The 72,089-nt window shown below is 46.9% G+C and overlaps 2 protein-coding genes across 2 annotated transcripts; both read right to left on the bottom strand.

The window, feature by feature from the left end:
• Nucleotides 1-33,866: 33,866 nt before the first annotated feature.
• LOC125506388 (uncharacterized) lies at nucleotides 33,867-34,960 on the bottom strand. The gene has a single exon (XM_048671210.2). It carries the CDS (start codon nucleotides 34,775-34,777, stop codon nucleotides 34,232-34,234), a length of 546 nt encoding a protein of 181 aa, XP_048527167.1. The 5' UTR covers nucleotides 34,778-34,960; the 3' UTR covers nucleotides 33,867-34,231.
• A 9,389-nt stretch (nucleotides 34,961-44,349) lies between these two features.
• On the bottom strand, nucleotides 44,350-45,214 carry LOC147973783 (uncharacterized). The gene is made up of 3 exons (XM_087524785.1): nucleotides 45,200-45,214; nucleotides 44,723-45,058; nucleotides 44,350-44,634 (listed from the first exon to the last, which is right to left on the bottom strand). The coding sequence occupies exons 1-3, from the start codon at nucleotides 45,212-45,214 to the stop codon at nucleotides 44,350-44,352; spliced, it is 636 nt and encodes a 211-aa protein (XP_087380911.1).
• Between the last annotated feature and the right edge of the window lie 26,875 nt (nucleotides 45,215-72,089).

The raw sequence follows: 72,089 nt of genomic DNA, 5'->3' as shown, positions 1-72,089 counted from the left end.
ATATTATTTTAGACTCATTTTTGGTATCACATACCTTGCTTTTCCTCTAACTTTCTCCTCAGCTCAGACGCTTCGGTGGCATGGGAAGCGGACGCCTGCATTGTAGCCTGTTCGATTCAAATAGATATGTATGTTAATCTCCTGTACAAGTTATTAGATCCTCTGTTCGGCCTTTCTTTGCGAACACTGAACAAAGTCTCAGGGGCTACTATCTATACATAGTCATTCTTCTTATATAGCTAAAAGGCATTATGTTGCATACCTCAAAGCCTCTCGAAAGGCTAATGTAGGCCTCGTTCAATCCGCTCTTAGCGGACCAAACCTTTTCAACCACCGCACCCATAAGGGTACGATGTTCTTCAATGATGCAGGCTCTCTGAAGCGCTTCCATCAGAGTGTCCGACACCTCCGGATTGACAGAGGTCGCCGGAGGAGATGACACACCTCCTTCTTTCGAAGGAGGCCGCTCGCCTGATTTCGGAGCCGTAGTGGCCTCCGGAACGATATTTGGTTGGGGCCTAATTGGGCATGGCCACCGTTGCCAGTCTCCATGGGGGTTCGCTCCCCCATGTTTTTAGCTGCAGAGGTATTGCCCTCTGATGCCACCTTGACGGCTTCCCGAACCTCTCCGTGTCCTGGAGAGGCCCTTCGGGACAACACTTCGGTGTTATCCGTAGCAGTGGGTGGAGAGGCCGGTGGAGGCGACTCGCTCGCCATCATGTCAGAACCCAGCGAATTCCCAGATGACGATGATCGCTGGGGGAGATCGCGAGCCAGACTACAATAGATTATTTTGTGCTTTAGAATCACAAGGCATAAACTGGATACATACATTATACTTAAAAACTTACGATTCGACCGAAGGCTTCGGCCTGGGGTTCCATTCGGGGACGACTTCAGCATCTGACTCTGAATTGTCTGAAAGGGAGAGTTTCCCCTTCTTGGACGCTTCCGCTTCTAGATATGTGGAAGCTCCTCTTTTCTTCTTTCCCCCTTGGGGGAGAATTGTGCTCCTCCTCTTCCTCCTCATCTTCATCATGGGAGGAGAGAGTTTTGGTGTCTTCGGATGATATGTCCGAAGCACCTTTTTGGTGAAGGCCACTACAAACCTCCTTGCCCTTCTTCTTGGCCTTCTTTTCCGGCGCCAGGTATGGCGCCGGAACCAGCATCTTCGTCAAAAGAGGAATAGCTGGGTCTTCGGGCAAGGGAGCCGGACACTTGATCCGCTCTGCCTTCTTCATCCAGCCCTAGAAGACAAGGGGAGGGGTTGAACTTACTCCTGGGATCTACAAATCAAGGATATGATTATAAATCCGAAAAACTTACTAGAGTGGTTGGATGAGCGCAGTCATGGCCGAGGTCTTCGGTCGTTGGTGGCCATGACTTTTGGGCCTTGAACAGCAGTTTCCATATATCTTCGTGCTTCGTGCCGAAGAACCACTACAGGGTCCGAGGATTTTCTGGATCAAAACCCCACATAGGGGAAGTCCAGTGTTGGCAGTGGAGAATCCGGCGAAATAGCATCACCTGGATCACGCTGGCGAGGACGGTGTTCTTGTCCACCATGATCTTGACGCGCTTTTGCAGCATCATCACCTCGTCAGGTGACGCCCAATCTAGGCCCTTCTTGAGCCATGATGTGAGCTGCATTGGCGGACCGGTTTTGAAGTCCGGAGTGGCGGACCATGAGGCGTCACGGGGTTCCATAACGTAGAACCACTCCTCCTGCCACCCCTTCATGGTCTCCATGAAGGTGCCTTTGGCCCAAGTGACGATGGGGAGCTTGCTCACTGTCGGTGTCAAAACCGGCGGATCTCGGGTAGGGGGTCCCGAACTGTGCGTCTAGGCTGGATGGTAACATGAGGCAGGGGACACGATGTTTTACTCAGGTTCACGCCCTCTTGATGGAGGTAAAACCCTACGTCCTGCTTGATTAATATTGATGATATGGGTAATACAAGAGTAGATCTACCACGAGATCAGAGAGGCTAAACCCTAGAAGCTAGCCTATGGTATGATTGTATTTATGGTTGTTGTCCTACGGACTAAAACCCTTTGGTTTATATAGACACCGGAGAGGGTTAGGGTTACACAAGGTCGGTTACAAAGGAGGAGATGCCCATATCCGTATTGCCTAGCTTGCCTTCCACGCCAAGTGGAGTCCCATCCAGACACGAGACGAAGTCTTCAATCTTGTATCTTCATAGTCCAACAGTCTGGCCAAAGAATATAATCCGACTGTCCGGAGACCCCTAATCCAGGACTCCCTCAGTAGCCCCTGAACCAGGCTTCAATGACGACGAGTCCGGCGCGTAGATTGTCTTCGGCATTGCAAGGCGGGTCCTCTCCAAATTCCGTGTACCTGTTGAAATAGTGTCCGGCCTGTTGTGAATGTTGCACTCCTTGGCTTCCATGCCCAATAATGGCCACTTTCCACGTGTCGAGCGAATGTGAAGAGCCAGGGTGTTTTTATATTTACCCCCCTAGCTGTGTGAATGAGCTGCCTATTAAAAAGACGAGGATTCAGATCCAAATCACACCATCCTCCCTTGGCGAGCCTTCATCAAAGCGCATTTGATAGAGATCCATTCCATCATGGCCGGTCGATGCAGCTCCTCCTCTCGCTCCCCTAGCCCCAAGCCTGGAGATTGGGAGAGATGTTCCGTCCCGCACAGCAAATTAGTGATGCTTCAGACCAAGGGATTTCTTCCCCCAACGTACATGGTCCCGGTTCGAGCCGGGCTCGCCACCTATAATGGCAGAGAGCAAGCGGAGAGCCTTCCCAATCGCTCCAAGGGAGAGCGGGTATGCCTTGTCCCTTATTTGGTAAGAGGGTTCGGATTTCCAATTCATCCGTTTCTCCAGGGGCTCCTGGAGTTCTACGGCCTCCAGTTGCACAACCTTACGCCTGCCTCAATGCTGCATATCGCGGGATTCGTAGCCCTTTGCGAGTTGTTTTTGGGCTGTGAGGCTCATTTCGCTCTGTGGAAGAAGCTGTCCTGCCTTGTGCCCCGTTCTCAGAAGGGGTCAATATATCAAGTGGGCGGAGCCGAAGTGTGGCGTATTGCCAGGACCGGATACCTGTCCGGAACCCCAAAGAAGACATCCGAAGACTGGCCTTCAGAATGGTTTTATATAGAAGACGTCCCCCTCCCGGATCCTATTAGAATTGGCCTTCCTGAGTTTGACAACGCCCCTTTGAAGAAGCACCAGAGCTGGCATCCATGGAGCTCCCTGGAGGAAGATGACAGGGACGTTCTTTACCTGATGAGCCGGATAAGTTTTTTAGCTCGATCCGGATTGACCATGATCGAGGTCATGGCCATATGTATTATTCGGGGGGGGAGGTGCAGCCGCTTCAATATAGAGGCCACCCCATGTGGGATTTCAACAGGGAGGATGACGCCACCCGCCATAGCCGTAAAGGGCCGGGATCGGTTGCTGATCTAATAAAGATCTTATCCACTTTGTACAAGGGAGAAGAGGAGGAATTCCTTCGTGTCAACCCTCAGGGCGGATTTTCTATGTACAATCCTCCGAGCTAGGTAAGCGGAGACTTTTTCTCGCCCATCCGTTTCGTATTCCCATAGTTAAGTATTCAGTCAAGCGATTTTAATGCAGGAGCTGCGCCAGGCTGTAAGGGAGATAAACAACCCCCCTCCACAACCCGAGGACCCTGGACGGTCCCTTGACCCGGCCTCCCAGGAGGATCCGGACATATCTGTGGAGCTGATTGATGGGGTATTTTACCAATTGAGTAATGACAACGCTTTGGTGGTCGTTAGAGCCGATTACCCTGGGCTACTTCCAGCCTCACAGGTAGGGATGGCAATTTTATCCACGGATCTGGATACCCATGGATACCCGACCCGATTGGGCAAGGGTATGGAGCACATTTTCGCCCATGGGTCCATGGATATGGATACCCACGAACAGCCGGGTTGGGCATGGTTATAGTTTGTGCTCCATGGATATCCAATGGATACCCGTATGACATGTGGGGCCATATGCCAGTGATGGTAGAAAGAGCGAATCAATGGGAAATGGCAGGAAATATGCAACTTGTTCCATGAGCTATATGCTAGAGAATCAACCTCTGGTATGTCACACTTAAGGACTCATCGTATTACTTGTTGCCTACTTATGCATGTAGCTTATGTTGTCATTTGTGAGTGAATGATGATGAGTTAATTTGTTCTTTGGGAAGGCTTCATGCTGACTTTTCTATGCCCATGGAGCTCCATGGGTATGTGGGTATCCAGTGGGTTTGGACATGGGCACAAGTTTTGCCCATGGATAATTTGGTGGATGGGCAGAGGGTAGGAAGATGGGTCATGGGTTGGATTTGGACCAGCTCCACCCGCCCCAAACCTGATCCATTGCCATCCCTACTCACAGGTGACTGAGACCGAAGTCCCAGTACTTCAAAAAGGGATCCGTCCTTGCGTGTTTTTGATTGCCGTATAACAGCCGTGTTTTGCAGGGGAGGTCCTTGAGGCGGAAGGCTGAGCCTGCGGCGAGTAGCCAACAAGGGGCCGCGAGGCCAAGCAGGCTGAAAAGACCCGCAGTCCGGATTGAGACACCGGCATAGCGGTACGGCGCGTCGTCTTTATTGCAAGACATTATTCTTAGAGGCATATTAACGCCCATGCCTTCTTTTCAGGAAAAAGAGCGCTCGCCGGACTATACCCGGAGAGGCTACTAATCTTGCGCCTCCACCAGCCAGGCTCCAAGGCCGGATTCGGGGGCGGGAACGAATACGAGGCCTGCGCCAGGCGCTCCTCCGACAGAGGATGCGGATAAACTGTCCGCCACCAATTCCGAGGTGGAAAGTGCCATGAACCACAGGCGTCGCTGGACTGTTCTTCGTGACGCTTGTTTCTCCCAAGAGGCATTGGATGCCTTCAACTCGGGAGATGCGTACCTCCGTGCCGCTCAAAATGGTCTAGCCAGAGCCACAGAGCAGTATGTAAAAGACATATGGGTGAGAAAATTTGGTGATTATATATATCAGTAGCCCCTGAGACTTGAAACAGTTAGAATAACTGATTTAAGGATCATTTGTTATGCAGGTTCTTACCGAAAATTATACTCAACTGTCCCAGGAGCTGGAAGAGTGCAGAGCCCAACTTCAGGCCGCACTGGCCGCGGCGGGGGAAACCAAAGAGACCCCCTCTAGTAATATATCCTTCGAATGATAAGTGTCATATAGGATGCGGCGTATATGCAGATCTGACGATAAAATTGTAGATGACGCTAGAGTAAATCTGGATAAGCAACAGCTCCTACGCCAGCTGAAGGCCGGTGAGAGCGTGCTTACGAGGGTGAGGCAGGAGAAGAATGATCTCCTAGATGCCAACACCAAGCTGGGCGTGGAACTAAAAGATGTTCGTGCCCAACTGTCGGACTCTGTTAAGGAGAATCGGCGGCTTCGACGCGGCATATTTAGTAAGTGCTTGAATGAACTTTGAAAAAGAGTTCGGCGAGGAAGCTGGCTGACAGAGTTACGTCTGTAGGTATGCTAACAGGTCGTCCTGCCAAGGAAATGCCCGGTTCAACGGGTGACCTTCTTCCCGAGCTCTCATAGTTGCACGAACGAGTTTGGCAAGTGATGCAAGGCGTCGCCCAGGCCTTGTGGCCATCCGTCTCCATACCCGAAGGCCTTGGAGAGCTTGCATAAAAGCTGAAGGGAGCACGGCGGCGCTTCCGATTATGGAAGATATCGGCCTGCCGTCATGGCGCCAGGGAAGCCGGGGCAATGGTGAAGACACGGTACACGAAGGCTGACCCGAACCACATGGCCGAAGTCGGACCTGTGGGGCCTGATAGGAAGGAGATCCCTGTGAGCTTAGTGTACGGCCAAGTAGATTTGGCCGCAAAGTATTCCCAACAGGACTGTAGACTAGACAGCCTATTGGATGGTATTGAAGAGGAATTCAACCAGTCAAATTGACTATATAATTTAAAGTGACATGTATAATGCCTTCTAGCCGGATTGTAGATCGTTTGTCGTGGCAGACCTTTTCGCTTCAACCTCGGGACCCGACGGTCCGGAGTGTATCTGAATACCCTCTCGGTTATGTAAGAACCAGGGCATGCGTGGAGACCAGGCGTAGGGGTCATTAGTGCTTTATCAGACAAGTGCCCAACTAGTTATGTTATATTACATGGGTAGTAAGAAACATCTTCCAGGGAGAATAGTTCCGTTAAGGGTTCCTTTCCCTGGGTAAGCATGCCCTAAAGTGCATGTCTGGACTGTGATAAGAAGTGTAGAAAAAGCATCTGGGGCAGATATGGATAATAAATAAAAGTCATCTTTTGTTCACCGACCGAATATTCCCTTAAGAACGCTAGCTTTCGGCTTCACCTAGTCTGAGGTACACATCCGGCTGACCCGGCGGTAACAATCGCAGAGGTGCTCCCCTTATGCCCTAGCCGAATTAATGGGAATGTAGGGCATAAATACAAGAGCCAGGCAACCCAGCTTGGCCAAAACTTAAGTCATATCGATGCATATAATGGTGAAAAAAGGTACATGCGGAAGCATAACACATGTGTTGGGCGTGAGGCCCAGGTTAATAATTTAAGCTTCTGTGAAAGAAGCCCCCAGGTATGGAGAGTGCGGCTAGCGCATCTGTAATGTACAAGTGAGGCACAAGGTGACCCTTGAAGGCCTAGAGAAATAATAAGAAAAAGAAAGAAAGGGAAACAAGAAAGATGATGCATATGCAGAAAATGGACAAAGGGAGGGGACTAACATAGAGTCTGGTGCTAGGCGTAGAATCTTCGAAGCCTGGCTGCATTCCATGGGTTCGGCTCGAGTCGACTAGTCGATGCATCCCACAGTCGGTACGCTCCACCGATCAGAACTTGGTCGATAATGAAGGGACCTTCCCATTTGGGCTCGAGCTTGTTCTTGTTCTTATCCGTCAGTCGTAGAACTAGTTCGCCAACGTTATATGTTTTGGCCCGTACTTCTCTGCTTTGGTATCTGCGAGCATGTTGCTGGTAAAATGCGGAACGGGCTTTGGCTACGTCGCGCTCTTCCTCCAAGGTGTACAGACTGTCCTGCCGATCGAGCTCGGCTTCTCTTTCTTCGTACATGCGCACTCGAGGTGAGTCATGAATTATGTCACAGGGCAAGACTGCCTCTGCGTCGTACACCATAAAAACGGTGTATATCCGGTACTACAATTGGGCGTGGTCCGCAGCCCCCAGAGTACGGAGTCGAGCTCCTCTACCCAGTGCGTGTCAGACTCCGTTAAGGAACGCACTAATATGGGTTTAATGCCGCTCATTATAAGACCGTTTGCTCATTCGACTTGACCATTGGTTTGTGGGGGATAGACTGAAGCATAATCGAGCTTGATGCCCATTTTGCTACACCAGAGTTTTACCTTGTCGTCCATGAAGTTCGTGCCGTTATCAGTGATGATGCTGTGGGGGACGCCGTAATGGTGTACAACCCCGGATATGAAATCTATCACCGGTCCGGATTCGGCTGTTTTAACCGGTTTAGCCTCTATCCATTTGGTGAATTTATCCACCATGACCAATAAGTATTTTTTCTTGTGGGTTCCCCCTTTAAGGGGTCCAACCATGTCAAGCCCCCAGACCGCGAAGGGCCATGTAATGGGGATTGTTTAGAGGGCGGTGGGTGGCATGTGGCTTTGATTTGCAAAGAGCTGGCAACCGGCGCAACGTTGGACCAAGTCATGTGCATCTCCCCAGGCCGTTGGCCAATAGAATCCTGTATGGAAGGCCTTGCTTACAAGAGCCCGGGCTGCGGCGTGATGACTGTCGAGTCCGGCGTGAATTTCTGCCAAATGGTTCCGCCCTTCCTCTTCGGAGATGCACCTTTGAAGGACTCCGGTAGTGCTTTTCTTGTACAATTCTCCATCATGGACCCTGTAGGCCTTGGATCGCCGCACTATGCAGCGTGCCTCATTTTGGTCTTCCGGAAGTTCCTGTCTAGTTAGGTAGGCCAGGAATGGTTCTGTCCACGGGGCAATAGTGGCCATTATTTCGTGGGCTGAATGTGTTATTTCGGTGGCGGACCCTCCGATTGTGTCAGAGAGTTCGGTATCGGGTATTTTGGCCGGGTCCGGACTGTTGTTACCGGTGTCCCCTTCCCATGCTACGGATGGCTTGAAGAGCCTTTCCAGAAATATGTTGGGAGGGACCGCATCGTGTTTTGCACCGATGCGGGCGAGGATATCCGCCACCTGATTGTTTTCCCGGGCCACATGGTGAAATTCGAGCCCCTCGAACCGAGCTGACATTTTTAGGACGGCATTGCAATAAGCTGCCATTTTCGGATCCTTGGCATCAAAGTCTCCATTTATTTGGGATATCGCCAGGTTTGAATCCCCGCGCACCTCTAGGCGTTGAATGCCCATGGATACTGCTATCCGGAGACCATGTAGAAGGGCCTCATATTCGGCTGTGTTGTTGGAGTCCGTATACATTATCTGTAGTACGTATTAAACTGTATCTCCTGTTGGGGACGTCAAAACGACGCCAGCCCCCAGACCATTCAACATTTTGGAGCCGTCGAAGTGCATGATCCAGTTTGAATATGTGTCGTACTCCTTAGCGAGTACGGCTTCCGTCCACTCGGCGACAAAGTCAGCCAAAACTTGCGACTTAATAGCTCGCCGTGGCTTGTAAGTTATGTCGAACGGGAGGAGCTCAATGGCCCATTTGGCAATCCGGCCCGTCGCGTCGCGGTTGTTTATAATATCGTTAAGTGGTACTTCCGAGGCTACCATTATCGAACACTCTTGAAAGTAGTGTCGTAGCTTCCGGGATGCCATAAATACCGCGTACGCTATCTTTTGATAATGCGGGTACCATGATTCGCATGGAGTAAGGACAGTGGACACATAGTAAACCGACTTTTGAAGGGGGAATTTGTGTCCGTCCACTTCTCGCTCGACAACGAGCACTACGCTTACTACTTGATGAGTTGTCGCAATGTATAATAGCATTGGTTCGCCAATGTTTGGCGCGGCCAGGACTGGGTTTGTTGCCAATATGGCTTTTATTTCATTGAGTCCGGTCGTGGCGGCATCCGTCCACTCGAAGTGTTCGGTGCGCCGGAGGAGGCGATAAAGGGGTAATGCCTTTTCTCCCAAGTGGGAGATAAAGCGGCTTAGAGCCGCCACGCATCCGGTCAATTTTTGTATTTGTTTGAGGTCTGTTGGGGTAGACAACTATGACAACGCTCGGATTTTGGCCGGATTAGCTTCAATACCTCTACTAGAGACAATGAATCCCAGGAGCTTTCCGGCCGGTACGCCGAAAACACATTTTTCCGGATTGAGCTTGATGTCATATGTTCGGAGGTTATTGAATGTGAGCCTCAAGTCGTCTACTAGAGATTCGACATGCTTGGTTTTGACGACCACGTCATCTACGTATGCCTCCACTGTTTTGCCGATCTGGTTTGCCAGACATGTCTGAATCATGCGCTGATATGTTGTGTCGGTGTTTTTGAGCCCGAAGGGCATTGTGTTGAAGCAGAATGGGCAGTATGGTGTGATGAATGCCGTTGCGGCTTGGTTTGGCTCTGCCATTTTAATTTGATGGTAGCCAGAGTATGCGTCGAGGAAACACAATGAATCGTGTCCTGTGGTAGCGTCGATGATTTGATCGATGCGGGGGAGGGGGAAGGGATCCTTTGGGCAGGCCTTGTTAAGGTCCTTAAAATCGATGCACAAGCGCCAGGATTTGTCCTTCTTTGGTAACATCACCAGGTTTGCTAGCCAGTCCGGATGTTTTATGTCTCTGATGAATCCGGCCTCCAATAGCTTGGCTAGTTCCTCTCCCATGGCTTGTCTCTTAGGTTTGGAGAAACGCCGAAGAGCCTGCTTGACTGGCTTGAATCCTTTTAGGATATTTAGGCTGTGCTCGGCAAGCCTGCGTGGGATTCCTGGCATGTCTGAAGGGTGCCAGGCAAAAATGTCCCAGTTCTCGCGTAGGAACTCTCACAGTGCAGCGTCGACATCAGGGTTTAATTGTGCCCTGATGGAAGCTGTTTTTGTAGGGTCCGTTGGATGGACTTGAAATTTGACTATTTCGTCTGCCGGTTTAAAGGAGGGGGACTTGGATCTTTAATCGAGTATCACGTCGTCCCTGTTCACCGTGGAGCGCAGCGCAGTTAGTTCCTCGGCCACTAGGGCTTCGGATAGTGCCTCGAGGGCCAGTGCGGCTGTCTTATTTTCGGCACGGAGTGCTATGTCCGGATCACTAGCAAGAGTGATGATTCCGTTGGGCCCAGGCATTTTGAGCTTCATGTACCCGTAATGGGGTATGGCTTGGAAGATTGTAAACGCCTGCCGCCCTAATAGAGCGTGGTATCCGTTGCTGAAGGGGCCACTTGGAATGTAATTTCTTCGGACCTGTAATTATCCGGCGTGTCGAATACCACATCTAGTGTGATTTTCCCAGCACAGCATGCTTCCCGACTGGGGATGATTCCTCTAAAGGTTGTGCTACTTTTCTCAATGCGGCTCCAGTCTATTTCCATCTTTTGAAGAGTTTCCTCATAGATAAGGTTTAATCCGTTGCCGCCGTCCATGAGTACCTTGGTGAGTCGAAAGCCGTCCATGATTGGACTGAGGACCAGTGCGGCTGGTGCTCGGGCTATTCGGAATTTAGGTTCGTCACTGGCATTGAAGGTAATAGCTTTGTCACTCCAAGGATTTATTTCTGCTACGTGGCAGATTTCGGCCATGCTGCGGAGTGTTCGCTTGCGTCTATTATTTGACGCGAAGGTCTCAAAGACCGTTAACACCGTATTGTTGTCCATGGGATGGTGCTCTGTGGTATTTGGGAGGAGTATATCCTCACCACTTTTGGCCACCTGCCGTAGTATCCAACATGCTCTAAGGCTGTGCGTTGGTATTGCATCCGCTGTACTGTGAATTTTGCAGGGTCCGTTGAGCCATCCCTCCAGTACGGTTCCTTGCCCCGTAGAGGGCTTTTGCTTTTGATAGTTAACCCAGGTGTATTGTGATAATGCACCATTTTATTTCGGACTGGGTTTGTATTCAGGGCCAGATTATCCCAAACTTTTATTTCGGTTTTACAGGCGCTTTCCATCGCACAGTACTTTCGTCTTATGGACACCAACTCGGCAAAGCGTGTAATTTCGCGGCGACTTATGGCGTTGAGGATTCCCTTGTCCGTGCAATTATTGCAGAAGAATGAAATTGCGTCCTCCTCGCGGCAGTCCTTTATCCTGTTCATGACCAGGAGGAATCTGGCCCAGTAATGGTGTACTGTTTCTTCAGTCTCTTGCCTAATTTGGGATAGATCTCTTATGTTTGGGTGGGTGGGTGGAATTGAACCCGAATCCTCCCCCAATCTGAGACTCCGGGGCCAAGGAGTTTCCGAACTCGGAAGTTTGGATTCTTGGATGTTTTCCAATAAATCTAGCCCGCTGCCTGACTCTAGGTTTAGGTCTTGAGTGACGTCCTCCCCTCTGTGGGTATCCCGCTTGGAGGGATCGGGAATCCGGACGTAGCTAGTCTTTAAGATAGATGAAGGCTTGCCGCATTGTTCCTCCACCACTGCAACGTGATGGGTGACCTGGGGAGAGTTGATCTCTCTCAGATCGGGTTTAGGCCCAATCTGATCGTAGTCTGTAGCGACTCCCAGGGCGGCGATGTGATCCAAGAGCTCGTTCAGGGAAGAGAGCTCCATTGGATCTAACTGCTCGACGAGTTCCGAGTTGACGTGAAGATTGCTTTTGATGACCCGAGAAGTCATCGTTGGCGCAGTGGCCGAACAGGCAGTCATAAGAAAACCACCTAGTCAGAGAGTTTGGCCGATAGCCAAAGCTCCCTCAGCAACAGTGTCGTCTTTAAATACGGGATGAGGCATCCTTCCTGGTGGCGACGGCACAGCGGAACTCTCAATGAAACAACCAATGTCGGTGTCAAAACCGGCGAATCTCGGGTAGGGGGTCCCGAACTATGCGTCTAGGCCGGATGGTAACAGGAGGCAGGGGACACGATGTTTTACCCAGGTTCGGGCCCTCTTGATGGAGGTAAAACCTTACGTCCTGCTTGATTAATATTGATGATATGGGTAGTACAAGAGTAGATCTACCACGAGATCAGAGAGGCTAAACCCTAGAAGCTAGCCTATGGTATGATTGTATGTTATGGTTGTTGTCCTATGGACTAAAACCCTTCGGTTTATATAGACACAAGAGAGGTTTAGGGTTACACAAGGTCGGTTACAAAGGAGGAGATACCCATATCTGTATTGCCTAGCTTGCCTTCCATGCCAAGTAGAGTCCCATCCGGACACGAGACGAAGTCTTCAATCTTGTATCTTCATAGTCCAACAGTCCGGCCAAAGAATATAATCCAGCTGTCCGGAGACCCCTAATCCAGGACTCCCTCACTCACCATGGCGCCGCCGCACTCTGCGTGTTGACCATCCACCACTTTTGGCTTCACATTGAACACCTTGAGCCATAGGCCGAAGTGGGGAGGAATGCCTCACACACGACGATGAACGCCGAAATGTTGAGAAAAGAATTCGGGACTAGATCATGGAAATCTAGCCCATAGTAAAACATAAGGCCGCGGACGAAAGGATGGAGGGGAAACCCTAATCCGCGAAGGAAATGAGGAATAAATACTACTCTCTCACAGGGCTCTAGAGTAGGGATGATCTGCTTCTTGGCCAGTAGCCGGTGGGCGATTTCCTTGGATAAATACCCCGCTTCCCGGAGCTCCTTGATGCTCTCCTCTGTGACGGAGGAGGCCATCTACTTGCCCTGTGTTCTAGATCCAGACATGGCTAGAGTGTTTTCTGGGGACGGAAAGGATCAAAGCTTGGGCGCTGGAGCTCGAGGGCGGATGGGTTGAGGAAGAAGAAGGTGTGGGGTAAATAGGTGGATCCTTGTCTCCTTATAAAGGCAGTGTGCCCCCCCCCCACAAGCCTTAACACTCGCCTACTCCCCAGGAGTTGTGCGAGTGGCACGGTTGGATTACCCAAATCCGTAGAGAATCCCGCAATAAGGGGACACGATCTCTGCTTTGACAAGATGTGTCAATAAATGTCGTGTCTCGAAACGCGAAACGGAAGGCTGGAAAATGGTTCGAAATAATAATAAGGTCGGAACACGATACCTTGCTGAAAAAGTTGTCAGAAGACAAAACCTATTTTTGGTTAAAGTGTTTTGCCCTCGTGGCTCAAGGTTGTAACTATTGTACAAAGCTGGATATAGTTCTTTTGATCAACTACTTTCGAGTATTCGGAGGAGGAACCCGCCTTGCAATGTTGAAGACAATCTGCGCGCCAGACACATTGTCATTGAAGCCTTGTTGAGGGGCTACTGAGGGAGTCCTGGATTAGGGGGTCCTCGGGCGTGCGGGCTATGTAACATGGGTCGGACTAATGGGCCATGAAGATACAAGATAGAAGACTTTCCCCTGTGTCCGGATGGGACTCTCCTTTGCATGGATGACAAGCTTGGCATTCGGATATGAAGATTCTTTTCTCTGTAAACCGACTCTGTACAACCCTAGCCCCCTTTTGTGCCCATATAAACCAGAGGGTTTAGTCTGTAGAGGCAATCACAATCATAATCATATAGGCTTGACATCTAGGGTTTAGCCATTATGATCTCATGGTAGATCAACTCTTGTAACCCCTATACTCATTAAAGTCAATCAAGCAGGACGTAGGGTTTTACCTCCATCAAGAGGGCCTGAACCTGGGTAAAACATCGTGTCCCCTGCCTCCTATTACCCTCGATCCTTAGGCACACGGTTCGGGACCCCGACCCGAGATCTGCCGGTTTTGACACCGACAGCGGGTATCGTTATTTTCTGACCGTCACAGATGATTTGAGCAGATATGTGTATATCTACTTGATGAAACATAAGTCTGGAACATTTGAAAAGTTCGAAGAATTTCAGAGTGAAGTGGAAAATCATCGTAACAAGAAAATTAGGTTTCTACGATCTGATCGTGGAGGTGAATATTTGAGTTATGAGTTTGGTCTTCATTTGAAACAATGCGGAATAGTTTAGCAACTCACGCCACCTGGAACACCACAGCATAATGGTGTGTCCGAACATCGTAACCGCACTGTTATTAGATATGGTGTGATCTATGATGTCTCTTACTGATTTACCGCTATCGTTTTGGGGTTATGCTTTAGATATGGCTGCATTCACGTTAAATAGGGCACCATCAAAATCTGTTGAGACGACACCATATGAACTGTGGTTTGGCAAGAAACCTAAGTTGTCGTTTCTTAGAGTTTGGGGCTGCGATGCTTATGTGAAAAAGCTTCAACCTTATAAGCTCAAACCCAAATCGGAGAAATGTGTCTTCATAGGATACCTAAACGAGACTGTTGGGTACACCTTCTATCATAGATCCGAAGGCAAGATATTCGTTGCTAAGAATGGACCCTTTCAAGAGAGGGAGTTTCTCTCGAAAGACGTGAGTGGGAGGAAACTAGAACTTGATGAGGTAACTATACCTTCTCCCTTATTGGAAAGTAGTTCATGATAGAAATCAGTTCTAGTGATTCCTATACCAATTAGTGAGCAGCTAATGATGATGATCATGAAACTTCTGATCAAGTTACTACCAAACCTCGTAGGTCAACTAGACTAAGATCCGCACCAGAGTGGTACGGTAATCCTGTTCTGGAAGTCATGTTACTTGACCATGACGAACCTACGAACTATGAGGAAGCAATGATGAGCCCACATTCCGCGAAACGGCTTGAGGCCATGAAATCTGAGATGGGATCCATGTATGAGAACAAAGTGTGGACTTTGGTTGACTTGCTCGATGATCGGCAAGCCATAGAGAATAAATGGATCTTCAAGAAGAAGACTGACGCTGATGGTAATGTTACTGTCTACAAAACTCGACTTGTTGCAAAAGGTTTTCGACAAGTTCAAGGAGTTGACTACGATGAGACCTTCTCACCCGTAGCGATGCTTAATTCCGTCTGAATCATGTTAGCAATTGCCGCATTTTATGATTATGAAATTTGGCAAATGGATGTCAAAACTTCATTCCTTAATGGATATCTTAAAGAAGAGTTGTATATGATGGAGCAGGAAGGTTTTGTCGATCCAAAAGTTGCTAACAAATTGTGTAAGCTCCAGTGATCCATTTACGGACTGGTGCAAGCATCTCAGAGTTGGAATATACGCTTTGATAGTGTGATCAAAGCATATGGTTTTATACAAAACTTTTGGAGAAGCCTGTATTTACAAGAAAGTGAGTGGGAGCTCCGTAGCATTTCTGATATTATATGTGGATGACATATTGTTGATCAAAAATGATACTAAATTTCTAAATAGCATAAAAGGATACTTGAATAAGAAATTTTCAATGAAAGACCTCGGTGAAGCTGCTTATATATTGGGCATCAAGATCTATAGAGATAGATCAAGATGCTTAATTGGACTTTCACAAAGCACATACCTTGATAAACTTTTGAAGAAGTTCAAAATGGATCAAGCAAAGAAAGGGTTCTTGTCTGTGTTACAAGGTGTGAAGTTGAGTCAGACTCAACGCCCGACCACTACGAAAGATAGAGAGAAAATGAAAGTCATTCCCTATGCCTCAGCCATAGGTTCTATCATGTATGCAATGTTGTGTACCAGACCTGATGTGTGCCTTGCTATTAGTTTAGTAGGGAGGTACCAAAGTAATCCAGGAGTGGATCACTGGACAGCGTCCAAGAACATCCTGAAATACCTGAAAAGGACAAAGGATATGTTTCTCGTTTATGGAGGTGACAAAAAGCTCATCGTAAACGGTTACGTCGATGCAAGCTTTGACACTGATCCGGATGACTCTAAGTCACAAACCAGATACGTATTTTTATTGAATGGTGGAGCTGTCAGTGGGTGCAGTTCTAAGTAGAGCGTCGTGGCAAGATCTACATGTGAAGCATAGCTGCTTCGGATGCAGCAAATGAAGGAGTTCATATCCGATCTAGGTGTAATACCTAGTGCATCAGGTCTAATGAAAAACTTCTGTGACAATACTGGTGCAATTGCCTTGGCAAAGGAATCCAGATTTCAAAATAGAACCAAGCACATCAAGAGACACTTCAATTCCATCCACGATCAATTCAAGGACGGATACATAGAGATTTGCAAGATACATACGGATCTGAATGTTGCAGACCCGTTGACTAAGCCCCTCTCATGAGAAAAACATGATCAGCACCAAGACTCCATGGGTGTTAGAATCATTACTATGTAATCTAGATTATTAACTCTAGTGCAAGTGGGAGACTGAAGGAAATATGCCCTAGAGGCAATAATAAAGTTGTTATTTATAATTCCTTATATCATGATAAATGTTTATTATTCATGCTAGAATTGTATTAACCAGAAACTTAGTACATGTGTGCATACATAGACAAACAGAGTCTCCCTAGTATGCCTCAACTTGACTAGCTCGTAAATCAAAGATGGTTAAGTTTGCTAGCCATAGACATGTGTTGTCATTTGATGAACGGGGTCACATAATTAGAGAATGATGTGATGGACTAGACCCATCCGTTAGCTTAGCACTATGATTGTTTAATTTATTGCTATTGCTTTCTTCATGACTTATACATGTTCCTATGACTATGAGATTATGCAACTCCCGAATACCGGAGGAACACCTTGTGTGCTATGAAACATCACAACATAACTGGGTGATTATAAAGATGCTCTACAGGTGTCTCCGATGGTGTTTGTTGAGTTGGCATAGATCGAGATTAGGATTTGTCACTCCGTGTATCGAAGAGGTATCTCCGGGCCCTCTCGGTAATACACATCATTATGAGCCTTGCAAGCAATGTCAATAATGAGTTAGTCATGGGATGATGCATTACGGAATGAGTAAAGAGACTTGCCAGTAACGAGATTGAACTAGGTATGATGATACCGATGATCGAATCTCAGGCAAGTAACATAACGATGACAAAGGGAACAACGTATGTTGTTGTGCGGTTTGACCGATAAAGATCTTCGCAGAATATGTAGGAACCAATATGAGCATCCAGGTTCCGCTATTGGTTATTGACCGGAGATGTGTCTCGGTCATGTCTACATAGTTCTCGAACCCGTAGGGTCCGCACGCTTAACGTTCGATGACAATATGTATTATGAGTTATGTGATTTGATGTACAGAAGGTTGTTCGGAGTCCAGGATGAGATCACGGACATGATGAGGAGTCTCTAAATGGTCAAGACATAAAGATTGATATATTGGAAGGTTATATTCGGACACCGGAATGGTTCCGAAGTGTATCGGGTATTTTCCGGAGTACCTAGAGGTTACCGGAACCCCCAGGGGATTAATGGGCCACAATGGGCCTTAGTGGAGAAGAGAGAGGGCCTTCCAGAGGTGGCGCCCACCCCCCCCCCCTTGCCCAGTCCAAATTGGACAAGGGGAAGCCCCCCTCCTTCCTTATCTTCTCTCCTGTTTCCCTTCTTCTCCTTCTTGGACTAGGAAAGGGGAAAACCTACTCCTACTAGGAGTAGGATTCCTCCCCCTTGGCGCGCCCCTTGTAGCCGGCCGGCCTCCTCCTCCCCTCCTTTATATACGGGGGAGGGGGGCACCCCATAGACACACAAGTTGATCTTTAGCCGTGCGTGGTGCCCCCCTCCATAGTTTTACACCTCGGTCATATTTGTCGTAGTGCTTAGGCGAAGCCCTGTGTCGGTAACTTCATCATCACTGTCAACACGCCGTCGTGCTGAAGAAACTCATCCTCGGCCTCAACTAGATCAAGAGTACGAGGGACGTCACCAAGCTAAACGTGTGCAGATCGTGGAGGTGCCATGCGTTTGGTATTGATCGGTTGGATCGCGAAGACGTTCGACTACATCAACCACGTTACTAAACGCTTCCGCTTTCGGTCTACGAGGGTACGTAGACACACTCGCCCCTCTCGTTGCTATGCATCCCCTAGATAGATCTTGTGTGATCGTAGGAAATTTTTTGAAATACTGCGTTCCCGAACACTGTCCCCCAGTATTCGATGGGCGAGGCTCTTCTTCGTCCTCGCTTTGGGATCCTTTCCCCATGTGTTTGGAATTTAACTTGCCGGACTACTTGAAGACCCAACAATTTCTGTTGGTCTGGTTTGCAGGTTTGCCAGGGGTGCCATGAATCTGGCAAGGTCTCTCCAATATCTTGTCCAGGCTGGATGGACCATCCCTATTGCCTTTGAACAACTTCTTACGTTGACCGGACCTGGAGCCGCTGAATCCACCATTTACTGTCGTGTCATCTGTTTCTCCGTTATTGTTTCGACGCTTATTCTTATTTCATCGTGGCTTACCATTACCATCCCTGACTTCGGAAGGTCCAAGGTCACTGGTACTGTTGCTTCTACGGGCCAACTAGCTGTCTTCGCCCGCGCAAAAGCGGGTCATAAGTGTAGTAAGGGCTGCCATTGTCCTCAGCTTCTCTTGGCCGAGGTGTCTTGTGAGCCATTCGTCTCGAACACAGTGTCTGAATGCCAGTAAGGCTTCGGCGTCCGGACAGTCGACGATTTGGTTCTTTTTAGTTAGGAACGGTTCCAAAGCTTGTGGGATGATTCCCCAGGTTGTTGGATTATGTGACTTAAATCATCAGTATCCGGTGGCTGGACATAAGTCCCCTGAAAGTTAGCCCGAAAAGCATCCTCTAAATCTTCCCAGCTTCCAATGGAGTTCTCTGGGAGGCTGTTCAACCAGTGCCGAGTTGGCCCCTTCAGGTTTAAAGCTAAGTATTCGATGGCATGGAGGTCATCTCCGCGAGCCATGTGAATGTGAAGAATAAAGTCTTCGATCCATACAGCAGGATCCGTCATTCCATCATATGCCTCGATGTTTACAAGTTTAAACCCTTCCGGAAATTGGTGATCCATCACCTCATCGGTAAAGCACACAGGGTGCACAGCGCCCCTATATCGCGCGATGTCATGGTGTAGTTCGAACGGCAGCTGTGTTCGGTGTTGACCCCGAACTTGGTTGTATCCAGCGTGCTTGGTTTGATAGCCGCCATCCTGTGTGGGAACACTTTCTCTTGATCCGTATATTGATCTGGCATGTCTGGTTTTTTTATTCAGGTCCTGACGCAGGTCATACTTATGGCCCTGAGCCTTTGTATCCTTTCCTTTACGGTGGGGAGGTGTGGGTTGGTATACGACATTGCTAGCCGCTTTGTCCCGTCCACGGGGTGGTCGGTCCGGTTGATCGGTCTGATCATGCCTCGACAAAATTAGCGCAAGGGCCTCGTCGTCGAATTGTGGCAGCAACTTGCGCTTGGGATAGCTCTTTGTTTGGCGCTCAAGGCCATATCTCTCTTCAGCGTCTAGCACTACATTCCATCCGTCGTTGAGCGTATCCTGCTCGGCTTTAAGCCGCCGCTGCTGCTTTTTCAGGCTCCTTGCTGTGGCAATAAGTTGTCGCTGAAAGCGTTCTTATTCGAGGGGTTTCTCTGGGACGATGAATTCGTCGTCCCTCAGGCTGACATCCTCTTCAGAGATAGGTAGATAGTTACTGTCTTTGGAATCATTGTGATCAGTGAGATGTTCGGGACTGCATTGGCCATCCTCCCGCTCGTCCTGCTCCAATGCTGGCTCTGTGAGGTCTTCGGCGTCCTCCGGAGCCTCATTGTCTCCAGTGTCGGAATTACTTTCCCTTCCTCGACGTGATCGAGAGTGGCGCTGCTGACGCGGGCACTTAGGAGGTTCGTCTACGGGCTTATCCTCCTCTGGATCTTTGTCGCCATCGTCGCCCTTCTCCTGGGGTGTGTCCACCATGTATACGTCGTAGGTTGAAGTGGCCGCCCATTGCCTGATGACGGGCGGGTTTTGACCTAGATCTGCTTCGACGTCGTGGTCCATACCATCGTAGTCTTCGGAAGCATAGTCTAGTACGTCGGTTAAGTCTTCGACCGTGGCTACCAAGTGGGTGGTGGGTGGGAAGAAAAATTCCCTGATCTTAGCCCCCAGTTTTAATTGGGCACAGTTCGGCGATGAATCCTCAGTAATGGCGAGAGATTGCAGTAAGTCCAACGCCTTGTTTAAGACTGAGAGCTGTATATGAGTTTGGGGGTCTGCAGAGCCAGGCTCACTGATGACCACTTGATCGAGCCTGGAGAGTGCGGATCCCGTGAGTTCGGAGCTCGTAATCAGAAACGAGTCTGGCTTCCCAGCGGCTGGGAGAGTCCCGTTCTATTCTGGGTTTGTGAGCGGCACGATTGCCGTTGAGCCACTGGTTAAAAATTCCATGTAGGGGGAGAGTCCGGCGGGGTTTATCCTCCCGTCTTCGGATGAATTGAGCTGCTCCGGATCTAGGGCTAGAGCAGACACGGATGGTGACCCCTGGACGGGATCGGGTGATAGATCTGGGATGTCTTTACTGTGTAGGCAGGGAGCGACGGGCGAGGGTGCGAATCCTTTGAAGATCAAATCTCCTCGGACGTCGGTGACGTAATTCAGACTTCCAAACCTAATTTGATGACCAGGGGGTGTAGCTGTCAACCTGCTCAAGGTGGCCATCCGAATTGGCACGTAGCATGAAACCGCCAAACACGAAAAGCTGACCAGGGAGGAAGATCTCCACGGCGGTGGTGTTGTCACTGATGACGAAGTGAGCCATCAATCCTTCTGTCGACAACACAGTGGAACTCTCAATGAAAGCACCAATATTGGTGTCAAAACCGGCGGATCTCGGGTAGGGGGTCCCGAAGTGTGTATCTGAGGATCGATGGTAACAGGGGAAAACAAGAACACGATGTTTACCCGGTTCGGGCCCTCTTAATGGAGGTAATACCCTACTTTCTGCTAGATTGATCTTGATGAATATGAGGATTACAAGAGTTGATCTACCTCGAGATCGATGTGGCTAAACTCTAGAAGCCTAGCCTACGGTAATTGTGATTCTGCCTCTACGAACTAAACCCTCTGGTTTATATATGCACCAGAGGGGCCTAGGGTTGTACATAATCATCTTGCAGAGAAAGGAAACATTACACCCGAACTTTAAACTTGCCATTCTACACATATAGGAGTCCTATCCGGATACGGGAGATAATCTTCTGTAGTGATCTTCATGGCCCACCAGTCCGGCCCATAACGAGTAATCCGGCCACCCGAGGACCCCTTAATCCACGACTCCCTCAATGGGCGGCACAGATTAAGTTTTTCTCAGAAAAGGAGGATACCCCCAGCCTCTGCATCTGGGCGATGCATGCAGCCATTTTACTGATTATTCACGAAGACCTTACAAAGTAGTACATCAGGTAGTCTGAAGCCACCATCTTAGCAACATCCGTTGCTACTCCTATCCACATGAAGAAGTGTTGCCGATAGTCCGAGTCTAATACTATACAGACATCGTATAACCCTTCAAATAAACTACAAACATCGCACAAATGCCTAACAACTAAAGCTAGAGGCCCCAACCAAGTCACATACTGGGTTTGGGACACAAACCGGTCTGACGGCATAGATTAAGTAAACAAATGACTTTGGTACTCTTTTGTACCTCCGTATTATTATTTTTAGTAAAATTTTGATTTATTGAACAATTGAGCATATTTTGCATATTCTCGTGTAGGGCATTTTTCAGTAATGCTATGAGGTATTTTCGACTTAATCGACCATGCTGGTTCATGGTGCCACATTATTATTATTTTTGAACATAAAGACTATATTCAGTTTAGGTGCATTCTACAGGAAAAAAAAGAGTGAAAGAATCACTCTAGAAATAGAAAGGATGTCCTTGCCAGGACATTGACCTGCTTGTGTACATAAGCAGCGAACAACTAAGGATCTATTCTGGATACGAAGAGATAATGAGCCTGATGATCAGCTTTTACATTGTTGCACCTGCTAATGTGAGCGATCTTATCACAATTGAAAGAGGAAGTGGTTTGAATCGTTGCAAGAAGAGGTTGTTCTCCCGGTGTCCTGGAGCAGCAAGCAACGTTGGTGACGCTGCCGCCGGAGCTAACATCGAGCAGTCGGTATAAAAGTGTGGGTTCTAAACCTGAAGAAGGTCTGCTAACTTTGTAGTTAGAAGAAGCCCGTAGGTTTCAGCTTGGAGGGGTGATAAAGCTGGAGGCCAAAGCGCGGAGACGAGTGCCACATTATTTTGGCGTGAAGTTTGCTTCAACCGTGCCTCCGCCACGGTACAAATGCCACAGCGGTGCCGATTATTGGTCGTCGTTGTTTTGTGGATGATTCCCGACACCTTTTGTATCGGTATGGAAACAGTTTAAACACACTGCAGCTATGCATGATGCCATGAACCAGCATGATGCCATGACACAATTTTTTAAAGATTTTAATGTGGATTAGGTATGAAGCAAAATGAGTGAATCTACATTTTAATATATTTGTGTGTTGTTTTAAAGGAATTATATTTAAAAATGGAGGAAGTATATATCAGATCAGCCTTCGTTATAACTGTGTGTCGCTTTCTCCTGCCATGATGCTATAGCTGCAGCCAAAACGACAAAGCATGGGAGAACGACGAGTTAGCTAATTTCCACATGTCACAAATACGTGACGTATTAGACATTAGCATGGTCTTTTTTAAAAAAAAACTTCCAGACTATTTATTTTCAATCATGAGGGTATAAAAAAATTAGAAAATAAAATAAAATTTACATCCAGGTCCGTAGACCATCTAGCGACGGATACAAGCATTGAAGCAAGCCGAAGGCGCACCGCCATCATCGTCCCTCCCTCGCAATAGCGGGCAAAACTTACTGTAGTAGACAGTCGAAAAATTATCGTGCTCAGGCCCCATAGGACAAGAGCACCAGAACAAGAATCGTCTCCGAGGAAGAGCAGCGTAGATAGGAAGGGTCCAACCTAAAGACCCACGAACATAGACGAACGATGAACGATGACCAGATATGAGCAGATCCACCAAAGACAGATCCACCAGAGATATACCTCCACGCGCCCACCGACGATACTAGACGCATCACCGGGATGGGTGCTAGGTGGGGAGAACCTTCCATCTTCAGGGAGCCAATCGACGTCGTCCCGTCTTCCTAAGCAAGACACAAACTTTATCAAAACTCAAAGAAACGTCTAAAAACGGAGCCCTCCCGCTGGCAAGAGACCGGATCCACCCCCCCCCCCCCCCCCCCCCCGCCCCCGGCCCTAAGGCCACATGAAGTGAGGTGGACCGCCGGCGATGCCAGTAGGAGGCAGAGGAACCCTAACTTTTCTTGGGACGGGAGGCGACGGATGTGGGTATTAACATGGTCTTTCAGATGTCACTTTCTATATATTATATACAATGTTTTTTTGCGGGTTATATACACGTGCATGATAACCAGCAGAATTCAATGCTCCTATGATTTCTTTTCAAGACAAATCTACACACATGCGATTATCAATTTTCCAATCAGAATAATTGAGATAATATCCATAAATAAAGTTTTAAAAGTCGAACCGAAGGCTTGCCCACAACATCGTGATATACTCCCTCATTTTCAGTTCAAAAGGCATACACATGTCCTCAAGTCAACAATATAGCAAACCTAATATGAATTATAAACCAAAAAACGTGGCATTAGAAAATTCAATTATTGTATTTTCTATTGCTATAACTTTCTAATATACATTTTGCATTCCATTGGTCAAATTGGTGATCTAGGAATAAGCCGAGACATTTTAAACTTGAAAGGAGGGATTATGTATGGAGGGAGTATTGTATACTCCAGCAGAAAAATAATTCAATTTGTATAGACCTGATTAAATTTTGATGGATGCTATTAACCATTGGTCGCTAACTGTGAACTTCCTTCATCCGTGTAGTTCTTTTGAGCAGATTATGGAGAATCTCGGAATGAAAAATTCTGAGCAAAAAGAACTCGATTTGCTTTCCAAAATCTTGAAATGATTCTACAGAATCCTTGTGCAATCCAAAATCCTAAAAAAACTTGGATTTTCACATAATCTCAGGATTCTGATAAGTCCCTCAAAAGAAATGTTTCAGATATGAGAATACCCGCGAACCAACCTGTGGTTAGATGGTTAGAGGGACTGTGATATCTTTAACCCACCAGAGTTCAAATCCTGGTGCTCGCATTTATTTCTGAATTTATTTCAGGATTTCCGGCAATGCGTATTCAGTGGTAGAAGACATTCCCGTCGATGACGAGGCGCCTACGGTGACTTCGTAAATCTCAAAATGATATGCCGGCTCAGTCTTTCGGAGGTGCTTATAAGGGTAGGGTGTGCGTGTGTGCGTTCATATGGGTAAGTGTATGCGTATGATATAAGCGCTTGTGTCTGTAGTGATGTTAAAAGAAAAGATATGAGAATACCCATATTGGATGGATAATTTACAACCGACCTGTCCCTTTTGCACGACCGAACAGCCCAGCAACCGCTCGATCCCTCACGAGCGCTAGCCGCTTCTCCGCCCGACGCCGCCGGACGGGAGCTCCACCAGCCCGCCACTGGCCAACCTCTGGCCGCCCAACCTCCACGCGGCTCTCACCTTGGGGCGGCTCGTCTCCTCACGACGGCCCGCCTCGCCACCACCGGATGGAAGCTCCGCCAGCCCTGCTCCTCACGACACTGCCGGACAGGAGCTCCCTCAGCCCCGCTCCTCGCGACGCCACTAGACGGGAGCCCCGTCAGCCCGGCACCCTCTGGTCGCCTCAGGCCACCCTGCGTAGACGCAAACGCAACTGGACGGGAGCTCCTCTTCTCTGCCTCGTCTCTCTTCCGCCTCCTCTATAGTCTCCCATGTTTCTCTGTCAATATGTGCCTCCTATGTATTTTTCCATGTTTCTCTGTCAATATGTAGGTGGATAGAGGTGGATTGATGAATGAATGGAACTGCTAATGGATCGATGTATGTTTGAATTTGTAGTAGGTGCTTGATAATTTCGTACAATTTGCTTGCTAATTTTGTACTGCTACTTGGTGCTTCGTAATTTTGGTATGTGATGATGTATGTATGTATTGATTTATTTTTGAGGGGTTTGTATATGCTGATGGCTAGATGTTTTAAACTGAGAAAGTCAGTGCAGCTAAAGCTAAAGTATTAACAATTCATCAAATAGTTTCAGAAAGGCCGGTACAGACATTTCGGCACACAATTCAATCCACAATCTCAAACTACAATCTCAAAGTAGAACTACACATCAAATTCTATGGGAAGCAGATTCCGTAAGAATTATTTAGAATCTTGATTCTATAGAATCCTGCGTGAAAAGAACTGCTGATTGTCAGGTTGGCAAGGAGGCATGGAGCCAAGGAGCTCTTGGTAATCAATTGGAGATGTAGTGGGTGTGGTTCTTAACACTCCGAAAGTTGTGCAGGTCTGTTTCAGTGCTAGCTGTGTACGGCCGCGCCTCCATTACTGCCGCCTGCTGCTCATCTGTCTCGGGTGCATGGGACGGATCGACGGCGAGCCACCGCCGTTCAGCTTTCCTCTGCTCCTCAATTAGTAACGGGCGCAGTTGCATGCATGCACGCGTTGCTGCTGTCTGATTGTTTTATATTAATTTTTTGGTAATCTTGCTGCGGTCTGATCAGTCAGTTGGTGTCCAGCGCCATGGATGCATGCCTGGCTTGCTAGTGCCATCTTCCTTTCCCCTGCCATGGACATGGTAGCTGCAAGCCTGCAGCCAATATGAACGATTGCTAGCTGCTTCTTCCATGACATAATTTAGTGCATGTATTTCTTTTAAAGACTAACATTGTCGACTTTGACAAAATATATTGAGAAAAATATTAACATAAAAATATGAATTTAATATGACATAAAAATATATGATTGTGGTTGTATTTGTTTAAAAAATTGGTCAAAGTTTGTGAAGTAGTGCTCCCTCTGTAATTTAATACTTCCTCCATCCGAAAATACTTGTCATCAAAATGGACAAAAATGAAAGTACCTAGAACTAATATACATCTAGATACATCCCCTTTTATTCATTTTGATGACAATTATTTCCGGACGGAGGGAGTATAAGACAATTTTTGACACTATCGTGGTCTCTAAAAATGTATGATAAAGAAGTTACAGAAAAGATTTTTCTAAAAATCTATAACCGCTACATTATGAAACGGGAAAGGTACCGCATAGGTTCTCCGTTTCAATATGATTAAATGAGTCACCCGCAAAAAAATGATTACATGAGGTTAATGTGTCTAATCATAATATGCCCCGGTTGGATCTGCTGGAAGCCAAATCAATATCTGTGGGGAGAGATCATGTGGTATGATTTGAAGCGTGAGGTCTCTGTCGTACTGTGTGCAAGTTGTGAGACATGCAAAATTAAACCTTGGACATATGCAATGCCTCCCAACCAGGCCCCCCTCCCACTTTGGCCTATTGCTTACGCTTGGCCCAATGAGCGTTCACTCTAGCAGCAGCTGATCCGGTGAGAGGCAGCACACAGCAAGCAGCCACGCTTGGCCCATGGTACGTGTAGCTTCGACATGCATCCAACCATCACCGGCCCCCGAACAGGCCAAGGAGTATTCCACTTCTGGCATGCGTTTACAAGTCAACATCCCAGCAGACTTCATATGCTCTATTATTCTTATTATTATGTTATAGGACCGGCTATAATTGGTAGGGACATGAGTACAGGAACCGCTGGGATGCATGTGCCTGTCTCGTAGCTAACCATGGGCGACAGGTCCAGGCACCGCATCTGCCAGCGTACGACGTCGCACCACAGCTTGCTGATCTATGGATCGCTGGAATCTCATCGCTTATCTTGTTGCCGATGTTGTCGCTTTGTCAAGTGTGCATATATGTTTGTCCTGGCTTATATTTGGCGTTACCGGGATAGCCATTTTTCCTCTTCCTTTACAGAAATCAGCAAGAGTGGTTTTACATTTTGAAAAACAAATGATTGTATTGATGTCTCCTAAAACTAAACATCAAGGCAAAACAACCACAACAGAGCTCAACAAGTCCTCGCTCTATGCATCAACGATGCACATAGCCAACAAAATGTATAAACCAAGAATCATAGGAACAAACCCGGCAAGATTTGTTTTTGAGAAATAACAGCTCCGTCTCCGAAACACATGCTTGGGTGTTATGTGCATGTCACGGCAGTCCTTCACATCACCAATAAATCGATCATTGGCACCTTGCAATCATTTCAATCAAAGAGCACAAATGGAGAGCAATTTGGATAGGAAATAGAATGAAAAAAGTTTTCATAATGGCGGGGTTGCTATTTGTTAATAATCTTGCAGTGTTTTTCTACTCATGATGGTGCAACAGATATTTACTAGGCGATGCCATGGTCGGCTGAAATGTGATTCCAATCTAATTTCCCTGCACAGATACGGCACGGTTACGTGGAACTACTTAATTTTCAAGTTTTATCATTGAGGACTAGGCTCGGTGCATAACTGAGATAAAAAAAATCCCAATACTCATACTTAAAAGGCCATATGCATCCCTAGTTGGTGCAGAGGCCGGGGAAGTAAAATCCTCCCCCAATTTTAAGGGTTTAGTTACTCAGTAATTGACTTAGAATAAGCAAGCCTCCGCTAATTTCGGATCACCCCCGCGTCGTCCCCCGCTTGGGTGACTCGGGCGGAGCTGCCGTACCAAGCCGTCGGGGTGCCCTTCCCCTGATTCCTCCCTCCGTCACTGTTGGAGGAAGCCGCCAGGCGCAGCCTGGCCGGCCAACAGCGGTGGCGGAGGTGCTCTCCTCCTCCCAGCATTGGGTCTGGATGGGGCGGGGCATCCACCCGTGCGGAGGCGCATCCCCTGATCCAGTTTGCGGCGGAGCGACGACCTCCCTTCGGTGGTGGTGTGAGGCGGCAACGTGGTGAGAGGCGGTTGCGGCCGGGGGTGCGGGGCGGCGGCGGCCAGGCAGGCGGCGGCGGACGACGACAGGACCAGCAACGGCGGCTTGGGCACTCGATCTGGGCCTAGATGGGCTTCTGCGGGCCGCACTTGTTGATCTCGTGTACCATCCCGTCAACGGCTTGCTGTCCCTAGGATGGACTTGCAACTCGAGGACGTCGAGGGCTCCAGCCCTGGGCGTGGCGATGGTGGCCACCTCCTTCGATGGAGATGGTCGGCCTGAGGCTGGGTGGTCGGATTTTCAGATCCCTCGTCTAGTCCCGGCTGCGAGTTGGGGAGACAGAGTTGCCGGTGAAAACCGAGCCGATGGCAGGCGATGGCGGCGTTTTGCGTCGTTACCTTGATGAAGGGATCGTTGTGTAACTTCTGTCGACCCATTCATGCTGCTTAGGAAGAAACCCTAGGATCTGGTCTTCCAGATCGGACGATGGCGGTACTACGGTGATGTTTCTCTTTTGGGGACATCGTTTGTGGAGCAGCGTTGGACGGCAGAGGCAGGAGGTGGAGCGGCTTCATCTTGCACAGAGCTTCGGTGGAGCTCTCAAGTCATGCCTAGCCGACAGGTGCTACGCTGAGTCATGCCTGGTTGGCAGGTGCTACGCATGATAGATCTTCCTGATTCTTCGCGTCTGGGCAAACGAGCGCAGGGCGGTGGCGCCCTTGGGTGCCGTGGTGGCGTCGACGGATGTCCGGCCTGGCAGGGATGATGCAGATCTCTCTTCTGAAGATGTATCAGTGGTCTGATGATGATGGTGGCTTCTAAGACGTGTGCATGTGGTGTGTGCTTTAGGTAGACTGCACTGGTTGTTGGTCCCGATATGTTATGTGGATGGCTCGGTTACGGAACCGGTTTTAGATATGTGAAGTGAGAGCACTCCACGTTATCAAGTTTGTAGGTGTGAGTAGTGGCTTCAAATGGATTAATGTATGTTTTTATCAAACCTTTGTGAAAAAATTAATTAAGATGGCTGCATGCATCAATTGATGACCTTAAATTTTAAGTGATTTTTAGCCCTTTCATTCGTATCACGATTCACATGCTTCTCTTCCTATCCAGCAACGAGTCATCATCAATCTGGAGCAAAGAACATGCAACCACACCGATGCTATGGTTGCAAAGTGGAACTGGAAACAAATTAAGAACTAATGCCATCAGAGGCGGAACAAATTCGAGTGGTCTCATGAGCAGGTTAGCAAAAGGAAACCTCTTCTTCATTTGAGAAACAATTATACATATATGTCCTCCAGATGCACCTCGCCGAGCTCGTTATTGTCAACTTAGCTCGCCATGGACGGAGCTCCTTGCCTCGGCCGCTCTGTTTTGTCTTGCACCAACTGCATCAATCACGACTAGCAACTCCTTCAGCCTGTCTTCGTCCTCCGACACTCGTCGATCTTGCCTTTTGTCATCGTCTTTTTCAGGTTCGCATGTCCTACCGTCACCTGAACGAGCTCCCTGGGCCATGGTCTCCCCGAGCAATCTCTTCCTTTTCCTCTTTACATACGAGGAGAACGAGCCCAAGGTTGATCTATCCCGTGTTAGCCCTGGTATCTTTGTTTGTTATATCTATTTCCTTATGTGATGCGGAAGTCAAGAGCATGACTTCTAACTGTGATGTACACTCTCGAGAGATCCTTTTGGTACTCCAAGGCGTTGTTACAGTAGAAGATTACTCGGTATGCTGCAAACACCCTTGTACCATCAACTCTTCTCAATATCATACCAGCTGCAGCAGGGCCATCGTTGGCTGAAAATGATCCTTCAACCAAGAAGGCCATTCGACCACATATATTAACTGATAATAATATTCTTACAATCGTTTATTAAAACTTACACCACACAAGGCGAACACTACTTACAAGAACACCACCAGACTTATCAAAACAATTTTTCACGATCTCATCCGCCACCATGTTGGCTTGCTGATTAATCTTGTATAGTTTTATAATTACCAGCGCTTCTCCGTTTAGATCAACGAGGGGGGACCTAACAAGAATTTTATTTGCAAGGAAGGAACACAAAAGAGCAACATGTTTCCAGAACAATAGGTTTGTACAGAGTGACACCGATGTAGAATACAACCTAACACGCAGGAAGCTCCATTCTTCCACACTGGAACATCAAGCAATATAGTTCAACAGAAATCATGACTTCGCCAACAGAATTGCTCGCCACTACGCCTACACTAGCAAAGCCATTGCTCGCCACAAAATTGGCATCCACATTCATCTTAATACGATCAGGTGGGGGCGGACAACGAGTCACAATGCTCATGTTGGAAGGATAGATAGACCGAATCACGACCAACACCCCTATCCTTTATTACTACCTCTATTCCGGTGTATAAGTCATTCACGTAGTTATAGGTCAACAATTTAACTATGTAAATATGTATTATATGTGACAAAAAATATATATTTATAAACTACATCCGTGTAAAAATCTAAGGATATACTTTTCATGACATATAACACATATTTAGTTTCTCAAATCGATAACCTAGAACTACACGAATGACTTATACATCAAAACGAATGTAGTATTAAAAAGCCACAACATTCGCATAATAACAACCCAACTTAGCTATCCACAAAATAAGTGGATTCGAGGACAGATTCCTTTCTCTCACCCAAAATCACCGCCTTCGCCCAAGACGATGTGACCTGCACACGCAAAGCCCTACCCAACGAATCCAACAAAATTAGTAGCTGTGGATTATTAAAAAACCTCTTCCCCAAAGGAGAACCCAAACATCTCTCATAGACATATGGAGGGCACAAGCCTTCTTACAAGATACAAAGGGCATGGCACGCATTCGTCCTCTTCACGCCACAGATAGAGCACACACCTCAGAAAATTTTGTGGTGAACAACTCAAAAAACTCTAATTTTTCGAGGCATTAGCATTCCAAATGATATGCCAAGGCCGTCTATATCCATTCGCACTGCCATTAAATTGCCCTAGATCCTCGTTCGAGATTCAGCGCAAGTTTATATGCACTTTTAATCAGGATTGTGCAAAGCATTAGTGCTAAAAGGATCTCTCACTTAACCTTGGAGATCACCCCCGCGCACGTCCCCCGCGCGTCGCCTCTGGCGCGCGGGGGAAACCCTAACCGCGCCGCCAGCCGCCCCTCCCCGCTCCTCCCCCGCTTCGCCGCCGCCGGAGGGGACACCGGCGAAGCCCGCGTGGTCCCCAGGGAAGGTGGCGGCGGGGCGTCCTCGTTGTTCTCGCACAGATCTCGCGGTGGCCGGTGGCGATCTCGCGGCGGCCGGTGGCACGCGGTGGTGTTCCGCCGGTGGCTGGCGCCTGCTGCCCGTGGGGCGGCGTCCCTCACGGCGGCGGGGCTGCCCCTGAACAGCGCTTGGTGGTGGCCACGTGGCGTCGCGCGGGTGGGCCGGATCTGGGCTCTGGTCTGTGTCCTCGTCGTGGCAGCGCTTGCCGTTGCCCTCGGCCATGAGACATGGTGCTGGCCAGGACGCACGCTGGCAGTTCCCCACTTCATCTCGCATCGTCTCGCTGGCCAATGGTGATGGTCATCTTCTTCGTCAGAGATGGACGGCCAGAGGCTTGGTGATCGGATCTCAAGATCCATCATCTAGTCCCGTCTGCGAGTTGGGGAGACATGGTTGCCAGTGAAAACCGAGCCGTTGGCAGGCGATGGCGGCGTTCTAGGACGTTACCTTGATGGAGGCATCGTCGTGTAATTACTGTTGACCCACTCGTGCTGCTCTGGGGGAAACCCTAGGATCTGGAGTTCCAGATTGGACGATGGCGGCACTGCGGTGTCGTTTCTCTCTTGGGAGCATCGTTTGTGGAGCAGCGCTGGAAGTCAGAGGCAGGAGGTGGAGCGGCTTCGTCTTGCACGGAGCTTCGGTGGAGATGTTAAGTCATGCCTGACCGACAGGTGCTACACTTTGTCATGCCTGGTCAGCAGGTGCTACGCATGACAGATCTTCCAAAGACTTCAAGTTGTGTCGGTTGGTGGTACTTGGCAGCATGGTGCTGAGGTGTATCAGTGGCGACCGCGACGTGCACAGCTATTTACGCGCAGGGAGGAGGTGTCGTTGGGCGCCGTGGTGGCGTCGATGATAGCTAGACCGAGCAAGGTTGATGCATTAGTACAGTTCTGAAGATGAAGCGGTGGCAGTTGGCGGCGGCGGCCTCTGAGAGCACGCCGGACCGGCGAGACCCATGCCCGACAGGCGTCCTAGATGGATCCTCAGGTCTTAGATGTTAGGTTTGGCCGCGATGTCTGTTTGGTATTAGGTCCAGGCTATCTGCGCCCCTTCATCAACTAGATAGGTGTAGCGACAGTTTGTTGTTTAGACGGCGGCTTTAGTCTTACTATGGTATTACTTTGTAAGGTCTTGTGAGAGTAATTAATAAAGTGGCCGTATGCATCGCCCAGATAAAAGGCCGGGGGTCATCCTCCTTTTCTAAAAAAAACCTTTTAATCAGGAAATATACCATTCCTCTCATAGTGCTACGGCACAACAGGTTTCCTCGCGAGAATCTACATTGTTGTCCAAGCAGCATGTTGGTCGTAGCCCTAGCCGAGGGAGACACGAAGAGCATCGAGGGCTCTTAGAGCATCTACAGCCGAACCTCTCAAACCCGCCTCATACGTCCGGATGTGTCACCCGGTCACTGATCGATCATGTTTTTTCGATCCAGACGGACGCCTCAAACGGGCCTCAAACGCCCGGGCTGACCGGCACCCCCCATATCCAACCCAAATATAGGACGGATATGGGGGCGCCCGGGCGCACCTGGACATGGCCGTCACGTCGGACTGACGAAGGGGTCCCAACCAAAAACGCCCTCAAACCCGGCGGTCCAACGCTCGTCTCCTCCGTCGGACCGGTGGGCCCGCATGGCGCAACTCCAGCGGGCCGTGTAGTGCATTGCCGGCTATTTAAGTCGACTGGCGGCACCAAAACCCTGCCATTCATCCACATTTTCTTCCTCCTGTCCGCCGCCTGCATCACTTTGCACTCCACCCTTCCGGCTAGTAGCCATGCCCCCACGCTATCAGGTGAGGAGCGAGCCATTTCTGACGCCAGAGCGCCGGCTCGAGCTCCTTGAGCAGATCCAGGCTAGGCGTGAAGCCCGGATCGTCACGGGGCTACCTCCAGATGGAGTGGGTCCGGAAGGGGAGTTGGAGGAGGACGACAACGACGAGGAGGAGGAGGAGGACTTTAAGGAGGAGGTGGATGAGCTAGAGGAGAAATATGTGGGGGACGCTGGCAACGGAGATCTGCGGGCGGGGCAGCATGCCATCCTCGATTCCCTCTGGTCGGAGTCGGCTGCAGAGGCAAAATGCCGTTGCCGGCGGGAGATGGAGGCGCAAGAGGCCGCAGAGGAGGCGAAGATGTTCGCATATATGGATGTGGTCGAGTAGGAGGAGGATGAGCCGGAGCCCTCCTACCCGTCCTCCAGCTGGCGCCCGGCACCGTCGTCGTTGACATCTCCGACGATGAAGAGTAGTTAAGGTGTACGTAAATGTAGAATATATGATTTCCTTTGTATGTTTTGTATGAATCTAAGGGATGAAATATAAGAGAGATAGATGCAAAATGATTAATTTGAGACGCACATCTGCGGGTGTTTGATGGGCCGGATTTGCAGGTAGATACTCTTTATATCGTCGGCCCTGGCATCTGAGTCATTCCACTACACCACTTGCACTGGTTTGTCGCATATTATTGTACTGTAGCAGTCCTCGAATCACATAATACAGTACATGGGTGGAGTAAGGGATAAGGATGACGATCGGCTGGCTGGCTTTGCGGCAACCTCATCACTCGTATCACTCGTACTGCTTTATTATTACCAAATCAAGCAGCAGAGAGTATGCGCGAAGTGACGCGACAGAAAAAACGTGGCGATAAGTTCCATCGATGACGACATGTGCACGGTTAAGCAAGGTGAGTACGTACTTAACAAATGAATGAATCCATATCAGAGTGCATGCATATTTTGGAGACTCTGAGAAAGATATAAATACAGTGCGTGCATGGGCAATTTACGCCTGAAACCGTAAAAACAGAGTTCGTCAAAGCAAAATACACATAAAGGAAAATGACGACTAGGCAGTAAATATGTACTACTTCGTCTCTCATAATATGAGACGGTGACGGAGGGAGTACATATTGCAATCGAGAAAGGGCTGGGATTGTATCCTTCCCATCCCGGATATTTTCAATTGCAATTCTTCTAGCAGTTCATCCATCTTTGTCGCGCATATGCTCCCCCAAGATGCACAATCTTACGCTGGGACGATGGAAAAGAGGTATCGTCCCAAGATGGCATTACCTGTGCGATATGAGCGGCAGCACAGCAGCCAGCGAGGCGACGCTAGCTAAAGGCGCAGCTCGAGGTCCAACGCCTCGCCGGCGCCGCTTGCGATGGAGGCCCTTGGCCGGCCCACCACCCCGTCGCCTCCAGCATACGGGTCCAGGGGCAGTGCGTGCTCCGCGAACCGCGGAGCCCTGCCGCCCAACCCCCTCCTCTCTGACCAGCGGGCATCGACGGTTGGCGCCGCCGCCACGCCAGCGCCGCCGTGTGAGACGATGGAGGTGCCAAAATAGCGCGACGACCCGGTGGACGCCGCCGCGATGGCGGTGCCTCCGAATGGGCTGTCGTTGCTGTAGGGGTCGGAGAGGAGGCCGTCGAGGCGGCCCTTGCGGTGCGCGTTCTGGTGGCCGCCGAGCGCCTGCGACTTGAGGAACGTCTTGTCGCAGAAGAGGCACTGGAACAGCCGCACCGGCTTGCCGTCCACGCACGCCATCGGAACCGGTTCTTCGTCCCACTCCCGGTCTTGGCTGCTGCCCGCCGGCGCCAACGCCAGCGACAGCTCCGGCACCGCCGCCGCCGCCTGCACGTGGAACCACAGATCCTTCCCCATCGAATCGAAGTATATGTATTTCAATTTAGCTCAGGCAGGTGCTACAGTAGTCGCTCGTCGTACTGCACAACACAAGAAAATATTGGCTACCGAGCGGATGATAGCTAGGAATGGTAACGGCGGCGCTTCTCTAATGGAAAAAGGAGTATGCTATGGACTGAGCTGACCTGAGAATGAGATCCGATTTGATGGGTATAAATAATGCTCTGAATCTGAATCCCCATTCCACGGCAAATTTGACAATTTTAACCTCGAGACGAAATCAAATCACAGTATAAACTGCCCATGAAACTATTTCACGCGGCTGACCTTTTTTATGGCGCCCGACACGCAGACGCCACACCCTACGGTGCAGCACCTAGCTCTGGGGCGTTGCATCTCTGTCCACCGTGGCAGCCCCTAGGCCCGCACCCAGCAGTGCAGCGCCTAGCGCTCGGGCGCTGCACTGTCTGTTACTAGTTGGCTGGCCCCCTCCCCTCACCCCACACATCCCTACCCCCATAGCATTCGACCCGAGATTTGCCCCCTCTTCCCCTCTCTCCCCCTCTCAAAACCTCTCTCAAATCTTGCAAATTTGAAGATTTTGTCCGTGGATTTCGAACTCAAACCCTCCCTCAAGGTAATCTTCTCCGATCCCCTTGTTTTGATCCAAGTAATGTTAACAAATTGCTCATTTGTTGCTAGTTTGGGGAAACCCTAGTTTTGTATGGATCTAGAGATTTGCATGGGGATGTGAGATGTTTGTTTGCCAATTTCCTATGATTAGGCTTGTTAGTATGTTAGGGTTATTCTTATGGGTGTTCTTATGTTGGTGCTAGGGTTAGGGTTGTTGTTTCATATGTATTTTAGGGTTTGTATACCGTGTTAATCCTTGGATTATAACTCATGGAAGCAATATTACGTTGTGTTGTTTGAATGCTTATAGGGATGGGAAGAACATGTGTGTTTGTTCATCATGGGGACAAAGACGTCTTCTTGAAAGGCAATATTGAACCGGACCCGGATGAGTTTGACATGGTGTTTGATAGTAGTCCTAACTATGCGGAGCTCTTGCAACAAGTGAGGAAAGAGTTGAATTGGATGGACCCTAGTGATATCGTTGAGTTGGAGGGAAGGCATAATGTTGGTTTTGAAATGCACATCCGTTGGAAGACAATGCGTGTCAACTCGGAGCAACGTTGGGTTGCATACAAGGAGACGGTGGCCGAATCACTAGACAAGGCTCTTGAGTTATTTGCAACGAAGAAGGTTGATTCAAGTTTGCATTTGGACTTGAACCGGAACCCTCCCCTTTGGTTGCTAGTAGCCCCCCACCCTTGAAGCGAGATGAAATTGTTGAACCTCTTTTGACCCAAGAAGTGAGGCCAACATTGAGCACATTTTCAAACAACCAAAATGAAGCTTTGCAAGAGGAGAATGATGAGTATGCGGACGATGACAATGAAGTTGATCTCCATGACAACAATGTGGGTGATCTCGACAAATATCATTTGCAAGAGACAATGGACCATTCCATCCCTTATTCCCGTGGCTATGTATCGGATTCGGATGACGAAGGTCCCGATGAACAAGTTGATGAGGAGGGGTTCACGGTGAAGGAGGCCGAAGCTTTTGAGAAGGTATTCGGGCGTGATCATCGGACTACATTGTTCAAGGGTGTTAGTCTCGCGGATGAAGGCGTGGTAGATGGTGGCCAAGGTATATCTCTTGGGGTTAGGCCAAGATCTCACCGTGTTTTGGTTGAAGACAAGAACGGGATTGCTAAAGGGTCTAAGTTCGATACCTTCTTGGAATTGAAGATGTGGCTCAACAACTACTCGGTTACGCATTATCGTCCACACAAGGTGGTGAACTCGGACGTCAATGTGCGCTACACGGTTGCATGTGCATGTGAAGATGAAATATGTCCGTGGATTGTGCGTGCAAGACCATGGAAAGGAGGTCCCACTTGGCACGTAGTGAGTTGTGTGCCAACTCACATGTGCCGAGGCAAAAGGGTGGATGGCAAGATTGTGTCCCAAGACCACAGACAACTCATGTCCGAGTTCATCGCTTACAGGCTCTCCAACTCAATATCCACACTTCCAACAATGAGCGTCCAACATGTCATTGACCTTGTGAAAGCCATTTTTCATTACAAGGTGAAGTACGGCAAGGCATGGAAGGCGAAGCAAGCCGCATTTAAGATGGTGTATGGTACTTGGGAGGAAGCATACAACCAAATCCCTAGGTTGTTGTTAGCCATGGCCACTACAAACCCGGGCATAGTTCATGTGGTCGAGCCTCATGGGGAAAAACAGCGGTTCATGAAGGAAGGGAAGTCCGAGTATTTGGCCGTGCTTTTTGGGCGTTCGAGCAATGCGTGAGGGCTTTCAAACACTGTAGGCCGGTCATCGCCATTGATGGCACGTTCTTGACTGGACAATACAAGGGAACCTTGTTGGTTGCGATAGCAAGTGATGCCAATAACCGGGTGTTGCCATTGACATTTGCTTTGGTTGAGGTGGGGAACAATGACAACTGGGAGTGATTTTTGCGTCTTTTGAGGACGAAGGTGTTACCCGTTCAGAGGGAAATTTGTGTCATATCAGACCAGCATCAAGGAATTCTTAACACGGTGGAGATTGACATTCCCGGGCATGCTCCATTGCACCATCGATGGTGCATGAGGCACTTTTGTTCCAACTTCTATAGGGCATGTGGCCTTAAGGAGTTGGCCGATGATCTTCAAGATTGTTGTCTCGCTTTCTCCGAAAAGTGGTTCGCCACTTTGTACAACAAATTACTCGCACACAAAAAACTTGATCCCGGTGGTTAAGACTTTCTCAATAGGCACATTCAATACCAGAACAAGTGGGCATGTGCTTTTGATGAAGATGGCCGAAGATACGGTCAAATGACAAGCAATATGGCTGAATGCTTCAATAGGGTGCTCAAAGGTGCACGTGGATTACTGCTACCTATTTTAGCACTGCGTTGGTTTTCCCCGAAGAGGAAGGGATGATGCAGCAAAGTAGCGTAAGTATTTCCCTTAGTTTTTGAGAACCAAGGTATCAATCCAGTAGGAGGCTACGCGCAAGTCCCTCGCACCTGCACAAAACAAATAAATCCTTGCAACCAACACAAATAGGGGTTGTCAATCCCTATAGGGCCACTTACGAGAGTGAGATCTGATAGATATGATATGATAATATTTTTGGTATTTATGATAAAGATGCAAAGTAAAGTCAAGGCAAAGTAAATAGCAAAGTAAATAACTAAGTAGTAGGAGATTGATATGATAAAGATAGACCCGGGGGCCATAGGTTTCACTATTGGCTTCTCTCGAGAGCATAAGTATTCTACCACCACTAGGGATAAGCCTAGCAGTAGCGCGGGGTTATGCGCTACTGATAAGGCGCTACAGCTAACGTGTAGCAGTAGCATGCCTCCTCCCACGCTACTGCTAAATCGACTTAGTAGTAGCGAGTTCCCGGAGGAGCGCTACTGGTAATTAGTAGTAGCGCTTCTCCCTGCCCGCGCCGCTACTATTATCTCGTATTTTATTTCTTTTTAATTTCATGTTGTATTCGTACACCTTTACACAAGTTTTCATACAACAGGAATTTAGAAATTGTTTTTATATCATAATGAGTTATTACATCACGGGGTGAAAGAACCATGTGGACTAGTTTCAAGTGGATGGACATCCACTTGAAACTAATCCGCGGTTCTTTCACCCAATGATATATTAAATATCATCATCATCATATCATTAACAACTTATCATCATCATCATCATCATCATATCATTGGTCACTAGTCGTAATCACAAGTACTCCTCACATCATCAACTCTAACACATTGTATCACATAAAAACATATTGTACCTCATAGGACCTACTACATTCTCTTAGGACCTACTATATTCTCTAAGGTAAAATAGCAAAAAACAAGATAGCCCCTAACTCTCCATTATGGAGAATGGAGATTATCCTGTCTCCAATTCTTGCCTTTCGCTTAATGTTACTTCCAAGAACCTCCTTGCGAATGTTCAAACATTTTTCCCATTCTTTGATTAGCATGTGTTCACCGCTTTTAGAAATCCGATATGCACAGGTGAGCTCCTTAGATTCACCTGGCTGTATGTTCATAACTGCAAGGCGACCATTCTGATACATCAGATGAGGCACACAATCCATCGGGATTTCTTGTTGAAAAACATAGTAATAACTTCGTAGTTAGCAATGATGTACTAGTTTTAGAAGTATGCAAAAGATGCACGGATGTCGTAATAGTAAAAAATCTTACCAGGGTATCTCCATAGAAGTTAACGTGGTTCAACATGTGCACTAGTGGCACGTATTCACCATAATTTGGAGGAGTTCGATAATAGGTATTGTAATTCTCAAGAAAAGTACAATAAGCAATCAGATGACTTTTCTCCTTATAAGTTAATTCGGAGCCATCAGTGTAGTGGGTTTTGTCTACCATCTTCTGCACATTCTTTGAAGATTCAAAATAAGCTGTCAATGGAAATAAGTTGTCAACTATTTTGAAATAAACAATATAAATTAGTTAATAACTATGTTTGAGAAACTCACATTGCGGTAGAATCGGAAGCGTGTCAACAAGGACCCAAATGTCCATATTGTCTTGCTCGATGTCAGGATTACCAAGATCCATGGTGATAATCATACCCTCATAAAAACCATACATTTTGCAAACTACTTCCAAATTTTGGCAACCAAAATGGGTTACGCTCTGAGAATTGTACAGATTTACTTCAAAATCGATATCATGATGGGTCCTTAGGTGTATTTTCTTTGTTTCATAATTTTCATGGTCTTCAAAACCCATCCTCTCCATGACATAGCGTCTTGCATGGCATGGGATAAGCTAGTTGAATTGTAAAAGATGAAAATTAGACGTTGAAATAGTTGAAGTCATGCTTAATTACGAAAAAAACACTTGTCATTGTTGCGTACCGTTTCAACATCGAAGGTCTCCTCGAGCTTAATGCTGAAGCGCCGATCTTCATCCAGCTCAACGAACCTGTCGCACATACCTCGATCATCGTGACACCAGCTGCACTCCCCCGGGAGACTGTCATCGTCCGAGTACGACATTTCTTACGTTCATAATTCAAAGATTAAACTTGTACATATTCTAGCACAAGTCATGCCAGAATTCACGGAAAAATCCGGCATGACCTTTGCTAAAAAAAGGACATATCGAGCGCCTGAAATTTGCCGGAACGGAAATTAATCAACACTCCGGCAAAACATAGGCCACTCGGAGGTGTAACCAAAACATGAAATAATTGCTTAAACTAAAAAATAACAACAAATATGACATGTTCAACTAGTTCTATTAATTCAACTAGTTCTTACTAAATATAAACTTAGTATAAAAAGAAAAAACTAGTTCTTTCTAAAAATAAAGTAGTTCAACTAGTTATTAATTTACTTACTATACTAGTTCAACTAAAACTTAACTAGTTCTATTAATTCAACTCGTTCTTACTAAATATAAACTTACTATAAATAGAAAGAAACTAGTACATCTACTACTACTAATTAACATCTAACTATTACATCTACTACTAATTAACATCTACTACGGCTAATTAGACAACTAGTTTACCATCACTACTAGTAATTAATATCCGCTACTTCTAAAAATCATTATCTATGAACCCTAAATTAACATCTACTACTACTAAAATCATCTACTAACTAAGCAAAGAGAGATGGGGTGGGGGGCTTACAGAGGGAGAGACGGTGGCGGGGAGGTGCTCGGCGACGGAGGGGCGGCGAGGGCGGGCTCGGGATCGGGAGGCGGCGGTCCTGGGCGGCGGGCTCGGTCGAGAGCGGCGGCGGTGAGGTCGAGGGCGGAGAGAGTGTGGTCGAGAGCGGCGGCGGGCGGCGGCGGTGAGGTTGAGGGCGGGCTCGGGCGGCGGCGGTGAGGGCAGGAGCGCTCGGGCTCAGGCGGTGGCGACAGGAGTAGGGGAACAGGCCGGGGGGGGGAGGAGGACTTAGCGAAATTTTGAGCCGGGGGGTGGTTAACTCGAACTAGCAGTAGTGCTCATAATGGAAGCAGTTATATCAAAAATATACATTGGTCATCATTGATCTTTTTGTGTATAATCTAAATAGTCAACATGAATCCTCACTGTACCTGTATAGGTACAGGTGAGGATTCATATTGCAATCACAAATCATACACATATAGTTCAATGAAGACCAAGTGCTCGAGATAGGTTGAGAAGTAGCATATTTAAGGTGGTAAACACCTTGTTCGCTTAGCAGTATGGGACTAAACTTAATTAGTTGTGGTGATACTTAGCAGTAGCATGTTTTGAAGAAAACCGCTGCTACTAAGTTCTTTAGCAGAAGTGTGTCCATGGGAAGGGCGCTACTACTATATCTAGCCTGGGGGCAACACCGTGGCAATTATAGTAGTAGCGCTATTTCACCTAGAGCGCTACTGCTACTTAGTCATTAGTAGCGCTCTTTTCTGAAGCTCGCTACTGCTAACTAGCAGTAGCGTTTGTTTTTAAGCCGCGCTGCTGCTAAGATTCTGTGTATAAGGTTTTCCCTAGTAGTGTACGGTGGGTGAACAAATTACTGTTGAGCAATTGACAGAATTGAGCATAGTTATGAGAATATCTAGGTATGATCATGTATATAGGCATCACGTCCGAGACAAGTAGACCGACTCCTGCCTGCATCTACTACTATTACTCCACTCATCGACCGCTATCCAGCATGCATCTAGAGTATTAAGTTAAAAACAGAGTAACGCCTTAAGTAAGATGACATGATGTAGAGGGATAGACTCATGCAATATGAAGAAAACCCCATCTTGTTATCCTCGATGGCAACAATACAATACGTGCCTTGCTGCCCTTACTGTCACCGGGAAAGGACACCGCAAGATTGAACCCAAAGCTAAGCACTTCTCCCATTGCAAGAAAGATCAATCTAGTAGGCCAAACCAAACTGATAATTCGAAGAGACTTGCAAAGATAACCAATCATACATAAAAGAACTCAGAGAAGATTCAAATATTATTCATAGATAGACTTGATCATAAACCCACAATTCATCGGTCTCAACAAACACACTGCAAAAAGAAGATTACATCGAATAGATCTCCACAAGAGAGGGGGAGAACATTGTATCGAGATCCAAAAAGAGAGAAGAAGCCATCTAGCTACTAACTATGGACCCGTAGGTCTGAGGTAAACTACTCACACTTCATCGGAGGGGCTATGGTGTTGATGTAGAAGCCCTCCGTGATCGATGCCCCCTCCGGCGGAGCTCCGGAACAGGCCCCAAGATGGGATCTCGTGGATACAGAAAGTGACGGCGGTGGAATTAGGGTTTTGGATCCGTATCTGATCGTTTGGGGGTACGTGGGTATATATAGGAGGAAGAAGTACGTCGGTGGAGCAACAAGGGGCCCACGAGGGTGGGGGGCGCGCCTGGGGGGTAGGCGCGCCCCCTACCTCATGGCCTCCTGTTACATGTCTTGACGTAGGGTCTAAGTCTCCTGAGTTGTATTCGATGAGAAAATCACGTTCCCGAAGGTTTCATTCCGTTTGGACTCCGTTTGATATTCCTTTTCTCTGAAACCCTAAAACAGGCAAAAAAACAGCAATTCTGGGCTGGGCCTCCAGTTAATAGGTTAGTCCCAAAAATAATATAAAAGTGGATAATAAAGCCCAATAATGTCCAAAACAGTAGATAATATAGCATGGAGCAATCAAAAATTAATGATACGTTGGAGACGTATCAATTACCCGTGACGGCAATAGTTCAATACACATTTGACAAGATGAATGCGTACTTTCTAAAGTACTTGATGGAAACAGATGCACGGATAGCGGGTGAGAACGATCGCAAGTACAAGTTCCCACCCAAGGTTGATGAATGGTTGGAATTTCAATCACGGAAGGCGGACTCACAAGAAGCTACTATATGACAACGAAGAGTGGAAGTACAAAGTGAAAGAGCCAGGAGAAACCATAAATGATGGCCGCCAACATGGAGGTCAGACTTTCAAGGTGTCGCTAACATGTTGTGATTGCTCTTGCGGGAGGCCATTGTTGCTTCATCTCCCATGCTCACACTTGTATATTGTTGGTCGTGTTAGGAATGTGGGCGTCAATCACCCACTCACTGTGAGGGAGTCGGAGTTCTCAATCAGGATGGTCAAGAAAACATGGGCTCCCCGCTTTCACCCATACTTCAACCAATCACAATGGCCAGAGTACCATGGAATTCAATTATGGCCGGATCCAGAGTTGAAGGTTGTTAAAGGGGGTAGACAAAAGACAATACGTCTTAGAGGCGACATGGACGGATGGGGCCATGGTGGCCGCCGCGAAGCGGGCAACGACTAATTCCAAGAGCCTCGTGAGATCTCTCGTTGTGGGGAATGCAAAGGTCATGGCCACAACAAAAGAACCTTGAAACTTTGGGCAATTGAAGATGAAAAAAGAGAGAGGGAGAACAAGATATTCATGGAGAGGGTGGTTAAGGAGGCTCACCGCATAAGGAAAAGGGAGGAGGAAGAGGAAGAAGAGAGGAAGAAGAAGAAGAGGAAGAGGAAGAGGAAGAAGAGCTATGTCATCTTCAACTTGCTTGTGGAAAATGACTGTGTTATCCTCTAAACTATGCTCTTCGATTTGGTTGTGAACTACTATGTGTCATGAACTATTATGTATTTTGGACTCCTCCTCGATTTGGTTGCGAACTACTATGTGTCATGAAGTACTATGTATTTCCTCCTCGATTTGGTTGTATGAACTACTCCTCAAGTTGAAGTACTATGTGTTATGAACTATTATGTGTCATGAAGTACTTTGTACATATGTTGTCTTCGCAGTTGTTTGCCTGCTTGCTATCTATACTATGTGTGAATATGCTATCTTCACAATAGTAGGTTTGCCAACAAATTCGCTAAGTCCAAGTGCCACACCGAGCTAGGCGCTGCAATGCTCGATGTGGCGCCTCCAGGCTAGGCATTGCACCAGTCTGTAACTTGCAAACCTTTTGTTGCTCTCTGGATAGCTCTTCCCAGGCGTGCAACGCCTGCGAGCTAGGCGTCACACACAGGCATTGCACGCGTGTGTACAGCTATCCAGAGAGCAACAGAAAGTTTGCCTCCAGTTTGGGGCCAAAAATTCGCTAAGTGTTGGTGTGGCGCCTAGCGGAGAGGTGCCGCACTGTACAGTGCAACGCCTGCATGCTAGGTGCTGTACTGTACAGTGTGGCGCCTCTCCGCTAGGCGCCACACCGCCACTTAGTTTTTTTGGCGCTCAAACTGGGTCATTTTCTGGCACATATAGTTGCATCACAGAATAAACAGTAACGATCTTTAAGTTGAACAAAGACAACATTTCCTAGAGTGACCATCACAACAAGTCCAACATTACCAAGACATGCAATCACTTCAAGTTCAACATAGAGTTACCACCACTCCAAGTTCAACGACATAACAAGTTCAACATTACTAAGAGCTACCACCACTCCAAGTTCAACAACATAACAAGTTCGACATAAGCAAAACGCCCACTAGGCCAGTTACATAACAAATAGAGGACAATGGCTAGTTCCTTGAGTGCTTTTTGGCTCCTCCCCCCTCTTGCTGGCTATCTTCTTCGCCTTCCTAGGAAGAGCAACCCGCTCCGGCTCCGGTTCCTCCACGTCATCCACATAGTCATCCAAAGCCACCATCCGCGAGGTGCCGACCGTCCTTTTGCCTCTTTGGGTGAAGTCTTCAGGTGTGTATTTATTGATTCCCTTCCTAGGCTTTAACTCGTATGCAGACCGAACTTGGTAGGTCCCCAAGGTCATATCATCCGCAACCTATTACAAAAACAAAAGATATGGAAAGACCGTGTGTGAGGATATAGTTAGCAATGCATCAAAAATTGAATATATGCTCATGCCATACCTCTTGGGTGACCACACCCACATCCTCATCCTCCAAAGGATCACCATGGCCAGAAGTGGGATCTAATGGTGTTGCTGACCTAGACCGTTCTGGTGATACATACTCGGGGTCACAACAACCGAAAAGGTTTGATAGCCGCCTTAACCTTTGGCCCTGGCGCTGCAACATGTACAAGTGAATGAGACATCGAACGTAGCAACACATGTTAAGTGCTAGTTTGAAGGAGATGTGAACCTTAATGAATGCTCGAAGTGCACCTTCCCCATCGCTTTTCCCAACTGGGGTTGTTTCCAGAATAGTCTCGGTCTCATCAGCTGCTTTCTTGATCTGGGCACGCTATGAATAGAAATGACATTAACGTGTTAGGAAAGCGAAGATTTGAATAGTGCGAATGGAAAAGCAAAAAGGGCAAATATCACAAAGTTCATCATTGGAGCTGAAGGGACCGAGTTGCCTTTCCTGACTAATGCATTGTACATGTGCTGAGGCCATGGTTCACAAGAGGGGGAGGTGAGCATCTCAATGTGGGTGGAGCACGTGCTCAAAAAAAATTCCAAGAACCGATGCATATGTTCCGGGACAGAGTTTTTATCCCGGGCACATATGCTCCTATATGAATAGTAAAATTCAATAAATAATTTAAAAACAACAAAAGTTCTGATTTTTTTTGTGATAAACATTGATGAATTTTTCACCCGCGTACAAAATTTCAATGACATTTATGAAGGTCTGGCAAAAAAGAGAACAATGCTTGGGAAAGACAATTATTGGAAGCATTGGGAATATCAATTTTTTTCATGGCCTCCACGAATGTCATTTCATCAGAAAATTTTGCACATAGTTGAAATATTCATCAATATTTATCACAAGAAAATTCAAAAAAAATCGACATTTTACTATGTCTTTGAATTTTATTGTACACGAGGGAGCATGTGTGCTCGGGATCAAAAGAGCACTCTCGTACTTACTAGTATTATGATTTTGGAGTCAGAGATCACCGGCATGTGGAGGGAGTTCCTGGTCAAATGTTACTTTGCAACTAGGTAATTATACAGGTGACTTCCACGTACGCTGGAAAAGTGTGTCGTGGTGGTAGATATGTATTTACCCCTCCTGCAATGGAAAGATATACTTTGAACCGTGGCACCCGGCTCAGAGCGACCGGTTTACCTTTCATTGCCAACCCAGAGATGATGTCTTCTGGAAACACACAACATCTTGGTACAGAAATCACCGCTTTATTGAAACTAGAGGAAGCATAGTGTGAAATTACATCAAGTTGCGAGGCCATGCTCGGTGCGGCCGAACAATATGTACATTATTTAGTGAACATAAAAGGGGCCTGGAGCACGACATCTACACGACAACAGAACAACGACGTAGCGGGACTCCATAGCACATGGACACCGATGTGGACATGGTCTAGACACGGCAGCACTCCAATCCAGTTAGACTTCCCTGAAATCTGGCATAACATGCCAGGTCAGTACATTGAATGTACTTGCAAGCTCACAGCAAACAGTACCATAATGACAAACAATATCATGACATTTAATCAAGTTAAATGAAAACAACAACATGCTACTCATGCAGTGAAACCAAACTTGTGCATCGAGTCACTTGGACTCTCTTACCAACAAGTTGCCTCGCAACCGAACAGTGCTCACGATGAATCACGAACGGAACCATACTTGGTTTAACTGGTTACCTCGTAACCAAACAGTGATCACTCCCGGATCACAAGTGATACCACAACAGTCAGTCTCACTGACATCATCATGATCCAACCAGTGCAATGCAAATAACTTAGTGTGCAAGATTTATTTATGAAAGTTGATCCATGGTGTGACTTACTTACGAACTGGGTCCTTATCCGTGGGCGCGGCTATGGATAGATTATTACACTCTGCAGAGGTATCACACTTTACCCACACCACGGAACCCATGGCTTCGCACTCCCATTCGGGTGGACCAACAACATTTCGACAGAGCTCTCCCATTGCCATGACACTCTTACGGCCACTTCGACCAACTCCCCACTGAGATTAGTCATGGGTGACCGAGCCTACCAAAGGCAAAACAACCACCGTCATGGCAAATAGACAGTCCCAAACGAGGACAAGGTACCATAACAACAATAGGTCCACAAGGTTATGTCTGCTTACCGGGCCAGGGTAACGCACACCCATAACCTTCCGTCATTGGAGGCACCGGCAAAAGGCATGGCAACAGGATGACTAACGGCCTTCCCATACTAAGGCAAATGTGGTTGCACTTGTCAGCTCGATTCAGTGGCACTATGACCCGACCAACTTTATGTTCAAGTTCAACTATCATCAGGTTTAACTTGAAATAAAATGCTCGAGTCACTATATGCCATGCTTATGCAACCATATATCATGCATCACATATCACTTAGGAACAACAGATAAACCTCATTCAAAGTTCTACTTGCACAAACTCATCTTTCAACATTTCTAGTCCTTACTGGTCATCTAGATTAATCACTTTTTAGTTGGCATTTATCATACGAAACTCATCATGCATATAAGGAAAATAATACCGGTGCTCATATTGCCATAGTCATGACAAATTTACTTAGATCAACTACTCAAGCTATATCTCACTAGTTCAAGCATTCATTTCTGTTAACTAAGCATCTTGATCATGACAAACTAAATAACACAATCATTATTTATTTTTAATACTATATGCAATGAATATCATATATTCAAGTGGAAAATCATGGATATTGCAAAGATACCATCAAAATGTTGTTGTGGCTTGCCTTAGTGTAGAGGAGCTTCACACTCCTCCTGGATGCCTTCAAGACAAGCATCACCTTATGAAAATAAATCAAATGACAAAAAGAAAATATCAAGAATACTTCAGAAAATTACCATAAATTCCAGGCAACAAAGAAAAATCCCATCTTGGGTGTGCTGCTAGGATTTTCCAATAAGAACATAATGCAAAAAGAATCAACTCATTTGGACTTGTAGAATAGAAGTTACAGCTAGTCAAAGTTCTGGTCAAATTTGAACTAAATTTGAATTAAAAGAAAAACCAGAGGGGGGTGACGTCGAAGGCGTAAACCGCATGGGAGCCACCACTCATACCGCTTCGGCCGCGGCCTGAGTGGCTGACTGCGGGCCCCAGCAGTCAGGTCAGAGGGGAGGGGAAGAGAAGCAGAGGCGGGCGGCGCGGCGACGATGCTTTCTCCGGCGAGGAGTGCCTGGCGACGAGATCTAAGACGATAGGGTTGTAGAGGAGATCCAGGCGCACCTGCCCGTACCTGTAGCGTGGCTAGGGTGGCCGGACGGGGTCGGAACGGAGCTCTCTAGCGGCGGCAGCGGGCGGAGCTCGTCGGAGATGGGGGTTTCGGCGAAACAGGGCTAGTCCAGCAGCTCCAACAACACCAGCACGCACCGGTGGGCCACCACGAACACGAGAGAGTGGTCAGTGGAGCTCGAGTGGATCTGGACAGGGAGGGGGCAGAGGACGGGGATCGCCGGCGAGCTTTGGACGGGGACGGTGGCCAGAGGCCTGCCCGGCCGGGCTGCGGCTTCCTACGGTGGTGTGGAGGTGTGCTGAGTGTGTGTGCGGAGAGAAACGAGCTCAGGGGAGCTCTATTTATAGGCGAGGCTGAGGCGGGGATCGAGAGCTCGCCGGAGCTCTCTGGAGTGTCGCCCGGCGACGAATGGCATCAGTGAGAGGGGGAGAAGACGCTGGAGATCACGCGAGGGCTGTAGACGAGCTACGATGAGCATAGGAGCGCGGTACACGACGAGCACAGGGGCACGGGCGCATTGTTGCCTTGGCCGCGTCGTGCACGTGCTCGTTGCGGCGAGCTCCGGCGTCGGTGAGCGCCAGGGTGGAGTTATGGAGGTGCAAACGAGGATCGGGGCGCGATTTGGCAAGGTGCGGCGGTCGGGGCAGTGAGCACGCGCGAAACAAAGACGCTGGCGCACCGCAGAGCGCGCCGGCTGCATGCCACCCCCCTTGGACGCTCGTGGTCACTGCGTGAACTTTGGCATCAGGCTGAGCTAAGCACAAACGCCATGCCTGGTAGTTAGTCTGTAGTGGTTTTGGTTGTTTTGCATGGTTAGCTGGGTAACAGGTGAACTGTGGGAGTGGCTTTCTTCCTGGCAAGTTTCTGGACAGAAACTTGTGAGCTTCACTGAGAAAAAATTAGTGAGAACTAAAGGCTGTGCTTTGGGGTTAGCAATCTCTCAGGAGGGTAATCAAGCTCAGAAAAGATCAGCCCCAAAAGATCAAGCAAAAATATACTTGCTGTGCAAAGTGATCATTCTGTCCAAAACAGAAATGATTTTCTGTAGCAAACATATTACAAAAAGTTATGCAATATTTTTGCTCAAGAAGGTGCCCTAGGGTTCAAAGAATATTTTTGACTTTATTCAGGATTTTTGGAGCAAGAAATCTAGGAGTTGCTTTCGAGCATACTTCTCTGAAGTGATTTTCAGGGAAGAAAATGAATATTTTTCTTTTATGAAAAAAATCACTTGGGCTTTTGTTGGAGTTTTTCAGAGAAGGAAAGGTGAGCTAGAGGTGGATGGGTCACTTGGGTGAAAATCAAGGGTAGGCCCAAATGTTCAAGTCCATTTGAATTGATTCAAAACTCCAAATCCAAAGCAAATGCAAATAAAGTCCGGAGAAAGAGAAAAGGCAAATCCAGGCTGTCACATGAACCCACTCGATATTACGGTGTGCACCATCGCCTGGCCAGGTATAGTGACTAGTTGTTGATGTCTACTACACAACCTTATTCTTGTAGACGTTGTTGGGCCTCCAAGTGCAGAGGTTTGTAGGACAGTAGCAAATTTCCCTCAAGTGGATGACCTAAGGTTTATCAATCTGTGGGAGGCGTAGGATGAAGATGGTCTCTCTCAAGCAACCCTGCAACCAAATAACAAAGAGTCTCTTGTGTCCCCAACACACCCAATACAATGGTAAATTGTATATGTGCACTAGTTCAGCGAAACGATGGTGATACAAGTGCAATATGGATGGTAGATATAGGTTTTTGTAATCTGAAAATATAGAAACAGCAAGGTAGCAAGTGGTAAAAGTGAGCTTGAACGGTATTGCAATGCAAGGAAACAAGGCCTAGGGTTCATATTTTCACTAGTGCAAGTTCTCTCAACAATAATAACATAATTGGATCATATAACTATCCCTCAACATACAACAAAGAGTCAGTCCAAAGTCACTAATAGCGGAGAACAAACAAGGAGATTATTGTAGGGTACGAAACCACCTCAAAGTTATTCTTTCTGATCGATCTATTCACGAGTCCGTAGTAAAATAACACAAAGCTATTCTTTGCGTTCAATCTATCCTATAATTCGTACTAGAATAACACGTTAAGACACAAATCAACCAAAACCCTAATGCCACGTAGATACTCCAATGTCACCTCAAGTATCCGCGGATATGATTATACGATATGCATCACACAATCTCAGATTCATCTATTCAACCAACACAAAGAACTTCCAAGAGTGCCCCAAAGTTTCTACCGGAGAGTCAAGACAAAAACGTGTGCCAACCCCTATGCATAGATTCCGTGAGTTCGGAGCTCGTAATCGGAAACGAGTCTGGCTTCCCAGCGGCGGGGAGAGTCCCGTTCTATTCTGGGTTTGTGAGCGGCACGATTGCCGTTGAGCCATTGGTTAAAAATTCCATGTAGGGGGAGAGTCCGGCGGGGTTTATCCTCCCGTCTTCGGATGAATTGAGCTGCTCCGGATCTAGGGCCAGAGCAGACACGGATGGTGACCCCTGGACGGGATCGGGTGATAGATCTGGGATGTCTTTACTGTGTAGGCAGGGAGCGACGGGCGAGGGTGCGAATCCTTTGAAGATCAAATCTCCTCGGACGTCGGCGACGTAATTCAGACTTCCAAACCTAATTTGATGACCAGGGGGTGTAGCTGTCAACCTCCTCAAGGTGGCCATCCGAATTGGCACGTAGCATGAAACCGCCAAGCACGAAAAGCTGACCAGGGAGGAAGATCTCCACGGCGGTGGTGTTGTCACTGATGACGAAGTGAGCCATCAATCCTTCTGTCGACAACACAGTGGAACTCAATGAAAGCACCAATATCGGTGTCAAAACCGGCGGATCTCGGGTAGGGGGTCCCGAAGTGTGTATCTGAGGATCGATGGTAACAGGGGAAAACAAGAACACGATGTTTACCCAGGTTCGGGCCCTCTTAATGGAGGTAATACCCTACTTTCTGCTAGATTGATCTTGATGAATATGAGGATTACAAGAGTTGATCTACCTCGAGATCGATGTGGCTAAACTCTAGAAGCCTAGCCTACGGTAATTGTGATTCTGCCTCTACGAACTAAACCCTCTGGTTTATATATGCACCAGAGGGGCCTAGGGTTGTACATAATCATCTTGCAGAGAAAGGAAACATTACACCCGAACTTTAAACTTGCCATTCTACACATATAGGAGTCCTATCCGGATACGGGAGATAATCTTCTGTAGTGATCTTCATGGCCCACCAGTCCGGCCCATAACGAGTAATCCGGCCACCCGAGGACCCCTTAATCCACGACTCCCTCAATGGGCGGCACAGATTAAGTTTTTCTCAGAAAAGGAGGATACCCCCAGCCTCTGCATCTGGGCGATGCATGCAGCCATTTTACTGATTATTCACGAAGACCTTACAAAGTAGTACATCAGGTAGTCTGAAGCCACCATCTTAGCAACATCCGTTGCTACTCCTATCCACATGAAGAAGTGTTGCCGATAGTCCGATTCTAATACTATACAGACATCGTATAACCCTTCAAAAAAACTACAAACATCGCACAAATGCCTAACAACTAAAGCCAGAGGCCCCAACCAAGTCACATACTGGGTTTGGGACACAAACCGGTCTGACGGCATAGACTAAGTAAACAAATGACTTTGGTACTCTTTTGTACCTCCGTATTATTATTTTTAGTAAAATTTTGATTTATTGAACAATTGAGCATATTTTGCATATTCTCGTGTAGGGCATTTTTCAGTAATGCTATGAGGTATTTTCGACTTAATCGACCATGCTGGTTCATGGTGCCACATTATTATTATTTTTGAACATAAAGACTATATTCAGTTTAGGTGCATTCTACAGGGAAAAAAAAGCGTGAAAGAATCACGCTAGAAATAGAAAGGATGTCCTTGTCAGGACATTGACCTGCTTGTGTACATAAGCAGCGAACAACTAAGGATCTATTCTGGATACGAAGAGATAATGAGCCTGATGATCAGCTTTTACATTGTTGCATCTGCTAATGTGAGCGATCTTATCGCAATTGAAAGAGGAAGTGGTTTGAATCATTGCAAGAAGAGGTTGTTCTCCCGGTGTCCTGGAGCAGCAAGCAACGTTGGTGACGCTGCCGCCGGAGCTAACATCGAGCAGTCGGTATAAAAATGTGGGTTCTAAACCTGAAGAAGGTCTGCTAACTTTGTAGTTAGAAGAAGCCCGTAGGTTTTAGCTTGGAGGGGTGATAAAGCTGGAGGCCAAAGCGCGGAGACGAGTGCCACATTATTTTGGCGTGAAGTTTGCTTCAACCGTGCCTCCGCCACTGTACAAATGCCACAGCGGTGCCGATTATTGGTTGTCGTTGTTCTGTGGATGATTCCCGACACCTTTTGTATCGGTATGGAAACAGTTTAAACACACTGCAGCTATGCATGATGCCATGAACCAGCATGATGCCATGACACAATTTTTTAAAGATTTTAATGTGGATTACGTATGAAGCAAAATGAGTGAATCTACACTTTAAAATATATCTATATATATTTGTGTGTTGTTTTAAAGGAATTATATTTAAAAATGAAGGAAGTATATATCAGATCAGCCTTCGTTATAACTGTGTGTCGCTTTCTCCTGCCATGATGCTATAGCTGCAGCCAAAACGACAAAGCATGGGAGAACGATGAGTTAGCTAATTTCCACATGTCACAAATACGTGACGTATTAGACATTAGCATGGTCTTTTTTAAAAAAAACTTCCAGACTATTCATTTTCAATCATGAGGGTATAAAAAAAATAGAAAATAAAATAAAATTTACATCCAGGTCCGTAGACTATCTAGCGACGGCTACAAGCATTGAAGCAAGCCGAAGGCGCACCGCCATCATCGTCCCTCCCTCGCAATAGCGGGCAAAACTTACTGTAGTAGACAGTCAAAAATTATCGTGCTCAGGCCCCATAGGACAAGAGCACCAGAACAAGAATCGTCTCCGAGGAAGAGCAGCGTAGATAGGAAGGGTCCAACCTAAAGACCCACGAACATAGACGAACGATGACCAGATATGAGCAGATCCACCAAAGACAGATCCACCGGAGATATACCTCCACGCGCCCACCGACGATACTAGACGCATCACCGGGATGGGTGCTAGGTGGGGAGAACCTTCCATCTTCAGGGAGCCAATCGACGTCGTCCCGTCTTCCTAAGCAAGACACAAACTTTATCAAAACTCAAAGAAACGTCTAAAAACGGAGCCCTCCCGCTGGCAAGAGACCGGATCCACCACCCCCCCCCCCCCCCCCCCCCGCCCCCGGCCCTAAGGCCACATGAAGTGAGGTGGACCGCCGGCGATGCCAGTAGGAGGCAGAGGAACCCTAACTTTTCTTGGGACGGGAGGCGACGGATGTGGGTATTAACATGGTCTTTCAGATGTCACTTTCTATATATTATATACAATGTTTTTTTGCGGGTTATATACACGTGCATGATAACCAGCAGAATTCAAAGCTCCTATGATTTCTTTTTCAAGACAAATCTACACACATGCGATTATCAATTTTCCAATCAGAATAATTGAGATAATATCCATAAATAAAGTTTTAAAAGTCGAACCGAAGGCTTGCCCACAACATCGTGATATACTCCCTCATTTTCAGTTCAAAAGGCATACACATGTCCTCAAGTCAACAATATAGCAAACCTAATATGAATTATAAACCAAAAAACGTGGCATTAGAAAATTCAATTATTGTATTTTCTATTGCTATAACTTTCTAATATACATTTTGCATTCCATTGGTCAAATTGGTGATCTAGGAATAAGCCGAGACATTTTAAACTTGAAAGGAGGGATTATGTATGGAGGGAGTATTGTATACTCCAGCAGAAAAATAATTCAATTTGTATAGACCTGATTAAATTTTGATGGATGCTATTAACCATTGGTCGCTAACTGTGAACTTCCTTCGTCCGTGTAGTTCTTTTGAGCAGATTATGGAGAATCTCGGAATGAAAAATTCTGAGCAAAAAGAACTCGATTTGCTTTCCAAAATCTTGAAATGATTCTACAGAATCCTTGTGCAATCCAAAATCCTAAAAAAACTTGGATTTTCACATAATCTCAGGATTCTGATAAGTCCCTCAAAAGAAATGTTTCAGATATGAGAATACCCGCGAACCAACCTGTGGTTAGATGGTTAGAGGGACTGTGATATCTTTAACCCACCAGAGTTCAAATCCTGGTGCTCGCATTTATTTCTGAATTTATTTCAGGATTTCCGGCAATGCGTATTCAGTGGTAGAAGACATTCCCGTCGATGACGAGGCGCCTACGGTGACTTCGTAAATCTCAAAATGATATGCCGGCTCAGTCTTTCGGAGGTGCTTATAAGGGTAGGGTGTGCGTGTGTGCGTTCATATGGGTAAGTGTATGCGTATGATATAAGCGCTTGTGTCTGTAGTGATGTTAAAAGAAAAGATATGAGAATACCCATATTGGATGGATAATTTACAACCGACCTGTCCCTTTTGCACGACCGAACAGCCCAGCAACCGCTCGATCCCTCACGAGCGCTAGCCGCTTCTCCGCCCGACGCCGCCGGACGGGAGCTCCACCAGCCCGCCACTGGCCAACCTCTGGCCGCCCAACCTCCACGCGGCTCTCACCTTGGGGCGGCTCGTCTCCTCACGACGGCCCGCCTCGCCACCACCGGATGGAAGCTCCGCCAGCCCTGCTCCTCACGACACTGCCGGACAGGAGCTCCCTCAGCCCCGCTCCTCGCGACGCCACTAGACGGGAGCCCCGTCAGCCCGGCACCCTCTGGTCGCCTCAGGCCACCCTGCGTAGACGCAAACGCAACTGGACGGGAGCTCCTCTTCTCTGCCTCGTCTCTCTTCCGCCTCCTCTATAGTCTCCCATGTTTCTCTGTCAATATGTGCCTCCTATGTATTTTTCCATGTTTCTCTGTCAATATGTAGGTGGATAGAGGTGGATTGATGAATGAATGGAACTGCTAATGGATCGATGTATGTTTGAATTTGTAGTAGGTGCTTGATAATTTCGTACAATTTGCTTGCTAATTTTGTACTGCTACTTGGTGCTTCGTAATTTTGGTATGTGATGATGTATGTATGTATTGATTTATTTTTGAGGGGTTTGTATATGCTGATGGCTAGATGTTTTAAACTGAGAAAGTCAGTGCAGCTAAAGCTAAAGTATTAACAATTCATCAAATAGTTTCAGAAAGGCCGGTACAGACATTTCGGCACACAATTCAATCCACAATCTCAAACTACAATCTCAAAGTAGAACTACACATCAAATTCTATGGGAAGCAGATTCCGTAAGAATTATTTAGAATCTTGATTCTATAGAATCCTGCGTGAAAAGAACTGCTGATTGTCAGGTTGGCAAGGAGGCATGGAGCCAAGGAGCTCTTGGTAATCAATTGGAGATGTAGTGGGTGTGGTTCTTAACACTCCGAAAGTTGTGCAGGTCTGTTTCAGTGCTAGCTGTGTACGGCCGCGCCTCCATTACTGCCGCCTGCTGCTCATCTGTCTCGGGTGCATGGGACGGATCGACGGCGAGCCACCGCCGTTCAGCTTTCCTCTGCTCCTCAATTAGTAACGGGCGCAGTTGCATGCATGCACGCGTTGCTGCTGTCTGATTGTTTTATATTAATTTTTTGGTAATCTTGCTGCGGTCTGATCAGTCAGTTGGTGTCCAGCGCCATGGATGCATGCCTGGCTTGCTAGTGCCATCTTCCTTTCCCCTGCCATGGACATGGTAGCTGCAAGCCTGCAGCCAATATGAACGATTGCTAGCTGCTTCTTCCATGACATAATTTAGTGCATGTATTTCTTTTAAAGACTAACATTGTCGACTTTGACAAAATATATTGAGAAAAATATTAACATAAAAATATGAATTTAATATGACATAAAAATATATGATTGTGGTTGTATTTGTTTAAAAAATTGGTCAAAGTTTGTGAAGTAGTGCTCCCTCTGTAATTTAATACTTCCTCCATCCGAAAATACTTGTCATCAAAATGGACAAAAATGAAAGTACCTAGAACTAATATACATCTAGATACATCCCCTTTTATTCATTTTGATGACAATTATTTCCGGACGGAGGGAGTATAAGACAATTTTTGACACTATCGTGGTCTCTAAAAATGTATGATAAAGAAGTTACAGAAAAGATTTTTCTAAAAATCTATAACCGCTACATTATGAAACGGGAAAGGTACCGCATAGGTTCTCCGTTTCAATATGATTAAATGAGTCACCCGCAAAAAAATGATTACATGAGGTTAATGTGTCTAATCATAATATGCCCCGGTTGGATCTGCTGGAAGCCAAATCAATATCTGTGGGGAGAGATCATGTGGTATGATTTGAAGCGTGAGGTCTCTGTCGTACTGTGTGCAAGTTGTGAGACATGCAAAATTAAACCTTGGACATATGCAATGCCTCCCAACCAGGCCCCCCTCCCACTTTGGCCTATTGCTTACGCTTGGCCCAATGAGCGTTCACTCTAGCAGCAGCTGATCCGGTGAGAGGCAGCACACAGCAAGCAGCCACGCTTGGCCCATGGTACGTGTAGCTTCGACATGCATCCAACCATCACCGGCCCCCGAACAGGCCAAGGAGTATTCCACTTCTGGCATGCGTTTACAAGTCAACATCCCAGCAGACTTCATATGCTCTATTATTCTTATTATTATGTTATAGGACCGGCTATAATTGGTAGGGACATGAGTACAGGAACCGCTGGGATGCATGTGCCTGTCTCGTAGCTAACCATGGGCGACAGGTCCAGGCACCGCATCTGCCAGCGTACGACGTCGCACCACAGCTTGCTGATCTATGGATCGCTGGAATCTCATCGCTTATCTTGTTGCCGATGTTGTCGCTTTGTCAAGTGTGCATATATGTTTGTCCTGGCTTATATTTGGCGTTACCGGGATAGCCATTTTTCCTCTTCCTTTACAGAAATCAGCAAGAGTGGTTTTACATTTTGAAAAACAAATGATTGTATTGATGTCTCCTAAAACTAAACATCAAGGCAAAACAACCACAACAGAGCTCAACAAGTCCTCGCTCTATGCATCAACGATGCACATAGCCAACAAAATGTATAAACCAAGAATCATAGGAACAAACCCGGCAAGATTTGTTTTTGAGAAATAACAGCTCCGTCTCCGAAACACATGCTTGGGTGGTTATGTGCATGTCACGGCAGTCCTTCACATCACCAATGAATCGATCATTGGCACCTTGCAATCATTTCAATCAAAGAGCACAAATGGAGAGCAATTTGGATAGGAAATAGAATGAAAAAAGTTTTCATAATGGCGGGGTTGCTATTTGTTAATAATCTTGCAGTGTTTTTATACTCATGATGGTGCAACAGATATTTACTAGGCGATGCCGTGGTCGGCTGAAATGTGATTCCAATCTAATTTCCCTGCACAGATACGGCACGGTTACGTGGAACTACTTAATTTTCAAGTTTTATCATTGAGGACTAGGCTCGGTGCATAACTGAGATAAAAAAAAATCCCAATACTCATACTTAAAAGGCCATATGCATCCCTAGTTGGTGCAGAGGCCGGGGAAGTAAAATCCTCCCCCAATTTTAAGGGTTTAGTTACTCAGTAATTGACTTAGAATAAGCAAGCCTCCGCTAATTTCGGATCACCCCCGCGCCGTCCCCCGCTTGGGCGACTCGGGCGGAGCTGCCGTACCAAGCCATCGGGGCGCCCTTCCCCTAATTCCTCCCTCCGTCACTGTTGGAGGAAGCCGCCAGGCGCAGCCTGGCCGGCCAACAGCGGTGGCGGAGGTGCTCTCCTCCTCCCAGCATTGGGTCTGGATGGGGCGGGGCATCCACCCGTGCGGAGGCGCATCCCCTGATCCAGTTTGCGGCGGAGCGACGACCTCCCTTCGGTGGTGGTGTGAGGCGGCAACATGGTGAGAGGCGGTTGCGGCTTGGGCACCCGATCTGGGCCTAGATGGGCTTCTGCGGGCCGCACTTGTTGATCTCGTGTACCATCCCGTCAACGGCTTGCTGTCCCTAGGATGGACTTGCAACTCGAGGACGTCGAGGGCTCCGGCCCTGAGGCTGGGTGGTCGGATTTTTAGATCCATCGTCTAGTCCCGGCTGCGAGTTGGGGAGACAGAGTTGCCCGTGAAAACCGAGCCGATAGTAGGCGATGGCGGCGTTTTGCGTCGTTACCTTGATGAAGGCATCGTCGTGTAACTTATGTTGACCCACTCGTGCTGCTTAGGGGGAAACTCTAGGATCTGGTCTTCCAGATCGGACGATGTTGGTACTACGGTGACGTTTCTTTTTTGGGAACATCGTTTGTGGAGCAGCGCTGGAAGACAGAGGCAGGAGGCGGAGCGGCTTCGTCTTGCACAGAGCTTTGGTGGAGCTGTCATGTTATGCTTAGCCGACAGGTGCTACACTGAGTCATGCCTGGTTGGCAGGTGCTACGCATGATAAATCTTCCTGATTCTTAGCGTCTGGACAAACGAGCGCAGGGCGGTGGCGCCCTTGGATGCCGTGGTGGCGTCAACGGATGTCCGGCCTGGCAGGGATGATGCAGATCTCTCTTCTGAAGATGGATCAATGGTCCGATGATGATGGCGGCTTCTAGGACGTGTGCATGTGGTGTGTGCTTTAGGTAGGCTGCACTGGTTGTTGGTTCCGATATGTTATGTGGATGACTCGGTTATGAAATCGGTTTTAGATACGTGGAGTGAGAGCACTTCATATTATCAAGTTCAAGTTTGCTATTTTACATCTAGATGTGAAATAGCCATCTTACATCTAAATCTAGAGCCGTTAGATTACATGTTTTTCATATTCATGCAAAACGCCATGATCTAGCTGTTGCGCTCGCTCGGCGGCGCGTTGTCTCAGGCGTTGCCTCTGTCCAGGTCCTTGCTGGTGCAAGGTCGGGCGCTGTTGGTTTTTCCAAGTCCATGCTATTCAAGGTCGTTGCTACTGCGAGGTTGATTGCTTTTTTTTTAATCTCTTTCACAAGTCTGTGCTACACTCAGTCCTAGTTCTTCTCATTTGTCTACACTCTTATTTGATACCTAGTATTTGTTTTCTTGTTTGTTTTCGTTTTATTTTCCTTTTTGTTTTCTTTTTTTGTTTTATTATTTGTTTTAAATTATAAACTATTTTATATTCATGATTTTTTTGGTTTTGTTTTTATTTATATTTTCTATTTCTATTTTTCATTTTTCTTTTCCCCTTTATTCTTTATTTATTCGTTTAAATTCATGAACTTGCTTTTACTTTGTCATATGTTCGCTATAAATGTCGTGCAAATTTTGATTGTGGGTTATTTTGTCATGCGCGCTCTGTGTCGAATATGTATTTGGTGTCTACATGTCAACCAGTCCGCGCGTGTGTCCTTTGTTGGGCCCTTTTTTGCCGCGTAGTCAGAGGTCCCGTTTCGGATTGATTTGCTAATTGTCATCTAAATGAAAGTTAACAATGTTTCATCTAAATCATATACGTCAGATACACATACTTCCGAGTCATGCTCGTCGTCCTTGCATCGTGTTTTTTTGGTTTGTCTCTTGTGAAGCAGTGAGAGCCGATATGACATTTTTCTAGTGAACCGTTATTATGTTTTGTGTATTGGTTTTTTTTGTGGGCTTTGTTTTTTTGTGTAGGGACATATGTCTTTTCATTCTATGTTTTCTTTTATTTTTGGTTTGACCGTGTAGCTAGAGTGGAGTGTAATTAGTTTTTTCGTTTCCAGATTTGCTAAATCTTATCTAGATAAAATTTAGCTCATCTAAATTTAATGTTCGAACAAATTGAATCATATATGTCCGTGTCAGCTTGTTCTTTTTTGTCACGCGCCCTCTTGTCCCATTTGTTTTGTGTCGTCATGTTCTCGCGTTTATTTTTCAAAGGGGCCTATATACCTTGTCATTTGGGGGGCTCGACTATGAAGCTTATCCCCCATCTTCTCACTGACCGATATTTGACCCTGGTTATTTTGCCTGTGTTTTATTTTCATCAGTTATAGGTACATCCTTAACATACAACTGGCATGTAGTTTGTCTCATCCTAGTTACAAGTCGACCATTGACTCGCAACTAGGCTCGTAGTTTCATAGTTGTCCCAAGTGCAAGTTCACCCTTGACTCGCAAATGGAGCATGTGTTTTTGTTTTTCATCTCAGTTGCAGGTCCATCATTGGCATGCAAACCGGGCATGTAGTTTGTCTCATCCTAGTTGCAAGTTGACCCTAGACTCGTAACTAGGCTCATAGTTTCGTAGTTGTCTCATTTGCAAGTCCACTCTTGACTCGTAATTGGGCTCGTACTTGTCAGACTTGTAAGCCCACGCTCGATCCGCAACTGGAGCATGTTGGAAATATGCCCTAGAGGCAATAATAAATTAGTTATTATTATATTTCCCTGTTCATGATAATCGTTTATTATCCATGCTATAATTGTATTGATAGGAAACTCAGATACATGTGTGGATACATAGACAACACCATGTCCCTAGTAAGCCTCTAGTTGACTAGCTCGTTGATCAATAGATGGTTACGGTTTCCTGACCATGGACATTGGATGTCATTGATAACGGGATCACATCATTAGGAGAATGATGTGATGGACAAGACCCAATCCTAAGCCTAGCACAAGATCATGTAGTTCGTATGCTAAAGATTTTCTAATGTCAAGTATCATTTCCTTAGACCATGAGATTGTGCAACTCCCGGATACCGTAGGAGTGCTTTGGGTGTGCCAAACGTCACAACGTAACTGGGTGGCTATAAAGGTACACTACAGGTATCTCCGAAAGTGTCTGTTGGGTTGGCACGAATCGAGATTGGGATTTGTCACTCCGTGTAAACGGAGAGGTATCTCTGGGCCCACTCGGTAGGACATCATCATAATGTGCACAATGTGATCAAGGAGTTGATCACGGGATGATGTGTTACGAAACGAGTAAAGAGACTTGCCGGTAACGAGATTGAACAAGGTATCGGGATACCGACGATCGAATCTCGGACAAGTGTCGTACCGATAGACAAAGGGAATTGTATACGGGATTGATTAAGTCCTTGACATCGTGGTTCATCCGATGAGATCATCGTGGAACATGTGGGAGCCAACATGGGTATCCAGATCCCGCTGTTGGTTATTGACCGGAGAGTCGTCTCGGTCATGTCTACATGTCTCCCGAACCCGTAGGGTCTACACACTTAAGGTTCGGTGACGCTAGGGTTATAGAGATATTAGTATGCAGTAACCCGAAAGTTGTTCGGAGTCCCGGATGAGATCCCGGACGTCACGAGGAGTTCCGGAATGGTCCGGAGGTAAAGAATTATATATAGAAAGTGCTATTTCGGCCATCGGGACAAGTTTCGGGGTCACCGGTATTGTACCGGGACCACCGGAAGGGTCTCGGGGGTCCACAGGGTGGGGCCACCTGCCCCAGGGGGCCACCTGGGCTGTAGGGGGTGCGCCTTGCCTATATGGGCCAAGGGCACCAGCCCCAAGAGGCCCATGCGCCAAGAGAAGAGGGAAAGGAAGAGTCCTAAAGGGGGAAGGCACCTCCGAGGTGCCTTGCGGAGGAGGGACTCCTCCCTTGGCCGCACCCTTCCTTGGAGGAAGGGCCAAGGCTGCGCCCCCCCCCCCTCTCCCTTGGCCCTATATATAGTGGGGGGAAGGGAGGGTAGCACCAACCCTAAGCCCTGGCGCCTCCCTCTCCCTCCCATGACACATCTCCCTCCTCCCGTAGCGCTTGGCGAAGCCCTGTTGAAATCCCGCTACTTCCACCACCACGTCGTCGTGCTGTTGGATCTCCATCAACCTCTCCTCCCCCCTTGCTGGATCAAGAAGGAGGAGACGTCGCTGCTCCGTACGTGTGTTGAACGCGGAGGTGCCGTCCGTTCGGCGCTAGGATCATCGCTGATTTGGATCACGACAAGTACGACTCCATCAACCCCGTTCTCTTGAACGCTTCCGCGCGCGATCTACAAGGGTATGTAGATCCACTCCTCCCTCGTTGCTAGATGACTCCATTTAGTGCATGTATTTCTTTTAAAGACTAACATTGTCGACTTTGACAAAATATATTGAGAAAAATATTAACATAAAAATATGAATTTAATATGACATAAAAATATATGATTGTGGTTATATTTGTTTAAAAAATTGGTCAAAGTTTGTGAAGTAGTGCTCCCTATGTAATTTAATACTTCCTCCATCCGAAAATACTTGTCATCAAAATGGACAAAAATGAAATTACCTAGAACTAATATAAATCTAGATACATCCCTTTTATTCATTTTGATGACAATTATTTCTGGACGGAGGGAGTATAAGACAATTTTTAACACTATCATGGTCTCTAAAAATGTATGATAAAAAAGTTACAGAGGAGATTTTTCTAAAAATCTATAACCGCTAAATTATGAAACGGGAAAGGTACCGCATAGGTTCTCCGTTTCAATATGATTAAATGAGTCACCCGCAAAAAAATGATTACATGAGGTTAATGTGTCTAATCATAATATGCCCCGGTTGGATCTGCTGGAAGCCAAATCAATATCTGTGGGGAGACATCATGTGGTATGATTTGAAGCGTGAGGTCTCTGTCGTACTGTGTGCAAGTTGTGAGACATGCAAAATTAAACCTTGGACATATGCAATGCCTCCCAACCAGGCCTCCCTCCCACTTTGGCCTATTGCTTACGCTTGGCCCAATGAGCGTTCACTCTAGCAGCAGCTGATCCGGTGAGAGGCAGCACACAGCAAGCAGCCACGCTTGGCCCATGGTACGTGTAGCTTCGACATGCATCCAACCATCACCGGCCCCCGAACAGGCCAAGGAGTATTCCACTTCTTTTTTTTTGAAGGAGTATTCCACTTCTGGCATGCGTTTACAGGTCAACATCCCAGCAGACTTCATATGCTCTATTATTCTTATTATTATGTTATAGGACCGGCTATAATTGGTAGGGACATGAGTACAGGAACCGCTGGGATGCATGTGCCTGTCTCGTAGCTAACCATGGGCGACAGGTCCAGGCACCGCATCTGCCAGCGTACGACGTCGCACCACAGCTTGCTGATCTATGGATCGCTGGAATCTCATCGCTTATCTTGTTACCGATGTTGTCGCTTTGTCAACTGTGTATATGTGTTTGCCCTAGCTTATATTTAGCGTTACCGGGATAGCCATTTTTCCTCTTCCTTTATAGAAATCAGCAAGAGTGGTTTTACATTTTGAAAAACAAATGATTGTATTGATGTTTCTTAAAACTAAATATCAAGGCAAAACAACCACAACAGAGCTCAACAAGTCCTCGCTCTATGCATCAACGATGCACATAGCCAACAAAATGTATAAACCAAGAATCATAGGAACAAACCCGGCAAGTTTTGTTTTTGAGAAATAACAGTTCCGTCTCCCAAACACATACTTGGTTGGTTATGTGCATGTCACGGCAGTCCTTCACATCACCAATGAATCGATCATTGGCACCTTGCAATCATTTCAATCAAAGGCCACAAAGGAGAGCAATTTGGATAAGAAATAGAATGAAAAAAGTTTTCATAATGGCGGGGTTGCTATTTGTTAATAATCTTGCAGTGTTTTTATACTCATGATGGTGCAACTGATATTTACTAGGCGAGGCCGCGGTCGGCTGAAATGTGATTCCAATCTAATTTCCCTGCACAGATACGGCACGGTTACGTGAAACTACTTAATTTTCAAGTTTTATCATTGAGAACTAGGCTCGGTGCATAGTAGAGATAAAAAATCCTAGTACTCATACTTAAAAGGCCATATCCATCCCTAATTGGTGCAGAGGCCGGGGAAGTAAAATCCTCCGCAATTTTAAGGGTGTAGTTACTCAGTGCTTGACTTAGAATAAGCAAGCCTCCGCTAATTTCGGATCGCCCCCGCATCGTCCCCCGCTTGGGCGGCTCGGGCGGAGCTGCCGTACCAAGCCGTCGGGGCGCCCTTCCCCTGATTCCTCCCTCCGTCACCGTTGGAGGAAGCCGCCAGGCGCAGCCTGGCCGGCCAACAGCGGTGGCGGAGGTGCTCTCCTCCTCCCAGCATTGGGTCTGGAAGGGGCGGGGCATCCACCCGTGCGGAGGCGCATCCCCTGATCCGGTTTGCGGAGAAGCGACGACCTCCCTTCGGTGGCGGTGCGAGGCGGCAACGTGGTGAGAGGCGGTTGCGGCCGGGGGTGTGGTGCGGCGGCGGCCAGGCAGGCGGCAGCGGACGACGACAGGTCCAGCGACGGCGGCTTGGGCACCCGATCTGGGCCTAGATGGGCTTCGGCGGGCCGCACTTGCTGATCTCATGTACCATCCCGTCAATGGCTTGATGTCCCTGGGATGGACTTACAACTCGAGGACGTCGAGGGCTCCGGCCCTGGGCGTGGCGGTGGTGGCCACCTCCTTCGCTGGAGATGGTCGACCTGAGGCTGGGTGGTCGGATTTTCAGATCCATCGTCTAGTCCCGGCTGCGAGTTGGGGAGACAGAGTTGCCCGTGAAAACCGAGCCGATAGCAGGCGATGGCGGCGTTTTGCGTCGTTACCTTAATGAAGGCATCGTCGTGTAACTTATGTTGACCCACTCGTGCTGCTTAGGGGGAAACTCTAGGATCTGGTCTTCCAGATCGGACGATGGCGGTACTACGGTGACTTTTCTTTTTTGGGAACATCGTTTGTGGAGCAGCGCTGGAAGACAGAGGCAGGAGGTGGAGCGGCTTCGTCTTGCACAGAGCTTCGGTGGAGCTGTCATGTCATGCTTAGCCGACAGGTGCTACACTGAGTCATGCCTGGTTGGCAGGTGCTACGCATGATAAATCTTCCTGATTCTTAGCGTCTGGACAAACGAGCGCAGGGCGGTGGCGCCCTTGGATGCCGTGGTGGCGTCAACGGATGTCCGGCCTGGCAGGGATGATGCAGATCTCTCTTCTGAAGATGGATCAATGGTCCGATGATGATGGCGGCTTCTAGGACGTGTGCATGTGGTGTGTGCTTTAGGTAGGCTGCACTGGTTGTTGGTTCCGATATGTTATGTGGATGACTCGGTTACGAAATCGGTTTTAGATACGTGGAGTGAGAGCACTTCATATTATCAAGTTCAAGTTTGCTATTTTACATCTAGATGTGAAATAGCCATCTTACATCTAAATCTAGAGCCGTTAGATTACATGTTTTTCATATTCATGCAAAACGCCATGATCTAGCTGTTGCGCTCGCTCGGCGGCGCGTTGTCTCAGGCGTTGCCTCTGTCCAGGTCCTTGCTGGTGCAAGGTCGGGCGCTGTTGGTTTTTCCAAGTCCATGCTATTCAAGGTCGTTGCTACTGCGAGGTTGATTGCCTTTTTTTTAATCTCTTTCACAAGTCTGTGCTACACTCAGTCCTAGTTCTTCTCATTTGTCTACACTCTTATTTGATACCTAGTATTTGTTTTCTTGTTTGTTTTCGTTTTATTTTCCTTTTTGTTTTCTTTTTTTGTTTTATTATTTGTTTTAAATTATAAACTATTTTATATTCATGATTTTTTTGGTTTTGTTTTTATTTATATTTTCTATTTCTATTTTTCATTTTTCTTTTCCCCTTTATTCTTTATTTATTCGTTTAAATTCATGAACTTGTTTTTACTTTGTCATATGTTCGCTATAAATGTCGTGCAAATCTTGATTGTGGGTTATTTTGTCATGCGCGCTCTGTGTCGAATATGTGTTTGGTGTCTACTTGTCAACCAGTCTGCGCGTGTGTCCTTTGTTGGGCCCTTTTTTGCCGGGTAGTCAGAGGTGCCGTTTCGGATTGATTTGCTAATTATCATCTAAATGAAAGTTAACAATATTTCATCTAAATCATATACGTCAGATACACATACTTCCGAGTCATGCTCGTCGTCCTTGCATCGTGTTTTTTTGGTTTGTCTCGCGTGAAGCAGTGAGAGCCGATATGACATTTTTCTAGTGAACCGTTATTATGTTTTGTGTATTGGTTTTTTTGTGGGCTTTGTTTTTTTGTGTAGGGACATATGTCTTTTCATTCTATGTTTTCTTTTATTTTTGGTTTGACCGTGTAGCTAGAGTGGAGTGTAATTAGTTTTTTCGTTTCCAGATTTGCTAAATCTTATCTAGATAAAATTTAGCTCATCTAAATTTAATGTTCGAACAAATTGAATCATATATGTCCGTGTCAGCTTGTTCTTTTTTGTCACGCGCCCTCTTGTCCCATTTGTTTTGTGTCGTCATGTTCTCGCGTTTATTTTTCAAAGGGGCCTATATACCTTGTCATTTGGGGGGCTCGACTATGAAGCTTATCCCCCATCTTCTCACTGACCGATATTTGACCCTGTTTATTTTGCCTGTGTTTTATTTTCATCAGTTATAGGTACATCCTTAACATACAACTGGCATGTAGTTTGTTTCATCCTAGTTACAAGTCGACCATTGACTCGCAACTAGGCTCGTAGTTTCATAGTTGTCCCAAGTGCAAGTTCACCCTTGACTCGCAAATGGAGCATGTGTTTTTGTTTTTCATCTCAGTTGCAGGTCCATCATTGGCATGCAAACCGGGCATGTAGTTTGTCTCATCCTAGTTGCAAGTTGACCCTAGACTCGTAACTAGGCTCATAGTTTCGTAGTTGTCTCATTTGCAAGTCCACTCTTGACTCGTAATTGGGCTCGTACTTGTCAGACTTGTAAACCCACGCTCGATCCGCAACTGGAGCATGTTGGAAATATGCCCTAGAGGCAATAATAAATTAGTTATTATTATATTTCCTTGTTCATGATAATCGTTTATTATCCATGCTATAATTGTATTGATAGGAAACTCAGATACATGTGTGGATACATAGACAACACCATGTCCCTAGTAAGCCTCTAGTTGACTAGCTCGTTGATCAATAGATGGTTACGGTTTCCTGACCATGGACATTGGATGTCATTGATAACGGGATCACATCATTAGGAGAATGATGTGATGGACAAGACCCAATCCTAAGCCTAGCACAAGATCATGTAGTTCGTATGCTAAAGATTTTCTAATGTCAAGTATCATTTCCTTAGACCATGAGATTGTGCAACTCCCGGATACCGTAGGAGTGCTTTGGGTGTGCCAAACGTCACAACGTAACTGGGTGGCTATAAAGGTACACTACAGGTATCTCTGAAAGTGTCTGTTGGGTTGGCATGAATCGAGACTGGGATTTGTCACTCCGTGTAAACGGAGAGGTATCTCTGGGCCCACTCGGTAGGACATCATCATAATGTGCACAATGTGATCAAGGAGTTGATCACGGGATGATGTGTTACGAAACGAGTAAAGTGACTTGCCGGTAACGAGATTTAACAAGGTATCGGGATACCGACGATCGAATCTCGGGCAAGTGTCGTACCGATAGACAAAGGGAATTGTATACGGGATTGATTAAGTTCTTGACATCGTGGTTCATCCGATGAGATCATCGTGGAACATGTGGGAGCCAACATGGGTATCCAGATCCCGCTGTTGGTTATTGACCGGAGAGTCGTCTCGGTCATGTCTACATGTCTCCCGAACCCGTAGGGTCTACACACTTAAGGTTCGGTGACGCTAGGGTTATAGAGATATTAGTATGCGGTAACCCGAAAGTTGTTCGGAGTCCCGGATGAGATCCCGGACGTCAGAGGAGTTCCGGAATGGTCCGGAGGTAAAGAATTATATATAGGAAGTGCTATTTCGGCCATCGGGACAAGTTTCGGGGTCACCGGTATTGTACCGGGACCACCGGAAGGGTCCCGGGGGTCCACCGGGTGGGGCCACCTGCCCCGGGGGTCCACCTGGGCTGTAGGGGGTGCGCCTTGGCCTATATGGGCCAAGGGCACCAGCCACAAGAGGCCCATGCACCAAGAGAAGAGGGAAAGGAAGAGTCCTAAAGGGGGAAGGCACCTCCGAGGTGCCTTGGGGAGGAGGGACTCCTCCCTTGGCCGCACCCTTCCTTGGAGGAAGGGCCAAGGCTGCGCCCCCCCTCTCCCTTGGCCCTATATATAGTGGGGGGAAGGGAGGGTAGCACCAACCCTAAGCCCTGGCGCCTCCCTCTCCCTCCCATGACACATCTCCCTCCTCCCGTAGCGCTTGGCGAAGCCCTGTTGGAATCCCGCTACTTCCACCACCACCACGTCGTGCTGTTGGATCTCCATCAACCTCTCCTCCCCCCTTGCTGGATCAAGAAGGAGGAGACGTCGCTGCTCCGTACGTGTGTTGAACGCGGAGGTGCCGTCCGTTCGACGCTAGGATCATCGGTGATTTGGATCACGACAAGTACGACTCCATCAACCCCGTTCTCTTGAACGCTTCCGCGCGCGATCTACAAGGGTATGTAGATCCACTCCTCCCTCGTTGCTAGATGACTCCATAGATAGATCTTGGTGACACGTAGGAAATTTTTTGAATTTATGCTACGTTCCCCAACAGTGGCATCATGAGCTAGGTCTATGCGTAGTTTCTATGCACGAGTAGAACACAAAGTAGTTGTGGGCATTGATTTTGTTCAATATGCTTGCCGTTACTAGTCTTATCTTGATTCGGCGGCATCGTGGGATGAAGCGACCCGGACCAACCTTACACGTACGCTTACGTGAGACCGGTTCCACCGACTGACATGCACTAGTTGCATTAGGTGGCTGGCGAGTGCCTTTCTCTCCCACTTTACTCCGATCGGATTCGATGAAAAGGGTCCTTATGAAGGGTAAATAGCAATTGGCATATCACGTTGTGGTTTTTGCGTAGGTAAGAAACGTTCTTGCTAGAAACCCATAGCAGCCACGTAAAACATGCAAACAACAATTAGAGGACGTCTAACTTGTTTTTGCAGGGTATGCTATGTGATGTGATATGGCCAAAAGGATGTGATGAATGATATATGTGATGTATGAGATTGATCATGTTCTTGTAATAGGAATCACGACTTGCATGTCGATGAGTATGACAACCGGCAGGAGCCATAGGAGTTGTCTTAATTTATTTATGACCTGCGTGTCTACATAAACGTCATGTAATTACTTTACTTTATTGCTAACCGTTAGCTGTAGTAGTAGAAGTAATAGATGACGTGACAACTTCATGGAGACACGATGATGGAGATCATGGTGTCATGCCGGTGACAAGATGATCATGGAGCCCCAAGATGGAGATCAAAGGAGCTATATGATATTGGCCATATCATGTCACTATTATTTGATTGCATGTGATGTTTATCATGTTTATACATCTTGTTTACTTAGAACGACGGTAGTAAATAAGATGATCCCTCACTAAAATTTCAAGAAGGTGTTCCCCCTAACTGTGCACCGTTGCGACAGTTCGTTGTTTCGAAGCACCACGTGATGATCGGGTGTGATAGATTCTAACATTCACATACAACGGGTGTAAAACAGATTTACACACGCGAAACACTTAGGTTGACTTGACGAGCCTAGCATGTTTACAGACATGGCCTCGGAACACAAGAGACCGAAAGGTCGAGCATGAGTCGTATGGTAGATACGATCAACATGAAGATGTTCACCGATGTTGACTAGTCCGTCTCACGTGATGATCGGACACGGCCTAGTTGACTCGGATCATGTAATCACTTAGATGACTAGAGGGATGTCTATCTGAGTGGGAGTTCATAAGATGAACTTAATTATCCTGAACATAGTCAAAAGGTCTTCGCAAATTATGTCGTAGCTCGCGCTTCAGTTCTACTGTTTAGATATGTTCCTAGAGAAAATTTAGTTGAAAGTTGATAGTAGTAATTTTGCGGACTAGGTCCGTAAACTGAGGATTGTCCTCATTGCTTCATAGAAGGCTTATGTCCTTAATGCACCGCTCAGTGTGCTGAACCTCGAACGTTGTCTATGGATGTTGCGAACATCTGACATACACATTTTGATAACTACGTGATAGTTCAGTTAAACGGTTTAGAGTTGAGGCACCGAAGACGTTTTGAAACATCGCGAAACATATGAGATGTTTCGAGGGCTGAAATTGGGATTTCAGGCTCGTGCCCACGTCAAGAGGTATAAGACCTCCGATGATTTTCTTATCCTACAAACTAAGGAGAAAATCTCAATTGTTGTGCTTGTGCTCAGATTGTCTGAGTACAACAATCGCTTGAATCGAGTGGGAGTTGATCTTCCAGATGAAATAGTGGTGGTTCTCCGAAGTCATTACCACCAAGCTGCTAGAGCTTCGTGATGAACTATGATATATCAGGGACATATATGATGATCCTTGAGATATTCGCGATGTTTGACACCGCGAAAGTAGAAATCAAGAAGGAGCATCAATTGTTGATGGTTGGTGAAACCACTAGTTTCAAGAAGGGCAAGGGAACAAAGGGATACTTCATGAAACGGCAATTCAGCTGCTGCTCTAGTGAAGAAACCCAAGGTTGAACCCAAACCCGAGACTGAGTGCTTCTGTAATAAGGGGAAGAGCCACTGGAGCAGAATTACCCTAGATACTTGGTAGATGAGAAGGCTGGCAAGGTCGATAGAAGTATATTGGATATACATTGTGTTGATGTGTACTTTACTAGTACTCCTAGTAGCACCAGGGTATTAAATACCGGTTCGGTTGCTAAGTGTTAGTAACTCGAAACAAAAGGCTACGGAATAAACGGAGACTAGCTAAATGTGAGCTGACGATATGTGTTGGAAGTGTTTCCAGGGTTGATATGATCAAGCATCGCACGCTCCCTCTACCATCGAGATTGGTATTAAAACCTAAATAATTGTTATTTGGTGTTTGCGTTGAGCATAGACATGATTGGATTATGTCTATCGCAATACGGTTATTCATTTAAAGAGAATAATGGTTACTCTGTTTATTTGAATAATACCTTCAAATGGTCTTACACCTGAAATGAATGGTTTATTGAATCTCGATCGTAGTGATACACATGTTCATGCCAAAAGATAGTAATGATAGTACCACCTACCTGTGGCACTGCCACTTAAGTCATATCGGTATAAAACGCATGAAGAAGCTCCATGTTGATGGATCTTTGGGCTCACTCGTTTTTGAAAGGATTGAGACATGCGAACCATGTTTGTTGGTAGATATGCATGAAGAAACTCTATACAGATGGATCGTTTGGACTCACTTGATTTTGAATCACTTGAGACATGCAAATCATACCACATGGGCAAGATGACTGAAAGCCTCGTTTTCAGTAAAATGGAACTAGAAAGCAACTTGTTGGAAGTAATACATTTTGATGTGTGCAATCCAATGAGTGCTGAGGCATGTAGTGGATATCGTTATGTTCTTACTTCACAGATGATTTGAGTAGATGTTGAGTACATTTACTTGATGAATCACGAGTCTGAATTATTGAAAGGTTCAAGTAATTTCAGGGTGAAGTTGAAAGATCATCGTGACAAGAGGATAAAAGATCTATGATATGATCATAGAGATGAATATCTGAATTACGAGTTTGGCACAGAATTAAGACATTGTGGAAATTGTTTCACAACTAATACAGCCTGGAACACCATAGTGTGATGGTGTGTCCGAACATCATAACTGCACCCTATTGGATATGATGCATACCATGATGTCTCTTATCGAATTACCACGATAGTTTATGGGTTAGGCATTAAAGACAACCACATTCACTTTAAATAGGGCACCACATAATTCTGATGAGATGACACCATATGAACTATGGTTTAGGGAAACCTAAGCTGTCATTTCTTAAAAGTTTGGGGCTGCGACGCTTATGTGAAAAAGTTTCAGGCTGATAAGCTCGAACCAAAAGCGGATAAATGCATCTTCATAGGACACCCAAAACAGTTGGGTATACCTCCTGTCTTAGATCCGAAAGCAATAAGGGATTGTTTCTAGAATCGGGTCCTTTCATGAGGAAAAGTTTCTCTCGAAAGAATTGAATGGGAGGATGGTGGAGACTTGATGAGGTTATTGAACCGTCTCTTCAACTAGTGTGTGGCAGGGCACAGGAAGTTGTTCCTGTGGCACCTACACCAATTGAAGTGGAAGTTTATGATAGTGATCATGAA

The sequence above is a fragment of the Triticum urartu genome, chromosome 5A, assembly GCF_056163025.1.
Source record: "Triticum urartu cultivar PI428250 chromosome 5A, HENAU_Tu73, whole genome shotgun sequence".
NCBI classification, from domain to species: Eukaryota; Viridiplantae; Streptophyta; class Magnoliopsida; order Poales; family Poaceae; genus Triticum; species Triticum urartu.
Note: the sequence above shows the minus strand (reverse complement) of the source record. Positions and strands in the feature narration are given on the sequence as shown.

What these genes read in the sequence shown, in the direction of transcription:
- LOC125506388 (XM_048671210.2), bottom strand. Translation starts at nt 34,777, where the DNA reads ATGGGGAAGGATCTGTGGTTCCACGTGCAGGCGGCGGCGGCGGTGCCG.
- LOC147973783 (XM_087524785.1), bottom strand. An exon ending in TGGGTGTGGTCACCCAAGAG is followed by an intron (nt 44,635 to 44,722) that starts GTATGGCATGAG and finishes TTTTTGTAATAG; the next exon opens with GTTGCGGATGATATGACCTT.